The sequence below is a fragment of the Lactuca sativa genome, chromosome 9, assembly GCF_002870075.4.
Source record: "Lactuca sativa cultivar Salinas chromosome 9, Lsat_Salinas_v11, whole genome shotgun sequence".
Lineage (NCBI taxonomy): Eukaryota > Viridiplantae > Streptophyta > Magnoliopsida > Asterales > Asteraceae > Lactuca > Lactuca sativa.
Genome location: NC_056631.2, coordinates 12,821,461 through 12,893,549, shown reverse-complemented (window position 1 = coordinate 12,893,549; position 72,089 = coordinate 12,821,461). Strand labels below are relative to the sequence as shown.

At 36.7% G+C, this 72,089-nt stretch overlaps 2 protein-coding genes, 1 long non-coding RNA gene and 1 other non-coding gene across 5 annotated transcripts; 3 read left to right on the top strand and 1 right to left on the bottom strand.

Moving 5' to 3' along the window:
• The first annotated feature begins 30,148 nt into the window (after positions 1 to 30,148).
• On the top strand, positions 30,149 to 30,255 carry LOC111881340 (small nucleolar RNA R71). The gene has a single exon (XR_002846787.1). It is a non-coding gene; the product is annotated as a small nucleolar RNA R71 (small nucleolar RNA).
• Positions 30,256 to 31,868: 1,613 nt separating this feature from the next.
• On the bottom strand, positions 31,869 to 38,788 carry LOC128128621 (uncharacterized). Its single transcript, XR_008226626.1, has 2 exons — positions 38,610 to 38,788; positions 31,869 to 32,425 (listed from the first exon to the last, which is right to left on the bottom strand). It is a non-coding gene; the product is annotated as an uncharacterized LOC128128621 (long non-coding RNA).
• Positions 36,036 to 39,513, top strand: LOC111881312 (protein PHOSPHATE STARVATION RESPONSE 1). 2 transcript variants are annotated; one of them, XM_023877723.3, is made up of 8 exons: positions 36,036 to 36,425; positions 36,741 to 37,371; positions 37,457 to 37,667; positions 37,743 to 37,819; positions 37,904 to 37,946; positions 38,241 to 38,298; positions 38,621 to 38,690; positions 38,787 to 39,513. In XM_023877723.3, the coding sequence occupies exons 2-8, from the start codon at positions 36,817 to 36,819 to the stop codon at positions 39,078 to 39,080; spliced, it is 1,308 nt and encodes a 435-aa protein (XP_023733491.1). In that variant the 5' UTR covers positions 36,036 to 36,425; positions 36,741 to 36,816; the 3' UTR covers positions 39,081 to 39,513. The 2 variants fall into 2 exon arrangements, with proteins under 2 accessions (XP_023733491.1, XP_023733492.1); XM_023877724.3 differs by lacking the exon at positions 36,036 to 36,425 and adding an exon at positions 36,432 to 36,569.
• Positions 39,514 to 43,478: 3,965 nt separating this feature from the next.
• LOC111881311 (cellulose synthase A catalytic subunit 4 [UDP-forming]) lies at positions 43,479 to 49,615 on the top strand. The gene is made up of 11 exons (XM_023877722.3): positions 43,479 to 45,029; positions 45,139 to 45,257; positions 45,545 to 45,614; positions 45,929 to 46,067; positions 46,186 to 46,798; positions 46,877 to 47,014; positions 47,103 to 47,228; positions 47,362 to 47,574; positions 47,649 to 48,161; positions 48,242 to 48,592; positions 48,893 to 49,615. Exons 1-11 carry the CDS (start codon positions 44,813 to 44,815, stop codon positions 49,472 to 49,474), a joined length of 3,081 nt encoding a protein of 1,026 aa, XP_023733490.1. The 5' UTR covers positions 43,479 to 44,812; the 3' UTR covers positions 49,475 to 49,615.
• Positions 49,616 to 72,089: the final 22,474 nt, after the last annotated feature.

Below are 72,089 nucleotides of genomic sequence, written 5' to 3'. Positions count from 1 at the left end.
ATCCATCGAGGGCGGAATCGGCTACACGGGGCATAGCCAGGAGTACACCCGAGATACTCCATCTGCCTCTATTTCCATAAACTTTGTGTCCTAATCCTTTAAGACAACTAACCCAACCTCATATCTAACTAATCTAAGATGTCTTAACCCATAAAGTCGTTTGCTTCAAGCCTTTGCATGGCTAGGAAGAACCTAATGCAAGGATCTTTAGCTTATCACACATTTTAAGCTACTTTACTCATGAATGAGCCAAAGGGAATGATCAAGCAACCATTTTTATGAATCTATAGGTCACAAAATGCATGAAAGGACAACTACAATTTCCTGGAGTGCTTCAAACTCATAAAGGTCCAATCTTGAGGACATCATGAAACTTCAACCATAAAGATCTAATGAAAAGCTTGCGAAGGTATAGACTTTATACCTGGAAATGATGCACAAAGAGGAAAGGTTTTTGGATCTACAAGATTGCTAGCTCCCACACCTTCTTCTGTAGTCATCTTCTTCCACTACAAGCATCAAGAACACTCAAAAACTTGCAAAAACTCACAAAAGCAACTCAAATCGGGATTAGGGTTTTAGGGAGGATTTGGTGGCTGATAAGGACGATCAAATGGGAAATCATGTTCTTTAAATAGGTAGCAAGCCTTAAAATTAGGGTTTGAAGATTGGGCTAGTACGCTCGTCGTACCACACGTACGCCCAACGTACTAGCCGATCATCCGCGTTCCAAAGTTGGATGAGTACGCTGTGCGTACTCTTACGTATGCCCTGCGTACGACCAAAACCGCAATCCTTTTTCTCCAAGGGACCAAATGAGCCAATTTAAAAAAAATACAAGAAATAATAGAAGTACCTGATATCGGGAAGTTACACTTAGGTCATGTGTTCTGAGCATCATAACTACTTCATATGATCTCGAATTTTAACGATCTTTATATCCATGTGTTCATATTTTAGTCTACAACAACTTTCATTTAGATTACTCCAATTAAAAAGTAATATATTTTTACTCATGATCTTTATATTCACTACGTTTTTTTATGAATGCATGTATGAGTGTCTTTTTTATAAAATCGTAAGTAAAAATATATTACATTTTAACTGGAGAAATCTTAACCAAAGTTGTAGTAGACCTAAAAAACGAACACATGGATACAAAGATTGTTAAAATCTGATATCGTATGAAAAAGTTACAATGTTCAGAATACAAGACCTAAGCCAAACCACAAGACCTACGCACCCAATCAGTCGAGATCGCGATGGACATAAGCATCAACAGCCCCAAACATCTCATCAATAATTGTCCTATGTAAGACGTCGTGAGAAAAACCTAAAAAAAATCATTCATAAGTGCTAAATGAGTACAAAAACAAAAAGGACTTATTTTGAAACAAAAAAATATTAAGGAATAAATATGTATAATAATATTGAGGACGAAATGTATACAAAATGAGAAATGTATTACCCTATTAAGTCATTTTCCCGGCTAACCTGGAGTAACCGGTCATAAGGACTGAATGTGTACAGTTTAACAAGTTGAAGAGGTAAATGTGGACGAAAATAAAACGTAGTGACCAAATGTATACAAATCGAAAAATATATTACCCTTTTAAGTCATTATCCCTTGTCTGTAACCATAAAGCACATCTGGATGTCATCTTGTTTATTATAATATTATGGGGGAATTTGTCAAATAATTAAAAAAACGAGATACGGGTTGAAAAATATGACAAAAAAAAAGGATTTTCATAAAATGATCAAGGTTTCCATTGAGACAGACTTTGTGGAACAACTTCCCCTCTGAGGAATTGGACACTTGTGCAAAAAGACAAAAAAAATTCTTATTCAGCTACCATATTTGTAGATAAATTACAATTTTGCAGAGGCCGTACCATTTCCGCAGAGACCTGCTCTGCCGAAATGTCAGACATAAAGAATGCTTGTTCAGCTACCATTACCACAAAACATTAACATTTCCGTAAAGATCATAACATTTCCGCAGATACCTGCTTTGAGGAACCGTCCCATCAGACGTTAGTTTTTGTCTTTTTACACAAGTTTCCAATTACTCAGTGGGGAAGCTGTTCCGTCGAGTCCGTCTCTGCAGAAACCTTGGTCATTTTATGAAAATCTGATTTTCCTGGTCATATTTTTCAACCCCAACTCATTTTGGTCATTTTACAAAAATTCCCTAATAATATACCTTCGTAAATCAGATAATTTTAGGGTTAACAAATCCAAAACAAAAAGTCAAGTGTAGCACACGTAAATGTTAAATGAGGAACTCGGTAAAATTACATTACATTGACCTTGGTCGGGTCGACTAGAATCCCGTTCTGGTTGACAAGGTGTCTGAGAAATTGCACCTCGCGCAACCAAAACTCACACTTGGAAAACTTGGCATACAAGCTCTCCCTCCTCAGGGTCTCCAATACCTCTCTCAGATGCTCCTCATGCTCCTCCTGAGTCTTGGAATAAACCAAGATGTCGTCAATGAAAACTATCACAGACCGATCCATCATCGGTCTGCATACGCGGTTCATGAGGTCCATGAACGCGGCAGGAGCATTGGTGAGCCCAAACGGCATCACCACGAACTCATAATGGCCATAGCGCGTCCGAAACGCGGTCTTCTGCGCATCCTCCTCTTTGACCCTCATCTGATGGTATCCCGAACGCAAATCGATCTTGGAAAACCAAGACGCTCCCTGAAGTTGGTCAAAGAGATCATCAATCCTCGGGAGTGGGTAACGGTTCTTCACCGTTACCTTATTCAGCTCCCGGTAGTCTATGCACATCTGGTGCGACCCATCCTTCTTCTTCACAAACAGGATTGGGGCTCCCCAGGGTGAACTGCTCGGACGAATAAATCCCTTGTCTAGCAGCTCCGGCAGCTGCGTAGATAACTCCTGCATCTCTGGAGGAGCCAACCGATACGGTGCCTTGGCTATCGGAGCCGCACCAGGAACGAGGTCAATCCTGAACTCCACCTGTCGTTCCGGAGGTATCCCAGGAAGCTCCTCTGGGAAAACATCTACGAAATCTCGAACCACCGGAACCTCGCTTACTGTCGCCTTACCCGCCTCTCGGGTATACATCACATATGCGACATATCCTGCACATCCCTGCTGAAGATAGCGTCTAGCCCTCGCTGCTGAACATACAGTGGGTCCGCAATGTGGCCTCTCGCCATGAATCACCAACTCTCCCCCACCTGGGGTCCTGACTCGCACTAGCTGCTGTACGCAGTCTATCACCGCCCCATTAGGGCTCAACCAATCCATGCCTATAATCACATTGTTCCCGCGCAACGGAATGGGAACCAAGTCTACCAAGTAGTGCTCCTCAAACAAACGCAATACGCAATCCTGAAACACCATCGATGCTTGCACCGATCGATCATCAGCAATCTCTACCTCTAAAGGGTAATCCAATATGCCTGAAGACTCAGGAAACTTCTTGCTGAGCGCAAGGGAAACAAATGATTGGGAGGCACCCGAGTCGAACAACACCTGAACTGGGATATCGTTCACATGGAATGATCCTAATGCATATATATACACACAGAGCACATATCAATATCATAACATCATAAAATAAAGTAGAGGGAAAGAATCATACCCGTCACCACGTCGGGTGCGACGTGTGCCTCCTCGGTAGTCAGCTGAAATGCCCGACTCCTCACCACGGGAGCCTCTGCCTTGCCTTGCCGGCCATCAGTGATCCGCAAGGTCGCTGGAGCTGGCGCCTTTACTGGCGCAGATGCTGTCAATTGGGGGCAACTAGCCTTCTTGTGGCCCCTCTGGTTGTAGTGGAAACACAACAAATCCGAAGTCTGAATAGCCGTAACAGGAGTAGTACAATCCTTGCTAAAGTGCCCTGCCTTGCCGCACTTGTAGCAGCCTGCTGATCCCATCCTACATGCTCCCTCATGCCCTGCCGCATTTCCCGCAGCGGCCAGGTCCCCCTTGGCCTTTCAGCCTCCCATCTGATCCCCTAGGCTTCTTTCCTGAAGCCCCAATCACCTGCCCCGCCTCTGCTTTCCTCTTCCGAATGTGCTCTAAATCGATCTCCCTTTCCCTCGCCCTGGCAATCATGGACTCCAGGGTAGGGCAAGCTGAAAAGCTAACATGCTCCCGGATGTCAGCCCGTAGCATATCATGATAACGGGTCCTCCTCATATCCTCGTCACCCGCATACTGGGGCACCAACAAAGTCCTCTCCCGGAACTTGGCGGTGATCTCCGCCACAGTCTCCGTCGTCTGCCTCATGTCCAAAAACTCCCTGGCCAGTTGCTGAAGCTCGACAGCCGGTGCAAACTCTACCCTGAATCTGGTCACAAAATCCGACCAAGTCATAGCCTCGATCGCTAAGGCTCCCAACGAGTCACCCACTGACTCCCACCAGTCTCGAGCTCGGTCTCGTAAACACCCTGCGACATACCTCACCTTCGACCCCTCGAGGCAGAATCTAGTCAACTGTGCAGACTTGATGTCCGCAATCCATCGCCTGGCAGCAATGGGGTCTTTCACCCCGTGGAAATCCGGCGCACCACTGCCCCTGAAGTCCTTAAAGGACAGCGTGCGAGATCCCGACTGGCCAGATGCCATGTCACTCCTGAATGCCCTGAGGCGATCCTCCATCAACTCGATGATCCCTTCCTTGATCGACCCGAAGATAATGGGGGTCGACTCAAGGATACCCCTGGTGATCTTTGACGCGATGAACTCGCGTAGTCCCTCATCTACTGGCTCGGAACCTGATCCCGAACCTGACCCCTCTCCTGAACCCCCATCTATCGGCCTCGATCGTAGTACCACCATTCTGCAATACATAATAACAATCATTAGTGATACTGATACTTCTTGAGGGATCACAACTACTTACAAGTTCCCTGGTCTTATCTTGGCCTTCCTTGGTTCGGGTACGGATCCTCTGCTTTCAGTAGTACGGGCCCATACTACCTTCCACATCTATCCGTACCTTCTTCAAGGACTGCCTCGACTCCACCAGATCCCTTCCACTACGGCTGATCACTGCTATACTCATCCTAGGCTTGCCCTAGGGAAATCTCAGGCTCCACCCTACCAGGTCCTCAGCTGCTGAAGGCCTCTTAGTAGTGCTAATTAACCATTACCTGAATACCATCACATGTGGTGAGGCTCGGATAATCCTTCAAGTAACAGGCTCATCCCTACAACGGTTAGACTCAAACGAGAGCTGCGCAATAGGGCCAAATCCAGCACTCTAAGATTATTCAACCCCGATCACATGTGATGTGACGTATTCACCTAATGGCTAACTCCCACCACTCAGAGTCCCTCAAAGCTCAAAGCAAGCAGCATTCGAACTAAGGGAACAATCTCTGGCAAATCCGCTCTCATAGAGAGAAACTGATCTAGCATACAGAGCTAAACTCATACTATCAGGCATAACCTAACAGGTTATCCTACTGTTGTCTACTCGATTCTAGCATGCAATTTTCATACACTGAAGCTCATAAAGCAGGCACATAAGGCATCACTACTAGATCCTTAGTCATATTCTAGCATGCTGTTCTAATGAAAATGATAAACACAACATAAGCTTGTATGGGTACTTTGGGGAATACTTACTTGAGCTCAGCCGGTTGTGCACATCACACACTTCGTTTCTTCTTAAAATACTTTACTTGACCTTTTAGAAGACGTTTTCTTTTTCAAAATCTTTTGACCCCTCGATTTGAGTTCAGACACCCCCTGAAGGTGTGTCCGAATCCCTCAAACCAGGGCTCTGATAGCAACTTGTAACGACCCAATTTTCACGTCAAAAAATTTCGTTTTTAAAACATCACTTTAGAAAACATTAATAATTAAAACATTGTTTGATCAAACCACATCACAACGTAAACCATGTCTAAAAGCCAAATCATTCAACCAATCAAAATATCAGAGTATAATTCCCAGAGAGAATCTCGTAAATGCGGAAACCAGTGTGTGTGTATGATGTGCCGCTACCGCGCCAGCTCCTTCCCCTTCGATGAAGAGGTACCTGAAACCAAAACTGTAAACCGTAAGCACAAAGCTTAGTGAGTTCCCCCATAATACCTCATACCATGCAAGCATATAACATACAACATTCAGCTAGGAGTTACGGGCCTCGCCCACACTCGTGAAGATACGGGCCCTGCCCACACTTCGCTAGCCGGGAGATATGGGCCTCGCCCACACTCGTGAAGATACGGGCCCTGCCCACACTTCGCTAACCGGGAGATACGGGCCTAGCCCACACTCCACTCTCGGAGAGATACGGGCCTTGCCCACACTCAACCGCTAACTCATAATATACAAGCTCCAGGGACTGAATAGGGTCTAGATCTAAAGGCAGTAGATCCAAGCTCCAGGGACTGAATACGGTCTAGATCTAAAGGCTAACAACTTGAATCAACCAACAATGCACAACCAAGCTTGGGACATGGTTCAAAAAGGACTTTAATGGAGTAATAAGCATAGAAACAGAGGGAAAACGAGTTATACCTCCAAGGAATTACTGAGAGAACACAGAGATGCTTGGCTTCCTTCCCTTCCTCTTGATCTACTCCTCTTACTTCCCCAAAATCTTCAAGGAAACACACTAAAAAGCCTCAAACTCACAAGAACAAGGGTTATACTGTATGGAGAGCTTCTGAGGGTGATGGGGGCGGAGTTGGGGCGCAAATGGTCGTTTAAATAGGGTGCAAACCCTTGGAAATTAGGGTTTCATCAGACAGCATGGACTCGCCGAGTCGCCAACTTAACCGCGTCCCAAGTCTCGTCTCTACTCGGCGAGTCGGGCCTCCAACTCGCCGAGTCCAAGGCCAATAATACAAAATACTCAGATAAATCTTACATACCAGGAACCAGGTGCTACATACCACTTTTAGGATTAGATTGGTATGAAGCAACATGTATGTAGTCTGACGTCCATATCTGTAGTAGTTGAGGTGGATGAAACGTCAACAATAGAAAAGAAGAAGACTGTTTGTTTTTTAACTTCTGTAAGCTGCTAAAAATAAACTAAAATTTTATGATGTTATTATAAATAGTTAACAAATCTATATCAAAATTTATGTATTATTGTAGAAATAAATACAAAATAAAATGATACGAACTAACGGATATATATATGATAAAAACCAACAAACTTTTGTCACAAAGTTACACCTAAAGATTTTAATTAGGCATTAAAGAATTTAGCATATAAAATAGATGTAAATAAACTTCGATTTTAAAATAAAAAATTTCAAAATTTTCATTTTACTTTTCTTCAATTAAATTAATAAAAAGATGATTATTATTTTTTTCTCCAAAGAAATGGATGATCTTGTATGATTTTTTTAATAAAATTTGGCATAAAAAATATTATCCCGACATTATGATTATTTCCATATATATATAAACAACGCTGCCGATTATTATTGGAAGTAAATCTTTATTTATAAATTTTTCATAAATTTCATAGTCGTGTCGTCAAAAACTTTTTTCTTGAAGTATTGTAACATTCTTTTTCCAAATTGTTTATGATAGATAAAGTTGGGATAAATATAAAGTTTTTTTTTTAAGAAAGATATATATGTGTTTTCTTTTGGCTATACAAGGTGTGAAGAAGTTAGAAGACTCCGGTCCACATTTGTGTCAAGAAGATTAAATAAACATTTTTAGGTCTGTCGTCTTCTAAAAAACAAACAGTTTGCGGAGACTAATGTTTGTGTGTGGTATGTGCGGCGCAGACAAAAGAAGCCAATAAGATCTGAAGACAAAAAACAAACATCACCTAAGAAATGACTCTGGGCAATTCCAGTATGAATCTCGTCGTATATGGAAATGAGATCTTCATTTTACATTTTATCCTGTATATTTTTCCATAGTTGCAGTTTTAGCCCCTAGAAAAATTATATTCACATCCAAAGGTTTTAAATTTAATACTTTTAACCCTTAACCTAAAATGTATTACACATTAGGTCTAGAATTTATTATTACATTTTATTTTTATTATTTTAATTTCTTAATTTTTTTACGAAAAGTTACAAAACGAAAAACGAGTGTTACACAAGGATACCAAAATTGATTTACCCCCAATCGAAAGCATGCTAGCCTTCCATTTTGTCAACTTCTTCTTTAAACATACATACTTATAAAGCTAGAATTTTTTCTTGATTCTCATGCATTTGAAACCCCCTTTTTTAACTAATGCAACCCAAAAGTTTTCTTAATTATGATTTAACACTCAACAGTTTTATAACTTATATTATGTTTAATTAGCATTTAGTGAAAAGTTTACTATAAAAGGCCAATCTTTTGTGTCTTCTGTGTTATGTAAAAACTTACATGTAAGAAAGATTTGAAGATATTGTGATTCAAAAGTTTTCATATAGTTGAAGCATTCACGATCCAAATATGATGATTTGAAAAAATGAGTTATGTCTCATCGATGGTAATTGTAATATGATTTTTTCTTTCAACTAAAACAAATGAAGCTTTTCTATTCTTTCTTTATATTCAGTTTCTCGTTTAATCTTTATATGTGATTTGTGTGTATTACTCAATCTTGAATGTGACTCTCCAAATATCAATGTTTTGCTTCGAATATCTTTCTGATTCTTCTTTTTCAAGAAAAATATTTTGATTGCAGATTAGTGAAGAATTGTCATCAAGTTTCTTTGGTTAAATGGTGTTAAATGAAGAAAGAAGATTCATAAAATGGATATAGGTTTTTTTGTTTGAGTAAAGTTGACAAATGTTAGTTTTTTCTTTTGATTTAAATGTATGTTTATGTAACATCTTTATTTATATACATATTCAACCACTCAATGTTCTTATTTATATTATTGTAGTTTTTCTATTTTGATTATGTTTATTTTCTGTTATTTTTTTGTTGGGTTATCCTACACAACATATTTAAAAAATAACAAAATTTTGAACGTTTGATATGTAATTATAATAGACTTATCATGATATGTTCTTCATATGAAAGTAATTTATCCATATTACTACGAAAAGAATTACATATGACATTTACGAAAATATATATATTATATGTGATTTGTTTAACATGTATATGCACCTATGTATGTTATAAATTTATAATTAAATATATATATGTCTAATAATTGAAGGGATTAAAATGATTCATCAAAACCAATTATTTAGACGAATATAATAATAATAATAATAATAATAATAATAATAATAATAATAATACATTTCCAAGTACCACATTCATTTGAAACTCACACTACAACTCAATAGTTTTCTTATTTAAGTATATTTATTAGTTACAACTCAAGAGTTTTTAACTTATGATTATTAATTAGTAATCACTAGTAACTTTTTATTTTCCTTTCTTTTATAATGTTGTAAAGTTTTGCTCATTAAAAACATTATTGTATTTGAAGAGTTTAAATATGAAGAGTTAATATAAATGTTATAATAGATGTTTTAGTGTTTTTATGTTATTAAAAGTTAGAGTGTTTATTTGTCATATTTTTTATTATTCGTTGTGTGTGTGTGTGTGTGTGTGTGTATATATATATATATATATATATATATATATATATATATATATATATATATATGATACAAATGTTATAATAGATGTTTTTCTATTTTTATGTTACTAAAAGTTGCAGTTCATATTCTTGTTCATACGTATTGTTACCCATTATATTATCATTCATTTGATATATAATTTACACAATTTTAAACGGTTTATAAAATTATCAAATAAGTGTATATATCACAATGACTTAAAAATTAAACTATAATGTTTAATAAAACTAATATGTTAACTATATCTTTGCTTTACTACTAAGATTTTGTTTCAAAGTAGAAATACTAAATAATAATTTGGTAAAAGTTATTATTTTAACTATATAATTTTATTCTCGCACAACGTGCGGGGATTCGCCTAGTTGTCAATAATTGGTTGCCACCCATGAAGACGAGCCATATTAGAACCAACTGGGAGGCCCATATAAGAAAATAGAAGATTTTATGAGTTACACGATATGATAGTAACCAACCGCCGAACCTCAGAAAAATCGACTCCAACTCCAAAGAGGCTCGATTTATGCAGATTAATTTTCAATCCAGAAATATCGTGAAAACAATTAACTGGACAAGCTTAACAATACTACCACGAGACTACTTGCCAAGAAAAAGAACGTAATCAACAAGCAAATAGGAAATTTGCATGGAATGAACTTTAGTTCCTCTAAAGAAGCCCACTACAATGACATATTCAACTACAACATGTAAACCCTCCATCACATGAATGAAGAGGGAGGATGATGTATGGTCACCTTGATTTAACCCTATATGAAGATAAAACTCAACAATAGGGCTACCATTAACTAAGACTAAAGTCGTAGCGGAATAAAGACAACCATGAATACAAAAAATCCATTTACCTATGGACCCCACGAAAGACATCACACACGATCAGGAAAATCCCAACAAACGGAGTTAAAAGCTTTTTTAAAGTCAACTTTGAAGTTTGAACACCATTAATTTCTTTTTATGCTTTTTGTGCCAATCAGTAATTTCGTTGACCGTGAGATGACCATCAAGGATTTAGCGACCTTTGACAAAAGTTGACTGCTCATTACTTACAATATAATCAATGACATGAGATAATAGGTTAGCTAAGATTTTGTAACCCCCTATTTTGTGTTTAATTAATTAATAATGGTAAATAAGTATAAATACAAATTAATAACAATAACAACAACAACAACAAAGTGATTTTAGGACTTAAGCTACATAAATAGATGAATTTGGGGTTGAAGTTGGAAACTTAGAACCTTTAGATGCAAAGAAAATGGTTTTGTGGGTATTTCTTGCCATTATGAAATTTTTGAGGGATTGAAATGTAAAACATGGGCTAAAGCCCATGTTGTCGACAACATGAAGAGGGTTGATCAACCTCTCATCTTTTTGGGGCAGCCTATTTTATTCAAGTTCATTTTTAGATTAGAAGACCAAAGTGGGATATTTTTGTGTTAAGTGTGTGTATGTGTGTGTGTACGTTTTGAAGGATCGACTGCCAAAGAAAAACAAAGAATGAGAGAGTTAGAGAGGGAAGTGTAATGTAACAAGTAAAAGACATAGAACGGCTAGGGTTTCATATTATTACTAAACTTGGTGTAAGACTCATGTATTACATGGGTTGATTTAAAATTAAATAAATATGAAATTATAAACATTTGTGAAGTTTGAACTTATAAAAAAATAAGAAAAATATGGAATTATTTAAATTAAAGTGTTTTTTCTTTTTTAAATTTAAACAAACAATTTAGATAAATAAAATAATGAAGCTTTAATTTAGAAATTTTAAAATTAGAAAGAAAGTCAATTAATGAAATTAATTGGTATTCATTTATTATTATATTTAAATATTATGATAAATTTAATAAAATGGAAAAACCCATAAAATGACATGTGAAAAAAAAAACTATTTTAAAATAACCACAAAATAACAGGCGGCAAAATGAATAAGAATGTGACATGTGGCAAAAAAAAACTTTATTTATTAGAGTAGATGAGAAGTATAATTACAAAGAAAGGTAAATACATAATTTATAGACTAGCTAATGAGCCAACATAATAACCAATACAAAATAAAACCCAAAATCTTATTAGGCTAACCCCCCCCCCCCCCCCCTAAACTCACAATGCAATGTTAATAAGCATTGATAGTTTTTTAGATAGAAAATGAAATCAAGGAGCAGTCAATGGCTTTGTAATAATATCAATAATCTACAAAATGGAAGGAACATAAGGAAGAGAGATAATGCCCTACTGGATATTAGGGGTGGCAACTCTCGACCCAACTCGTAACCCGACACGAAAATAAGTGGGTTAGGGTTGAGATTTCTGACCCGCCAACCCACCAACCCGTCAACCCGTTTATTTAATGGGTTGGGTTGAGTTACGCGTTTGGGTTCGCGGGTCAACCCGCCAACCCGCCTAATATATTTAATTATCTACTTATTTTAATTTTTAACAATTTAAGATGATATTATACTATTATTTTCTATTTATCGTATCCTTAAAACTTTTCATGAATGTTTTGATTTTTATAGTTTTATTTGGATGTTTATGACTTTATGCTTAATGTTTATGACTTTTAGACTTCATTTTATTTGGATTTTTCAGTTTGATCTTAAAATGTGTTGCTTATTAAATGGGTTATACGAGTTGGGTTCGACCCACTGACACATGAACTCGCCAACCCATATACTTATACGGGTTAAGGTTGTTGGGTTAGATTGATGTTTCCAATCCGTCAACCCATGACCCGCCAACCCATATATTATATGGGTTGGGTTGAGTTTCTAAATTCCAACCTGCCAACCCGTGACCCGCCAACCCGAACCCAACCCAATTGCCAGGCCTACTGGAGATGATGACGTATGAAATGACAATTAACCTCAATTTTTTTTGTTCCCTCATTAAAAACTTAATTATTGACAATCATTATCGCACTCTCATTGTAACAATACAAAATAAAGCCCAAAATCTTATTAGGCTAACATCCCCTCCCCCCCCCCCTTTTTAAACTCACAATGCAATGTCAATAAGCATTGAGAGTTTTTCAGATAGAAAATGAAATCAAGGAGCAGTCAATGGCTTTGTAATAATATCAACAATCTGCAAAGTGGAAGGAACATAAGGAAGATAGATAATGCCCTACTGGAGATGATGATGTATGAAATGACAATTAACCTCAATTTTTTTGTTCCCTCATTAAAAACTGAATTATTGACAATCATTATCGCACTCTCATTGTCACAATACAAATGGGTTGGTTGAGAGAAGTGAACGCCCATATCTGCAAAAAACCATCTCAACCAAAAAATCTCACAAGTGATGATAGCCATGGCTAGATACTTAGATTCTATAGAAGAGCGAGAGACAACATCTTGTTTCTTACTCTTCCAGGATATCAACAAATCTCCAAGAAAAACACATACCCAGTAGTGGATTTACGATTATGAATATCATTATCCCAATTAGCATCACTTGTAAACTTTTCCCACTCTAGGGTGCATGAAAAAATGGTTTTATGATAATGAAATACTAATGCTTTGATATGTGAAATGTTTTGAAATGAAAGTGTTAAATACTTTTGCAAAGAATGCCCTGAAAATAATAATGTTTTTGTAAGCAAAGAATGTTTTAGAAGAACAAATGTTTTGATATGTGAAATGTGTCATTTCAAAGTTTACTTTTAGTAACAAATGTTATAAATGATGATACGAATAGTAGTAACAGGAAATGTGAAAGCTAAGAGAAAGTAAAGAAAAAATGGAAATTGTCCAGACCATGATGCCTTAGAAGAAGTCTAGAGGAATCTACCCGGGCGGTACCTCCCCTTCGCGAAGTAGATGTTATGAAAGCATGATGCCTTGGTGGATTGATTTGTTCTTTCCACCTTGGTCTTGGAAACGAAAAACGAAAATGAAAATGGAAAAGAAGCTAATGAAATGATAAGATAAGAAATGATACTTATGATATGATATGTTATCTTATGATTTTCATGTAAATGATTGAAAGCGTTTTATGGTCTAAAACCCACATAGCTCACGAGTCACGAGACATTTTGTCTTATGTATCTCTATTTAATGTCATGTATCCCAGGTTGCACTTAAGGAGAAAAGACGATAAATGGAAGTTAGAATTTAATAATGTAATATCACGACTCCCAGGTATAATTTTCGAAGCTTTATATTCATTTAATTGAGGAAACTTGACGAGTTGGATGCCCAACTCGTCGTGTCGAACCTAGTTAGCCCGTGTGGTTTATGACTCCTACTTGACGAGTCAGAGGACCCCGACTCGACGAGTAGAGGTTATGCATGGAAACCCTAATTTTTAGGGTTTACATCCTATTTAAAGGACCTTAAGTCCTTTCCTTCACCCCCCCTTACCACCTTTTGACATCCCGAAGAAACCCTAATTAGTCCCTATTCTTGAGTGTTTGAGAGGCTAAAGTGTGTTTTTGGTGCATTTGTTGAAGAAGCTTGGTGTTTTAGAAGCTTAGAACGAGAAGAAGAAGGCAAATCCAGTATCTACATTGTCTTGGCTTGCATTTGAAGGTAAAAAGCTTGTACCTTGGCCTTCCATTTGTTAGATCTCTTCTTATGTGAGAAAATGGGCATTTTGGTGTAAAAATGGTGTCACTGTCAGATTTGAGCTTGTCACAAGGGCATAGTTTCAGATCTGGACTCCTCTAGGCCCTTATGGACATAAAGCCTCAAGCTTTATGAAGCTTTGACCCTCCTTCATGTCCAAAACCTTCTTCTAATGCTAGTTATGAGTGTTTTAGCTTCATGGAACCTTGCATGCACGTAAATTTAGCAACTTTACATGATAACAACACCCTAAGAGCCTAGATCTACAGTTTGGAGCTTTGATTTAACGTAAAATCATCTAAATGAGAAATGGACTGAAGGAACTCGACGAGTTGCATGGTCATCTCGACGAGTCGGATGAAAATTGGTCGTTTTTGGTTTCTGCATGGACTCGACGAGTGAGTGCGATGACTCGACGAGTTTGTTAGGGTTTTGCCGACATTTAGACACCACAGGGACTCGACGAGTTGTCTGAAACTTGGCGAGTCGAATAGGGTTTTTCACGACTTCTTGAGTTCAGAGGAACTCGATGAGTCAGCTAGCTACACTTAACGAGTTGGGTCAACATGGACTGTTGACCTTGACCGTTGACTTTGACTTTGACCAAGGGTTGACCAGTTTGACTTCTGGGGGTATTTTAGCAATTTGGAAATTTATGGAAGTGGATCATTACCATTCCGAGCTACTTGTGAGGTGAGTTGTCCTTACTATACTAACAGGGTCGAAGGCGCCAATGCCAACCCTTTTTGGATTTGTATCCGAGTTTATTGCATGATGATATGCTTAGTAGACTGTTAGGTCGGTATCCTGGTATATAGGATAATGTTATGTTAGTGTCCGGTTAGGTCGGTATCCTGGTATATAGGATAATGCTATGTTAGTGATCTGTTAGATCGATATCTTGGTTATAGGATGATGCTATGTTAGTGATTTTTTATATATGTATGACTATCTATACATGCTAGCTAGCGTAGGATATTTATTTTGACATGATTGTTTGATTGGGGGTTGGGTTGAGGCGGTCATGCTTTGTGCTTGTGCCAACATACCCAGGGCGGACCGGATAGACTGCAGACCCGATTAGGGCGTACTAGTCAAGCCGAAGGCCCGACGAGCGGTCCGGATAGGCTGAAGGCCCTAAGAGGCGGTCCAAACATGCTGATGGCTCGAAGAGCGGTCCAGATAGACTGATGGCCTTGCGAGGCGGTCCAGTCAGGCTGATGGCTCATTATGCATGATGTTTGCTATGACATAGTTATATTTGTAAGTCGTTGGCATTTTTTTTTGGGGGGGGGGGAGGAACTTACTAAGCTTCGGGCTTACAGTTGTTGATTATGTTTCAGGTACTTTTGATGATTGCGGGAAGGCAAAGACGTGATCGTGCACCTAAAATTATGAGTTTTTTTTAAATGGTTTAAAAAGTTTTAAATTGACATGAATTTTATGGGTGTTACAAATAGACAAAGAATGGAATGGAACTTATTAAGCTCCTTATTAATTGTATTGATGTAATTATTATTTGCTTGCTACAGTTGTATTGATGTTTAATAGTAACACCCAATATTTTAATTGTAAATGTTTTTGTGCAATCGAGTTTTTATTAAATGTGGGTTAATTCCTGAAAAGATTTTATAACCATAGATTTGAAAAAGTTTGAAAATTTTTGGGGTGTTACAAGAAGAAAGAGTCATAAACGTATTACTACGTCTAACCACTTAATATTGTTAAACTTTGTGATTTTTTTTAACAAATTGTAGAAAGTTTGTTTGGCTCACTGATCCAAACACCTTCATGTTTAATACCTTGAATAGAGAGTTGGCGTCGTTTCCTATCTATTAATAAGACCATGAAAGAATTTAATGTTTTTGTCTGCTTAAACACCCCGTTTAAACTTAGCTTTTTAAACCACATCACTTATTTTAGATTTTTCTGTAGCACGTAAATGTTTCATCATGGCCACACGACCAAGAAGCACATGAGAAGCTAGACCAAGCTCCATGGAATTCTCGAACTTTATTTTTTAAATGAAAATTGATTTATCAAGGTAATTACCTTTCGTTTTGTTCTCATTTGGGTACCTTTTTTGTCCATCTAAGTAATGAACTTGTTGGAAGTGTTCACATATGACTATATGACTGTATGTAGTAAATTACAGCCAATCATAATGGTTATATGTGAACACTTCCAACAAGTTCGTTATTGAGATGTGTACAAAAAAAAGTTACCAAAATGTGAACAAAAACAAAAATGTAATTACCCTAATAAGTTAATTTCCCTTTTTATAAAGATGGTTGATCATAATGTTTGCAATATTAATACATTCAATTAAATTTCCTTAAAACAGTATTTATGATCATTTTTTAGCATTTAAATTGGCCACGACATGTTGGGAGCCATGTTTGGTAGTATAATTATCAAATAGCTATCAATATAGATATAAACTACTTTTATTTTTTGTATTTTAAATTCATATAATACATGGAGCAAACTTCATTAAAGATGGTGTTGTTCTTCATGTTATTGGTCTCCATCTATGTACTTTTAGTCTCTATTACAATTCTTTAGTTCCTAACTTCTTGTTTGTTTTTCTCTAACGAATTGAACATGCTTTGCATGTATGCAAGTCTCAAGTGTTTTGGTGGACACAACTATCAGTGTGAACAACTGGTGTGACATGGATGGTGATTGTCATATTTATTGTCGAGTTGGTATGCCAGCATGTATTCTCAATTTTTGCATGTATACATAGTAATTTTTAATTTTTATATTTAATATCTAAAACAATAAAATTCTATAAAATTATAATGTTTTTTACCCTGTCAAATCTCGAGTTTTTAGTTATTTGTTTTAACTATGATAGTGTATTTTAAAAAGATATTTACCAAAATGGTGTGGTTGTAAAAATAATTACCATTTAGGTTAAATTTTATACCAAATCAAAATTAAAAGTTAAAAAAAAAAAAAAGAAATTGAATTATCAGGATATTTACTTTGTCGTTTTGTTCATATTTTGGTAACTTCTTTTTATTATACAAATCTAGATAATAAACTTGTTGGAAATACATATTAACATTATGATCGGTTATACTTGCAACAAATTCGTTATCTAAATGTATACAAAAAAATTACTTAAGTGTAAACAAAACGAAAAAGTAATTATGTTGATAAGTCAATTTCCCTTTTTAAAATAAATATAATAAGATTTGTTAAATCATATAAAATCTTACTAAAAAGTGATTTTTTAAAGAAAAGTATAGAACATTTAAGTTATATATACACTAAAGTCCCAATATTTTTCATCGACTTAATAAGAAAGTCATAAACTTTATTTTTTTGACAGTAAAGTTCTTACTACCAACAGTTTTTGTCATGTTTACCTTTTTTTCCGGTTAGCCGGTAATTAGGACTTTATTGTAAAAAAAAATAATTTAAGACTTTTTGTCAAATCCTGAATTATGATTTTACTGTCAAAAAAATAAAGTTTAAGATTTTTTTATCAAATCGTTGAAAATATTGAGACTTTAGTGTATATATCATTTTCTTGGTTAGAAATTTAATGGTATGATAGTCTTTAAGCATAAGAGTTATTGAAACATGCTTTGATAAGCTAGATCCTATTGAAATTCTTAACATTTGCTTCTTGTTAAGTAGGTTTTTTTTTAATCGAAATAAGCCGACATTTAAAAAAAAATGAAGATAATCAATAAAGAAAGAAAGAACCAGGTCTGTGTTGGTTTTTTTGCAGTCCTAAAAATGGAGAATTAAGAAACCGGAAAAAACGAAACTGTCATTCTTATCCCTTCTCCACATTCACACCTTTTTGACAAGACATGTGTTGTATGTGTTTATACAATACTAGTTTATAACCCGTGGAAACCACGGTTATAAAATTAATTAAATTTTCTTAGTGAAAGTTCAAGAATTATTAATTAATTATTTTAAATAAATTACTAATTAAAATATATTTTTTTAGTTATATAAAATTATAATCGCTAATTTAAATAAATATATGAAATATTATATCAACTATAATTTGTATTAATTTTATTTTAATTTTATTCTAATGTTATTAATTTAACTTAATTAGAGTGAGAAATTTGAAATTTGAAATTTGAAATGGAGAATTAATAGATTGACAAGTGGTATGCATTAATTAGTGGCCTAATATGGTGACACATGACAATAAATAAATAAAATATGTATTAATTAAGAAGCTAATATGATGACACATGTCAAAAGGATATTAAAACTATTCTTTTATTAGAATAGGGATGTCTCCATTTATCAGTTCAAGATTTGGCAGTGAACCAAAGAGAAAATTTTACAAGTCTTCTTATCCTCTCTCGCTCTTTCTTTTGCATCTATTTCCTCTAATCGTGATTGTCATCACGATAAAGACGATGATGAGAAGAAAAACAGCGGTGCTACGGCGGAAATCAAAATTAAAAGTTTTTGGCTACGAAATACACTAAAGTCCTAAAGTTTATTTTTTTGACAGTAAAATCATGATTCACGATTTTGACAAGAAACTCGTAAATTTTATTTTTTTTATAGTAAAATCCTAATTACTGGTTAATCAGAAAAAAAATGGATAAATGTGTCAAAAACTACCGTCATTTAGGATTTTATTGTCAAAAAAATAAAGTTTATAACTTTTTTGTCAAATCAATGAAAATATTGAGAGTTGTATATATATATATATCCAACATTTAATTATATATAAACTTTATTCGAATAGTATATAATTAATATGAACTTTAATCCAATAGTATATATGAACGCTATCTAGTTGTAAATTTTTATCTTGCAAAAAACGTTTAGCAGCACAAACATAAACAATCCTTGAAGTTGTTGGGAGTGACGTCCATATGGAATATACGGATCCCCTTCCCCATCAGGATGAAAACAAAACAGATAGGATTCCGCATCTGAAACAATATACATATTATAATTGATAATAATTATCCAACAAATATAAGATATTAATTGAATTTGATTTGTCTTACAATTTGAGCATTATTAAATGGTTAATCACTAAAATAATCAAAATGAGATGCGTGATATAAGAAATAGTATTTTTAGTAAGTAGAATAAAATAATTATCAATTTTATAAAATAGTTTTTGGCTTTACAAATTTAGTTTGTGGATAAACTTTACTAATATTTTTTTTTTTTGTTTCGTGTCACCATTTCATAAACATTCACCAATTCTCCCATGTGAAAACATCTAATTTAATTAGTTTTTTTTTTAAATACATATTATTTTAAGAGATTTATACAATTAAAGTTCCAATATTTTCATCGATTTGACAATAAAATCTTAAACTTTATTTTGTTGACAGTAAAGTCCTAGCTATCGGCAGTTTTTGACACGCTTACCCTTTTTTGTTGGTTATTCGGTAATTAGGACCTTACTGTAAAAAAAATAAAGTTTATGACTTTCTTATCAAATCGTTGAAAATGTTGGGACTTTAGTGTATAGTATTGGTTTCCTAGAAACAAATAATTTTATCAGCCTCGTGAGACCAAATTAGTAGCCCAAGAACTTTTAATTGTGATTTTCGTTGCAACACCAGTGTTTTTCTTACTATCATCATCTTTACCCTCCTACAATCACGATCACGGGAAAAAAATGCAAAAGAGAGAGCGAAAGAGGGTAAAAAGACTTGTAAAGCTTTCTTTTTGGTTCACCACCAGATCTAGAACTGAAAAGAGGTGACAGATTGTGCAAACACAAACAACACACGCCTAGTAAAAAGGGTGTGAATGTGGAGAAGGGTAAAAATGATAGTTTCGTCTTTTTCGGTTTTTTAAATCTCTATTTTAGGATTGCAAAAAGCCAACACAACATTGGTTTTTTCTTTCTTTCTTGATTATCTTCATTTTTTCAATGCCGGTTTGTTGAGATTATAAAAAAACAATTTAACACGTTAATGATTTCAATAGGATCTAACTGATCAGAGCGAGTTCCAATAACTTTTATGCTTAAAGACTATCATATCAATAAATTTCTAACAAAAAAAGGATATATATATATATATATATATATATATATACACACACACATACACACACGCACACACTAAAGTCCTAATATTTTCAACAATATGACAATAAAGTTCTCAACTTTATTTTTTTGACAGTAAAGTCCTAATTCACGATTTGACAAGAAAATCCTAAACTTTATTTTTTTGACAGTAAAGTCGTAATTACCAGCTAACCGGCAAAAAAGGGTAAGCATGTTAAAAATTGTCGGTAGTTAGGACTTTACTGTGAAAAAAAGAAAGTTTAGAAGTTTCTTGTCAAATCATTGAAAATATTGAAACTTTAGTGTATATATCTTTTAATTTAGTACAAAATATATTGGTTACACATATCATTTAATACAAAATGTCTTAATAAACAAAAAAAATAGATATAAAGATGTCATATCTTTATTTACTAAAAAAGTTAATATGTAATAGTTATATAAATAAAAAGACATTGAAAATATTATATAATTGTTATAAAAGTTATTTTTGTAAATGAAATGTCGGTTAATATGTAATAGTTATATAAATAACAAATATTTAAACCTAAAAAAGGGGTATTACAAAACATGATCAAATGATGATGACCAATAATATATATTAAGTGATCAATAAAAAACTAGAAAAATTATATGTACCAATGCTATTAAGTGATCAAACAAATATTAATTAGCTATAATAAAAACATCTTTATTGTTTTTACTCTGTATAAGATCACCATCATTCGATGTTCATTGGTTTCTTGTTGTTATATGGTCGGTCTTTAGGGCATAGTATGGGATGACAAGTTGGTAGCATAACCTAAGTTACACAATAGCTGATACATTTTAGGGGTGAGCGTGGTACCAATACCAAACCAAAAGTACCTGAAACCGAATTGTCTGAATTGAGGGTACCAAATCCTGATCCAAATGATAGGTAACAATGTCGATACCGGTAGCAGCACTTCGGTACCATTACCCATAAGTATCGAATTTTAAAGAGCACGAGTAGGCCATGTGTTGAAGGTTTGTAACTCATACGGTAATAATCCAATAAGGTGATTCCATAGTCTAACATGTATCCAACACAATGGAAAATATGAATGAAAACAAATCAACTCATTTCAAGCCCACATGAGAGAGATATGTAAGTTCAAAAATGATTTTTTTTTTGCATAAACTTAAAATTGTTGAAAAAACATAAAATAACATCATTTGTTTAAGAAACTACAACTCATCTAATACTAGTCTAGTTAAGGTAATTCCAAAACATAACATGTAGCCAACACAGATAAGAGTATGCACAAAAAAATCAGCTCGTTCCGAATTTGTATGAAAGAGATATGATGATAAAAATAATACATAAACTTAAAGCAACTAAAAAAAAAACAATAACATACTCTTTAAAGCATTGTTAGTCAATACTAATCCAATTAATGTGATTTTAGAGCCTAAATTGTATCCAAGAAGAGAATATGCAATTACGCATAAAAAATAAGCTCATTCCGATCTCATACAAGGATCGAAACCGGTACCGGTACCCATACCGAATTTCACTTAATTCGATGGTACCAAAAACCGATTTTTTTGATTTGAAGAAACCAAGCATCGAACCGATTTACCCTATAAGATACTTGTTCGGTTCACTATCAATGATACTTTTGCTCATCCTTAATACATTTTATTACAATTGATTATCTAATTTTTGTTATTTGATGTCATCTAATCTACTATAATAAATGAATGTTTTTCGTCATATGTTCTCTTCTCCTTCATTTAGACACATGACATTTTCTAAAATTTTAAAATTTTCTATTTTCCACTTGTTATTTTATTTTATTTTTCATTTTATTAAATTAAAATTTCACATTTAATATGTAAGGTAATATATATGTAAGGTATTTATTAGAAAGAATTTATATATGTAATGTATTCAATACATTAAAGCTTCATTAATTTTAATAATTCAAAATTTTTCTCATTTTTCTTATAAATTCAAAACTTTCAAATTGTAAAATTTTTATATTTATTTATTTTTTTTAAATAAACTCATGTAATATATGGATTTCACACCTAGTTATATATAAAACAAACCACACATCATCATCGAATATAATAAAACATAGTGCCTATTCTTATAATAATATCTTCCATAACACTCTCTAGATTATAAGGAATCTCTATTTCGCACAAACAAAACCCTAAAAGTGTGGGACAAGGAAGAATAGGTCAAACATAAAGAAGAATTACGTAAAAAATGGTAAATTATTTAATGCAGTTTAATTACAATATATAATTTACTTTCACAGCAGGTATTTTTAAAACCCGTTAAATAATGATGCAGATTCGTTTGTAAGTTGTAACATGTATTATAACAATAAGGTTGTACTAACATATGATTAAGATATAACAAATAAAAAATATGAATCCTAAAATATAGTAATACAGATCTGAATTCTACAATATTGTAAAATATAGATGTAAACCTTACAATATTAATTTTAAAATCATGGACATTAAATGGTTTAATTCTTTAATTGTACTTTTCCATATATATATATATATATATATATATATATATATATATATATATATATATATATATATATATATATATATATATATATATATATATATATATATATATATATATATATATATATATATATATATAGAAAAGTGAATAAGTGGTTGTCATGTATATATTATTAGGTATAGAACTTCCAATACTACGTCGTTTTGACGATTTTACTACAAGAGGACGAAAAATCGAGAATAACGGTATATTCGGTTTTTTTTTTCGATAAAAAATATGGTCTAAAAAGATTTTAACGAAAAAAAGAGGTGAGTTTTTTGGGTAAGGAGGTGAATTTTTTGGTATAATCTGATGTGCGTGCGTCCAATGTACATCTATTTTCTTAGCCGTTGACCATTATGATTTCCGACACTCACGATTGGTTCCTTGTTAATTATGGTTCTCTATTGAACCTCACTATATATATATATATATATATATATATATATATATATAGTGAGGTGTGTGTGTGTGTGTGTTAAATAAAAGGATATATACATTAAAGTCCTAATATTTTCAATGATTTAATAAGAACAAGTCATAAACTTTATTTTTTTTAACAATAAATTCCAAACGACCAAAATTCTTAACATGCTTACCCTTTTTTGCCAGTTAGCTGGTAACTAGGATTTTTCTGTAAAAAAAATAACGTTTATGACTTCTTGTCAAATTGTGAATTAAGACTTTACTGTAAAAAAATAAAATTTAGGACTTTTTTGTCAACTAGTTGAAAATATTAGGACTTTAATGTGTATATATACCTTTTTTTGTTAGAAATCTAATGGTACGATAGTCTTTAAACATAACAGTTATTGGAATCTGCTCTAGTCAGCTAGATTCTATTGAAATCCTTAATATTTTCTTCTAAACCGATATTGAAAAAAATTGAGATAATCAAGATAGAAAGAAAGAATCAGAGTTGTGTTGGCTTTTTGCGGTCCTAAAAATAGAGAACTAAGAAATCAAAGTAGACAAAATTGCCCTTGTTATGTTTGAAAAAACAAAAAATAACTTATAAACTAGTTTTTGTAACGCTAATATAACCAATGTTTCAACGAGCTTATTGAGTTTTTTTAAATTATTTCAAATACTATTTATTAAGTATAAAAAAAAACTCAAATTTTTATATGACATTATATATATTTTAGCTAACTTATCAAGTAAGTTTACCAAGTATTATTTTGAATATTTATAACCTAACAAACTTAAACTAACTATGCACTTATAGGCAGTGTACCTAGTCGGATTACAGTATAGCTTGGGTAAGTCGGGTGTCGATCACAGAGAACGATGTTACTAATTAATTTACTTACTATTAAATTAACCTAATTATTAACAAGTTTAAAAGGGGGTTTTATCTGATTTTACAAGACTAGACAAACTTAATTCAAATTCAATAAGTAAAAATACACTCTTGTTTAGTTTGAATCCACTCCTTTCTTATGGCTAGCTAATTATTATGGATTATCTAGTTGGTTTTAATTGTATTAGTAATTTAGTTCTAACTTTACCAATAATTAAGTAATTCATGTCAAACTATGTATGTTCACACACAATTAAACACATAACTAATTTTGAATATAAATATGTTATGTAAGATTTATTATATAAACACAATTATAGTCACAATGCATGTTCTCTAACACAGCTAAGTTTATTTACTCTGATTACTAACTAAGATTGGTCAATCCTAGCTCTAACAATTCAATGTTCACTAAATCATTAGGTAAACAAGTTCATGCAGTTAATCGTCACTAAGCTACACAGAACATGCAATCAAGCAATTAGAGAAACAAACACAAGCATGCTAGGTAATACAAATCAAACACAAGCAATTTTACCAACTAAATAAATCCATAAAATTGAGCTATTCATAAGTTAAAAGCTTCATCTAGCTAAACAAGAGTAGCTAGATTCAGCTGCTCATCATAGCAACTAACATACTAACACAAATCAAAGTGATATAAAACATGTTCCTAATTATCAATTAAATAATCTAAATATGGACCTTCACTCTTTTGGTGTTGAAAGCCTTTTCCCAGAACTTTTCACTGCTCAAAATCGTCTTCTGGAACTCCTCTCTCTTGCAAAAAGTTCCCTCTATTCGTAATGGTCAAGGATTTATATAGTTGCTGATTTTCACAAATTCACGTCGTGAATAATAAGATATTCACGTTGTGAATTTCAGATAACCTTGCCCGTCAAGGATTCCTTCACCCGCGTACATATCTTCTAGAACCAACTCTTCATGTCGTGAATTCTTTAAGTCTCACGTCGTGAGAACGTTTTTTTTCCAGATTTTCTTCTCTTTTAATCTTTTAATTCCAAAAGTTTCTTTCTTTAACGCTTTTAGCCCCATTTCTTCAAAATGTCTTCTTTTTTGCTGCAAATAACATTTAAGCTCATAAGTACCATTATTCTAAATAAATTACCAACTTATTAATAAAAATGTACTTAAAAAAGGTTGAAATCCGCTGCTTGGAACCATTTCGATCCGATTTTTGTTGATGGTGTTCGTAGATGGGCGAAGTGCGTACATTGCAAGAAACAACTGACTGGTAGATCTAATGATGGAACAACACATTTGAAAGATCATTACAGGATATGTGTTGGCAAAAATACAAGAGACATTAGGCAACATATATTGGTTCAAGGACAAAAAACTGTTGATGGTAAAGCTTATATGAGTAAATATTCATTTGATGCTGAAGTGTCTAGAGATGAACTAGCAAAGATGATTATAATTCATGATTACCCACTCTCCATTGTTGAACATTATGGTTTTCGAAAGTATACCGAAAGTCTTCAACCTTTATTTAAGGTGCCTTGTCGTAATACAGTCAAGGGCGATATAATGAAGGTATACGAAGATAAAAAATGTCATATCTTGAAATGTTTTGAAGAGAATGCTAGTAGGATTGCTCTCACGTCTGATATGTGGACAGCAAGTAACCAAAAGAAAGGTTACATGTCAATCACAACACATTATATAGATGTCAAGTGGAAGTTACAAAATCAAATTATGAGGTATTTACTATAACTAATATTATTATTTGTAAGTTATATTGGATGAAGTTTGTAATTGTTGTATTTTGTTTAATGCAGCTTTATACATGTGCCATCTCCACACACTGCTGATGCATTGTCACAAGCTATGATGGAATGCTTTTTGGAGTGGAACATTGACAACAAGTTGTCAACATTAACACTTGACAATTGTTCAACAAATGATGCCATCGTCGACAAGCTTTTAGGTACCCTTACTACTTCATCGCTAATTTTGAAGGGGAGAATATTTCATATGCGATGTTGTGCGCATATAATTAATCTTATTGTGCAAGATGGATTTTCTGTGATTGCCAATGCAATTGAAAATGTTAGGAATAGTGTCTCCTATTGGACAAGTTCTCCTAAAAGAACACAAGATTTTAGACTTTTTGTTCGGCAAGTGGGTGTTAATTGCCAAAAAGAGTTACTTCTTGATTGCAAAACAAGATGGAATTCCATTTATATGATGTTGAGTGTTGCTTTGGAGTACAAAGAAGTTTTTAATCGTTTGAGCAAAAAAGATAAACATTATGTTTGCTTGCCTAGTGAAGATGAATGGAATATGGCATCAAATGTTTGTGAAAAACTTAAATTGTTCTATCAAGTGACTGAAAAATTTTCTGGTACCAAATATCCCACATCAAACATATTCTTCCCTTTAATTTGTGACATGAAACTATCATTGTTGAGCTGGAGCGTATCAGATAATAATGTTATTAAGTCTATGGCATCAACTATGTTGACCAAATTTGAGAAGTATTGGAATGTAATACATAATGTTATGAGTGTAGCAATTGTCTTAGACCCTAGGTATAAGTTAAAGTTGATCAATTATTTATTTCCAAAGTTATATGGGAATGAAGCAAGAAGTGAGATTATGCAAGTACGCAACATAATTACTGAGTTATTTGAAGAGTATAAAAAGAAACATAATGCAAAACAAGGAGCTTCTTGGAAACGACAATGTGAAACAAACGTCTTTGAGGGAAGGGGTTCTACTTTAAGCAAATCAACATGGGAGTTGGATTTCGAGAATATGCTTTCTGAGGATGATGGATTGGAAAAAACTGAGTTGGATGATTATTTAGCTGAGAAGTTGTTACCGAATGAGGAGGGCTTTGACATATTAATGTGGTGGAAGTGTAATGGTTCTAAGTTTCCAATATTACAGAAGATTGCTAGAGATATCTTAGCCATTCCAATTTCTTCAGTTGCTTCGGAATCAGCTTTTAGCATGAGCGGGAATAAAGTGACAAAACAACGTAACTGACTCAAAGCGGAAACAGTTGGGGCATTAATGTGTAGCCAAAGTTGGTTACAGAAAGAACTTCAAGGTAAATTTTTAATAAATATATCAATTGTTATATCATACTTGTATAAATATTATTTTCTCTAAAAATAAGTTCTATATGTTTCAGGTAAAAAGAAAGGAGAACCAAAGGCTTTTGATCAGACAGTTGCATATGATGAGGATGTTGACTAATTTTCAAAGAAATAGAACCAAAGACTTGAAATTTATTTTGTTTAATCATGTTAGATGTTCTCGTTTTGATGGTTGTTAAATTTTATGATTGATGTAAACAATCTAATTATGAGATATGGTTTTGATAGTGTATTAAACTTGATTTTTTTGTGGCTTAAGTTGATTTATTATGACATATGGTTTTGAACTTTTGATAGCACGGGGATGGGCCGGGGATAAGCCCAAAATCTAAAGGGGAGGGGATTAGATTCCCCGCCTCCGTTGGGGATGGGGATGGGGATGGGGATAAGGTTATAGACTCGGGGATGGGGATGGGGATGGTAAACCCGCCCCATCCCCGCCCCATTGCCATCCCTAGGGGGGACCAATTTCCGCTTCCACTTCGTGAAGAATAAATAAATGAGGGTTTACTGGTTTCTAGGGATTTATTTTGTGGTCCCGTGTTTTCAAAAATTCACGTCGTGAATTCTGAATGATTCACATCGTGAATAGCGTTTGGGCTAAAATTGGGCCATGTACTCACAGACTGATCTTGGGCTTGTTAGTCTAATGGGCTAAACCATATCATGGAGTATCTATCCCGGTTCATTCACTATTCACGTCGTGAATTTTTAAACTTCACGTCGTGAATGTGGTCTGGAAGGAAAAATCAATTTTGACTTTAAACTAAATTCTCAATTATTACTACTTCCATTTTAAGGTCCCTACATTCAATACTTAATTATGTTCTAATAGAGTTGGATGACATGATCTAAGTTCTTAAAACTAAAATGCAAAAAGAAAAGAAGAAAAAAAAATTTGCAAACCAAACTCGGGTTGCCTCCCGAAAAGCGCTTCTTTTTCTTGGAGTCTTGAGCTGGACTCTGTGCCTCCTACGTTGAGTCCTCGGAAGAATCCACCACTAGGATCTTTTGTTCCTTGAATCGCCTCTTGTAAGCTTGAACTCGTCTTTTGTATGCCTTTTTGAATTCTCTTTTTTAGCTTTCACCTCTTCTTCAAGCTTGCGTTTGGTCCCTTTAGTTTCTTCCTTGCACTCCATAGCGTCCTCCTCCTCTTTCACCAACGGCTTTGTCACTCTTGAAGTGACCTCCTCTTCATCACTTGTCATCTCATCATCTTCTTTGCTCACCCAAGAAGGTGGACTCTTGTAAGCTATGACTTCAACCAAAAATGGAACAAATGCTCTTGGTTTTGTTCTTTTGACTTGATGAACTGCCTTGATCTCTTCTTCCATAAGCTTTTCCAGTTCTTCTAGTTCATTATCTTCATTGATTGTGAACACCTCTTCTTGAACATGTTCCTTTGGAGAGCCATATTCTATCCCAAAAACTTATTTTTCATCACCAACCCTCAAGGTAAGGCTTAGACTCACGAATATCAACCAAAGCTCTAGCAATGTTAAGCAATGGACGGCCAAGGATAGTTGGAACATCGGGATCTTCCTTCATATCCAAAACTACAAAATCTATTGGAAAAACAAATTTTCCAATTTTCACCAAAATATCCTCCACGATGCCCCGGGGTTGTGTCATTGAACGGTTCGCCATGTGAATAGTCATTTTTGTAGCCTTCATCTTCTGAATTTCTAACTTCTGATAAAATGAATAAGGCATCAAATTAATGCTAGCCCCAGAATCGGCTAAAGCATTAACCTTCATTTTATTGCAAAATTCACACGGAAGAGTAAGGCGTCCAGGATCTCCCATCTTCTTCAGTGTCTCTCCCAACACAGCTTTTGAGCTTTATTCACTTAGAACCACCTTAGAATGCTTCTTTAATTGCTTGCGAGTGTCTATCAAATCTTGCAGTAATTTCTGATGCTCGGGAATTTTGGATAAGGATTCGACAAAGGGAGTATTAATCGGGATCCCCTTCACATGCTTGACAAACTCTCTATGCTCTATTTCCAGTGGACTAAGGGTAGCTTGGGAAGAAAAAGGCAAAGGCGGCTGATAAACCGAACCAATTACCGAATTTTTCTGTTCATGACGGGCCCACGTCGTGAAGTTATATGGTTCACGTCGTGAATTCTGGAGCTCAGCAACTTCATGATTTTCGAGCTTGGTCTTCTTCAGCTTTGGATCGGGCTTTTGTGGTTCTTCTTCCAATGCCTCTAGGAACTCAAAGATGGCTTCTTCTTCAGTGTCTATGGCCATTACATGAGATTGGGTTTTCGTTTCAGTATTTTTCGGGGATAACTTCTCATGAACTAGAGTGGCTAGTTGACCAACTTGTACTTCAAGGTTATGGATGGAGGCTTGCTGATTCTTTACTAAAGTTTGTTCCATAATAGCAGAATCAGTGGCACCGTGTCTCTTTTTCGAAGCTTCCATAAACTTCATCAACATAGTCTCTAGATCGGGTTTCTTCTCGGCTGGTGGCTGCTGCTTTTGATAGAAGCCTCGACCTATCTGCCTATACTTCTCTTCTTTTTGCTTCTTATACTCTTCATATGGAAGCCACTCCTTCTCTGGTTTCCTCCAGTCCTCATCAAACTTATCCCCACTTGAGTAGCACACTTGAGCTTTTCTGTTCCCAAACTCATCTAAATTGCAGTCCTTGGTCAAGTGTGGACCACTACATCTCTCGCAACCCACTCTTATGGCATGTATTGACTGGTCCATTTGTGTTATCCTTCGATCCAAATTATTCAGCATAGCCATCACAACTGCTATTTCTTCAGTTTGGGCCCCTCTACCGCCTTTGATTCCATATTGCCTAGGGTTGTGGTATTCGCGAGAGTGCTTCGCGAATTCTTCAATCAGCTCCTTAACCTCCCTTGGATTTTTCTTTTTCAAAGGTCCTTGAGATTCAAGGAGTTGTCTCGTCATAACGTTGACCCCATCATAGAAGATCGACATCTCTTGTTGCACATTTAGATCATGCCGAGGGCAATTTCTGAGCAAGCCCTTGTACCGCTCCCATGATTCGTATAATGACTCCACCGACTGTTGCTCAAAGTTGGCTATTGACTTCTTGAGTTTGGCTATCTTGGATGGCGGGCAAAACTGGTCCAGGAATTGCTCACGCATTTGAGCCCAAATGGTAATTGTACCCGGTGGAAGTGACTTTAACCACTCCTTAGCAGCTCCTTTGAAAGTGATAGGAAGCATCCTAAGCAAGACGGTGTTTCTGTTGACATTTGGGACATTGAAGTAATTCGCAATGTCGTTGACTTCATCTAGATGCTTAAAAGCATCCTCATGATCTTTCCCAAAAAATGGGATATCCTTCAGTGCAGTCAAGATGTGCCCCTTCAACTCGAATGTGGCAGTGGCAGGTATTGCGGGTTGGACTAAACCGGGACCCATATCTTCTCGGATCTGTTTCTTGTAAGCTCCCATGGGCATCTCTTCAATTGCTGCCATCTTGTTCCTTGGCTCGTTCTCAGGTTCGCTCGTATGTTCTTCAAATTCCGGCTCGGTATCGTATTCGGACTCGGTTTGGATGGGTTTATGATCCAAGTGCTCAAGATTGCTCTTGTGCCTCGAGGATGAACTTGACTCTCCTGTCTTCTTTCCTGAATTCCTTGAAAAAGCTGACTTTAATTCTTGCAGTGGCGTCTTTTTCTTGTGAATTGCAGACTCGGGATCTTCAAGTGGTGGCACCAAGGGTGTGTTTGAGCCTCTGGTCATGAACTCCTGCAACTCGCTAAACTAAAAACGTAAAACTGAACTAAAATAGGAAAATACTAAAAACTGAAATTGCAGCTTTCACGTCGTGAGTTTATTAAAACTCACGTCGTGAATTCTGTGATAGAAACAGAAAACAAAATTTTTGTTATATGCTAACCAACTAAGCTAAAATAACAAATAAATAACTAATTAACTTTTTGCAGATTTTATTCCACAAAAAGGGTCGATTAATCTGATGCAACTAAATAAACTAATAATCTAAGCCGTTCCCTGGCAACGACGCCAAAAACTTGATGTGCACAAAAGTACCCACTAATTTTAATATTTATAACCTAACAAACTTAAACTAACTATGCACTTATAGACAGTGTACCTAGTCGGATTACAGTATAGCTTGGGTAAGTCGGGTGTCGATCACAGAGAACGATGTTACTAATTAATTTACTTACTATTAAATTAACCTAATTATTAACAAGTTTAAAAGGGGGTTTTATCTGATTTTACAAGACTAGACAAACTTAATTCAAATTCAATAAGTAAAAATACACTCTTGTTTAGTTTGAATCCACTACTTTCTTATGGCTAGCTAATTATTATGGATTATCTAGTTGGTTTTAATTGTATTAGTAATTTAGTTCTAACTTTACCAATAATTAAGTAATTCATGTCAAACTATGTATGTTCACACACAATTAAACACATAACTAATTTTGAATATAAATATGTTATGTAAGATTTATTATATAAACACAATTATAGTCACAATGCATGTTCTCTAACACAGCTAAGTTTATTTACTCTGATTACTAACTAAGATTGGTCAATCCGAGCTCTAACAATTCAATGTTCACTAAATCATTAGGTAAACAAGTTCATGCAGTTAATCGTCACTAAGCTACACAGAACATGCAATCAAGCAATTAGAGAAACAAACACAAGCATGCTAGGTAATACAAATCAAACACAAGCAATTTTACCAACTAAATAAATCCATAAAATTGAGCTATTCATAAGTTAAAAGCTTCATCTAGCTAAACAAGAGTAGCTAGATTCAGCTGCTCATCATAGCAACTAACATACTAACACAAATCAAAGTGATATAAAACATGTTCCTAATTATCAATTAAATAATCTAAATATGGACCTTCACTCTTTTGGTGTTGAAAGCCTTTTCCCAGAACTTTTCACTGCTCAAAATCGTCTTCTGGAACTCCTCTCTCTTGCAAAAAGTTCCCTCTATTCGTAATGGTCAAGGATTTATATAGTTGCTGATTTTCACAAATTCACGTCGTGAATAATAAGATATTCACGTTGTGAATTTCAGATAACCTTGCCCGTCAAGGATTCCTTCACCCGCGTACATATCTTCTAGAACCAACTCTTCATGTCGTGAATTCTTTAAGTCTCACGTCGTGAGAACGTTTTTTTTCCAGATTTTCTTCTCTTTTAATCTTTTAATTCCAAAAGTTTCTTTCTTTAACGCTTTTAGTCCCATTTCTTCAAAATGTCTTCTTTTTTGCTGCAAATAACATTTAAGCTCATAAGTACCATTATTCTAAATAAATTACCAACTTATTAATAAAAATGTACTTAAATATTGCCTAAAAATAAGTATAAATATGGCAAAAATCTTAAAAATGCATAAACCCTAAAAAAACCTTAAAAATCAGACAACATATTTTGCAACAGAATCCATAAACCCTAAAAAAACCTTAAAAATCTTAAAAATGCATAAAAAAAAATACTTAGACATCACAAATCTATTTTTTGATTTTATATTACGAATTTTCGCAGCTTTTATGTATTTTCGCTGAAATTTTGTTTGAAAAAAAAACCAAAAAAAATGATTTTTTTCAGCGAATTTCTAAAAAAATTGCGATTTTTTGGTATATAAATTTAAAAAAAAGATTTGTGATGTCTAAGTAATTTTTTATACATTTTTATGATTTTTAGGTTTTTTTTGAATCCATATGTAACATCCGGAATTTTAGGTATTATATTTATTCGTTGAATTTCAAGTTTTGTGGAAGAACTCAGCGAGTTGATGCGTAGACTCGCCGAGTAGAGACGCGAATCATTATCCGGGTGGATGGTTGGACTCGGCGAGTCGCCCCAAGGACTCGGCGAGTCCACGCTGTTTAATGAAACCTTAATTCCTCGGTTTTGAGGCCTATTTAAGGGGCCTTATGGCCGTCATTTGCGGCTACCAGACCCCAGAGAGAAACCCTAAGTGACCTAGAGCGTTTGTGAGAGGAAAGGAGTCATTTCTTGATCATTGTTAGTGTTTTTGCAAATAGAAGAGGACCAAGACAAGAGGACGCTGAAGAGGGTGCTAATCCAGTGATTCCAGGGATCAGAGACTTCATTTTGAGGTATTCATTCGACCCTTCTTCAGTTTATGGTGTAATTCTTAGAGTTAGGGCTTTTTAGCCCCTTTAGAGGATGGTTATATGGAGTAATTGGTCCCCTCTCGTGTTGGTGTTGTAGATCTGGACCCAAAGAGGTCCAGAGACCCTTTTCCCCTAAGCTTTATGAGTGTTAATGGGGGTTATGAGCTTAGGATGTCATTTTAGAGGTCATATCTTCAAATAAGACCTTTGAGCCTTTGCATGAGCACCAAGATGTTAGCTTTACGTGATTATAATGCTTTGGGAAGCTGGATCTACGGTTTAGAGGAGCGGATCTGACCTCAGGAGGTCAGTTCAGCTTGAGCATGACATGAACTTGCCGAGTCCAATAGCCGACTCGACAAGTAGGATGAGGGTTTTCCTGATAATCACACAGTTGGTGAATCACTGAGTTGGGGAAGTGTCTCGGTGAAGTCAGAGGGAATCTAGAGGACAGAGTGCACGATGGTACTCGCCGAGTCAGGAGCCGGACTCGGCGAGTTGGGTCGGGACATTTCACAAATTGTGATCGGTGATGATTTGCAGAGTTGAGGATTGACTCAGTAAGTCGAATGAGGACTAGGAGAGTGAAGAAAACGTGTGGACTCGCCGAGTCACAGTTGTGCACTCGGCGAGTTTGGTCAAGGTTGACCGTTGACTTTGTTGACTTTTAGGGTTAGTCAATGTTTGGACCTTAGAGTCATCGGAAGGGTAGGATAGTCTTTTACCCTTCTTAGAGGATGTATAGAGAAAGAGAGATTAGCCTAGCCTTGAGGGTTGTATTAATTAGAGTATTTATTTCATGTGATTAGGCAGGGGCTAGACCAGAGTTTACCGAGTCAGAGATTTACTGAGATATCCGAGGTGAGTCTTCTCACTATACTTTACCTTGAGTAGGTAATCAGAGTTATGTGATACAATATTTGTATGATATATATGTGTTATGTGTTGCACTGCATTATTCTATGTGATTTATGTTGTGCATGTTTACAGAGTTAGAACCTGAAGGTTCACAGAGATAGAACATGAGGGTTCACAGAGTTTGGGTGCACGGACCCACAGAGTTATAGTCTCGAGTGGCTAATATGTGTTATATATGGTATTTTGGGGAACTCACTAAGCTTTGTGCTTACATTGTTTCGTGTTATGTGTTTCAGGTACTAGTGAGGATCAAGGCGCCGACTTGATCAGTACACACACGAGATTTTTATGTTATGAGATCTTGGGATTGATATATGTTATGAATTGAGTTTTAAACAATGATGTTTTTATAAATAATGAATGAATTATGTTTTTATAAAATGCGAAAAATTGTTTTGAAATTTACGGTGTTACACCATATAACCCTTCCCTATAAAGAAAACAAAAAATATTGCTATTATTATTAAAATTAAAAATAAAATAAATTCATCTTAAAGAATGTAACTTTACATTTTGGATTTTATCTTTACTATTATTTTCAATGGGACCAAGGGTGTTGATATATTCAAAGGTTTTATGAAGTCCCATAACACTTTTATGGAGCTAAAAGTATAAAGAATTTCATATACATCAATAATGCTTGATGGCGTTTCATTGTAGGGTATGCAAACCAATGAATGATAGTTGTTTCATCATATAAAATGTGGGGGTTTTTTTTGGATATTATTAAAAATAAGATAAAGTAATTATATATTTATATATTTATAATTGTTATCAATTATATTATATATTTATAATTGTTATCAATTATATTATACAGTTAAACAAAATCAACTATCTGGTGAACGATCAAATAAGATATTGAAGTTTTAACTAGGAGTTAATCAATATACGTGACAGATAAGATATTGTGATTTCAACTAAGAGTTGATCAAGATATGTGACATATGCTACGTATTTAAGTTTTTTAATGTTTTGTCCACAGGGATAACTCTTCTTCTCCTTGCAAAATAGGAAGTCTCTTTGAGCGGTTGAGAACCCATGTTATAAAATTTGATTATTTATTCACAGATATTGATAAAACAATTTAGTTATGTATTAGAAAAAGGCTCTTGTGAATTTCCTGATTGATCCAACAGAAGGAAGGTCAACCCTTAGACTGGCTGACGTTTTGATTTTTTGATGGGTTGGAGGGAAACACACATGTGTTGACCTTACAGGGGTATCCCCTCTCGTAAGCTTGAGGGTCGGGTGTTTCACGGCGAAACAGACTGCATTAAAATCTGCTAAATGCATGACCACCAAACATGAGAAACCATGCATGGAAAATTAACACGCGTTCATACCATTTGCATTTGATAAGTTTGGTTTCCTTGTGCCGGATGCGGTGGAGCTTCTTAGTAGACTACAACGGATCATGCATAGCAATGTTATATCCTCTAGATCTATGGATGTAGTCTTCAAAAGAATTGATTTTACCATACAAAGGGGCTTAGCGACGCAACTTGTTGCCTATTTAGCTTTTCTTTCGTTGTATGATGATAACTAAAATCGTATAATAAAAATAACCTACATTTGGTAAAAAAAATTATTTTTTTATATTTAATTACTTAATGTATATATATAATTAGATAATTTAATAAATTAAAATTATTTCAGATGAATCGTATGTTCCTTGAAATTTGGTGGACGAAAATAATTGCAATGCCTCGTTGATATTTTCTTCCATACGTCATTAATATATAAATATATCTATATTTTTTCTTTTGACATTTTTTTATTAGTAATTTTGAAGCCATAAAACCAATCTGTTTTCGACGCGCTTGGAGCTTACCGAACAAACAGCAACCGCTTATATGGTGTTGTGTGGTGGGGTCGGCAGCATCTCCGCCACTTATCTTCCTACATAATCCTTTTTGTCTCCACGCGCCACCGATGTGCGAGCAAGCCATTCAAAATTTCTTCCTTGTTGCTGCATACAGAAAGCAAAGGCCAAATTGAACAAGGAGGTCGCCCACTAATTAACGTCAGTTTCGTGTCTTGTCGAGACGCCGGTGACGAAGTTAATACGACAAACGTCTCTGTGTTCAAGATAACCACTCAAAACGTCAGATTTGCAATATCTTAATCTCCTTAGAAACCTCGAAATTGAAAGAGCAACTGAAGCTGTTTAGGTTTTCGGATTGTGGGATTTTGTGGTTATGATCTAAGGTATGTGCGTTTCGTGATTTCAGTTGCATTCTAGTTATGTATAATGTCGTGAAGATGTGAAGTTTTTCAAGTTGTGATGCGATTTGTTACTTAAGTGGTTGAAAGTTGCCTTTTTAGGGGTCGTATGACTGGCGTTCAATTAGGGTAACTGACGCTTCTATTGATTTTATATACATGATACATCACGCCCACTGAATTCTGTTGTTGAAATCAAAATGCTGCTTGTTAATTGATTTACTTTCTGTAATTTGTATGGTCTTCTAGTTTGTTAAAGTGATGGCTGTTTAACACTTTAGTCTGTTTGATGGGCTGTAGGTGTGATGGAGGAATGATGACATTCAAAAGTTCTGTTATGGAGTTTTGTTAAAGCTAAACTTATGCTACTAAAGTTATGGAGACACAACACGCGTTATCCATTCAGAGATCAAGTCCAACACAACTTAGCAACCATGGAACAACCAGAGCTCTATCATCATCTTTCCCTGTTCATCATACCACTTTGGAAGAGAAGCATCCCAAATTGTTGGACTCTCAACTGTCTTCAACTAATGGTACTGTTGGTCACATTTTTTCATCGTCTTCAGGGATGTCTTCAGATCTTCACTTCTCTTCCATTTCTCCTAACGAAACTTGTTCGAAAAAAGCCCCTTTCATTACTCAATCCTCAGGAGTTCTTCGCTCCACTGCTTTCCGCCAGTATATGAAAGAAAACAACACGAGTTCTTGGTCTACAGATTCACTATCAGATTTTCTTGAATACCCTGAAAGTAGCCCTATTGAGCCAACTAATTTACAACCCACTCCCACTGAAAATGGTTCTTGTGACCTGCCACCTGAGGATTTTGCCAAACCAAATGATTGGCAGGATTGGGCTGACCAGCTAATCACAGAAGATGATGCTGCAACCCCAAATTGGAATGATATTCTAGTTGATACAGAGCCAAAGGTATATCAATCACTGAAACTTTTAAAAGTTATGTCATTATTTATATGCTAACAAGTGTTAGTTATGTAAATTTTGTTAATTTAAGCTGGAACTTCCTGTGGGGGGATCATCCACAAAGTCAATGGAAGTCAAAAAGATGGTTCCTGCATCACCTGGAGAGTTATGCAGCCCAATGACACCATCATCATGTGGGGGTGGGTCCCACTCCCAATCCCAAAACAAGCCAAGAATGCGTTGGACACCAGAACTCCATGAAGCATTCGTGGAGGCAGTTAACAAGCTGGGTGGAAGTGAAAGTATATTAATTTCCCACCTTGCTATATTTTATCATGCAATTTTTTTTTGGAATTAACTTATATTTTTAATCACAGGAGCTACCCCCAAGGGAGTATTGAAACAAATGAAAGTTGAAGGCTTAACCATCTATCATGTAAAAAGTCATCTACAGGTACTTGTTTTTTTGGCTGATGTATGACATACTTCAAGGGAATGTGGTTTATTTAATCTAGAATATGTTTGGTTTTGTGTGCAGAAATACCGAACAGCTAGATACAAACCTGAACCTTCATCAGAAGGTAAACTAAATATTTCCTCAGAGTTTTGTTCATGCATTTGGGTTTGTCAGTTGGGCTGTATGATTCATAGGACACTTAGTTGTCTGGAAGCATTATTAAGAATCAAGAACGACACAAGATAAACATACTTTAGAGCCACGCCAAATATTGATTCCAAACCACGATACATTGGAATTGAGTGATCTTACAAAAGTCTAAAATAACAATCTAATTTGCTGAGAGGAAAAATATGAATCAGTTCAAAATTCTATGATGCTTTCTATAGTTATGAATTTGATAAATCACTTGTTGCAGGACCTTCAGAGAAAAAGCCTACTTCAATGCAAGATTTACCATCCTTGGATTTGAAAGCGTAAGTTACTTATTTAATTTACCTTTTAACTTCACTAAAAACTGTGTCTATTGTCAACATATATTACTATGCCTACTAGTCATATGGTCACTGGATTAATGTTATACCTAAAACAAGCACTTGTCCATATTTCACTACATATTAATTGGAAAAAAGAATTGCATCTGTAGAAAATTCTTAGTTGACTTAATGCTTAAGTTTGTCCTACTTACAAAATTCAGATAAATTTAGGGATTACTTATACTCAGCTGCTATTTTTACATAACTAATTTAATTATGATACTAATATATTTAACTTTCAACTCTGTTACCTTTACAACAGGAGTTTGGAGATGACGGAAGCATTACGATTACAGGTGGAAGTTCAAAAAAGGCTACACGAACAACTGGAGGTATAATCATAAATCATTAGTCATTACAAATTCATTGGTAAAAAAGAAAAGAAAACGTAGAGATTATGAGAATATAATAATAATATGTTTTTGCAGATTCAAAGAAACCTACAGATGAGAATAGAAGAACAAGGGAAGTACCTCCAAATGATCTTTGAGAAGCAATGCAAGTTCGGCATTGACAACCTCAAATCTTCATCATCCACCCACACCCCCGAAAAATCAGAAACCGAATTATTGACCAATGAGATTTCAAGTTCTCCGGTTTTAACAGAACCGGAAACGGAACGGGACCCGGTTAAAGTTGGATCACCATCAAGCAAGGTAGAAGTGGACCCCTTGGAATCACAACCTGCAAAACGTGCTAAATTAAACGACTCGTCGTCATAAGAGCCGTAACATACTGTAAATACATGTACCATCACTTGCTTTTGGATTATGAACTTCATTAGTAGGTTGCGTCTGGACAAACTTTCTTTCTAGGGCTATTTGCGATGATGGGATGAGGAGGAGGGCTTTTATGTTGCCATCTTTTTCTATGTCAGTGAGTGGAATTAGAAATCGTAGTTTTTGAACCATTGTTATGAGTCTCTGTGTAATGCATGCCAAATGCATATCATGTTGTCGTGTCTAACGCTAAAGTGGCGATATTCTTAATTCTTGTGCAGTTTTGGTGTATTATTGAAGCGAAGGTAGCTAGGTACAAGTATTAAGTTTCATCCTGTAGACACCGTATGTTGTTTGCCAAAACTGCACCTTGACTATCTTTAGTTCTGTTGTAAATATGTATCGGATTTGCAATTTTTTTTTGTTTTTGCGGTGATAGTTGTGTCACTTATCCTTTGACGATTATGCAAATCAGTTGATCGGACGATCGTATATTGAGATATGACAAAAATTCATTTACAATCATACAAAATAAAGCAAGGCCAAGGCCATGACAAATATGTATTTGCAGGGCCGGATGGAGGAATATCTAGCGGAAAAAAAAAAAAAAAAAAAACCCAATCAAATATAATAACATAGACCTAGAAGTGGAAAACGAGTTCGTGTTGGGTCGTCTAGATTAACAAACTCATGACTTGTGTATAAGGAAAGGGTAAACTTGAGAGGGAGAAATGAGCAATTCAATCAAATTAGAGAATTAAAAATAAGGAAAAACTAACCCGATACTTTGATGCTATTTATTACCATGCTATTTATTACCAAGTGAACAAAAGCTTTGATAAAGAAAATCACATATTTATATTTTTACTTTCCAAGTAAATACAAATAAGTCTAACTCTCAATGAAACAATCCAAGAGAAGAAAGAGGGTACAAACAAGTACTACCAAGGCAATTAAAATTGAAAGTGAACAAAAGCATGTAGAGGTGTTCCCAAAATTGACTCACTTTACTAAAATTAGCTGACATTGTGTTCCTTTACTAGAAGCAGGAGCTCCGTGTATCATAATTTTCAAAGGCTCTCGAGGTTTATGACAAATCAAAGGTACAGTTGGTACTCAATTCTATAATAAGCCATACTGACTTGTGTATTAAGGTAATACACCAAACATATTCAGGTAACGTTATTGTCACTGTAGCCCAACAATGTTTCGTATATTGGTTTAAATGGTCCCTCGTGACTTTTTTTTGCCTTTAAAGGGTATGAACTTGTGTTTTACCGTTTAATTTCGTATCTTTACCTATTTTTTAAGGTTACACTGCCTTTATCACCTGCCAACTAAGCAGGTGAGTCAACAATGACTCATTGGTGAGTCGACTCATCGTTGCCATGTAAGTAAAATCGACTGGGAAGGAAAAGGATTGCACCTGCCAAACGAAATCGGAAGTAAAATCGACTGGGGAGGAAAAGGATTGATCCTCGTCGCTCCAAGGGGAAAAACGATCGCATATGTGCGATCGATTGAAAAAACAGGAAATCAGGGTCTAGAAATCGATTAGTCAAAGGGGAACGACCGATGATTGACTAGAAGGAAGCACGTAGGTGCGTAGTCTGCTACTCCGGATGCCTTGGCCGATCGTGTTCACCTATGGGGCTTGACGAGGCCGAAGGGAAGGAAGAAAGGGGAAGGCATCGAGGTTTCTTGCTTCAGTTGTGGTAGCGAGTTGTGAAAAGGTTTTCGGTGGTGTTGATCAAGGAAACGATCAGCGACAGGGCTCAGGCTCGGGCTCGGGTGGTTTGGCAACGAGGGTCGATGGGACAGAAAGGAAAGGGGATCTTGTCTTTGGCCAGCCATGGAGGTGTTAATAGTCATCGATCATCAACACGTAGAAGAAAATTCTCCATCTTCTTCTCCCAAGTGGACTTTATTGACCTAAGTGCGTGAACAACTGACATGAAATTTGTTTTCAAAGGATCAACGCCCATTTCCACAACTTCTTCCATGACCTTTTTGAATTGTTCTTTAGTATCTGAAATATCTCTAGGGTGGTAAGTTAATACATAAAGCATCTTTGATCCAGGCACACCAACATCACACAATAATTGCATAGTTGGAATCACATTTGCTTGGGAATCCAAATCCAAGACCCACACACACCTCCTGATTGCAAGAAGAGTTTTTTCATTGGATTGGAGTAGATCTCTAAGTAAGTTAAAGGTAGGTTCTATACTATTCTTCAAGCTTTTACGAAAGGATTTGGGTCTTGCAATTAGTATCTTGACAATATCAGAATCTGAAAGTCCTACAGAACGTAAGAACTCAAATTTGGGAAAAAGGTTTGTTTGGGGATTACATGTGAGAGCCCTAGGAAACTTTCGCACTAAATGAGATATTTGGGTTTCCGTGAAGCCTTGATTCTTGAAAAATGCTATCACAGAGTCTGCTCGATCTGGGGTTTGGATGTTTAAGCATTTGGAAGCTGAAATCGCCTTGTCTGGAGGGAATCCGCATGAGTTTATTAGGTAGGAAACTGTGAATGAGTTATATGATGCTGCTTGTGACGAATATGATGTGCGAGGAAATAATCTATGAAATCGCCTTCTCTCTCTCTCTCTCTTTATTGTTCTTGTCAAAAATTGAAGAATGGAATAGGTGTTGGGGTTATTTTTTGATAGGAATCGATAGGAGGAAATGGGTGTTTATTATAAGACAGAGAGGGAGGTGGAATAGTGGTAGGGTGTGACGGTGCAAGGTGGTTTTGGGGTTGTAGCAACCACCGATTGCTGCTGTGAATTTGATGGGAAACCATATGCTCTTGGTTGGGAATGAATAAAGGGAATAATATAGGCAGTCATCGATGGAAGGAAACGGGGAATTCGGGCTTTCCGACGATGTAGGGATGAGAGAGAGAGAGAGAGAGAGAGAGAGAGAGAGAGAGAGAGAGAGAGAGAGAGAGAGAGATTAATTGATAAGAGACTTGATGAGGTGGCATTTTTTTTAACTTTAAACCTGCTGATTAGGAAGGGGTTCACCGGGTGACCCCTTCATTTTTTTAAAAGGACTTTGTAAACCCTAAAAAATGAATTCGTACCCTTTAAAGGCAAAAAAAAAGTGACGAGGGACCATTTAAACAAATATACGAAACATTGTTGGGCTACAGTGACAATAACCCTATTCAGGTAATACATCCAACATATCTGTAGTACATTTAAAGAAATTTGCCTACCTTGTCATAATCATTTTTCCTTTTGGTATTTCTTCTTTAATGTGTAGATCTAGCAATTATGATGAAGAAAAAAAGAAGTCTACTTCAGAGAAAAATTGTTATGAACTCATACCCTCTTAAATAAGATCAACAAGAAACTCACAGGTAACAAATATCTAACAGAGAAAACCAATGTAAATAACTCAGAAATGTCACAGTGTATTTTCAAAAACAAAGAAACCCTTATTCATTAGAAATTCGAAAGTTGTAGTTCTCGCCTAAAATGGTTTCCGAATACACAAAAGATGCCCTGTTCAATAATTTTTTATTAACGATTTAACCCTAAAACATCAAAAAGGTAAGTCTTAACTCCATTAAAGTTCAACACTAGAACATTAAAAAATGGAAGTGTTGTTTCTATTATGGTGGAGATATACCTAGTGCTTAGATGAATTCTGGTGACGATGCTTCTTTTCTCCCGATGGTCTCTTGGACAGGGTCATCGTTCTTCATCTCTCTCCATGACAAAGTTTGTATTTTTGGATTAAAGTGAGAGAAATAGAGAAATAGTGTACCTATGTTGTGGTCTCTTTGATCGTGAAGAGGGAGAAAGATATCCAAAATTTTGAGAATTGGAAAAGCGCCAAAATTTTGAGAATTGCAAAGTCGCCCAAATTAATTTTGTGAACCAGAATTGGCGTGAAAATAAAAAAGAATTTTTGCAGAGAAAGGGACTTGAACCCAGGACATTTAGGAAAAAAAGTGTACTAAGAGTAGCATTAAACCAACTCCACCATTCAACTTTTGATATTTTTCCTGAACTATAACAATAATATAATCATTTTTTGTGGGTGTACATTAATAAAAAAAAATCAAAATTTTTTACATTGCGTCCGGAAAAAGCAGGTGTTGCCGGTGCCACTACGGGCACCATAGTAAATCCGTCCCTGTGTATTTGCTTATGGAGGAAGTGTCATTATCATTTTCTGTTTTCGATTTTAAAATTCAATTATTTTTTTTATTTTAAAACAAAGATCATTTTTTGTAATTTTATTTAGTGTTATACCATTTCATCATAACTCTTATGGTTATCCACTTGTCATGTCGAGTTGGAATTAGGCATTGAGGTGGCACACCGGGTACTGAAGTCATTTTATTATTAGTTTTTATTTTTATTTGATTTTAACACTTATTTTTTTTTTTTTTTTTTTCAAATTGAATATGACTTATCAACTTCAAATTTTTTTGATAATTTTTGTTTAATTTGTCATTATTTGTACGTAGTTAATCATATTGGTATATTTAGACTAAACAACCTTTGATTGATCTTGATATCACTAAATGCTATAAATGGTAATCACTTTGGTATACACCCGATGATATTATGAAATGTATTTTGTAGGTTGGTTTTGATCAAATATGTAGATATTCATTGACAAAATGCTAGAAATGGTTATGTAGTTTTCTATTTTTATTACATTAAGTGTGTTTGGGGTTCAAGACAATATGGAAATAACCTAATCCGCAAACTCCCATGTACACATCTTGAGTAGTAACAACCATAACCATGAATAAGAAGATACGATAGTTTTTATGAAAGCTTTCAAGGGTTCCCAATGGCATATACACAACGACCATCTCTTCTCCTTCATTACAATAACCCAAAAACGATGCTAAATTACATTGCCTCAGCCTAATAAGCGATTCAACTTCGGTCTAAATTTCGGAAGCTCCTTGACACAAATTAACATGTAACTGCTTCATGGCGGCAATGACATCGGTTGACCTTCTCAAACCCACCACGACCAATGACTAGTGACTTTTGTATCGTTTGCCTCTTTTGAAATCTAAAAATATAATATATTTATAATTTATAATTTCAACAAGAATATCAATGTTATGAATATTATGGAACAGAAATGGGACTTATCACCGACGCATGTCGATTTTCCGATACATCATCGGAAAGGCTGGAATGTTGCTATCAGATTTATGGCAAAAGGTGCCTCGGTTTGTGTTATATTTCTTTTCTTCAGATGCTATGATCTTTTCAATTTCTATCCCTTTTTTAGCGGCATTTGGTAGTTGGTCAAGTGCTTTTGAAGAAACATTTGTGGAAAATGAGATGTGAGATGTTTTTATCAGATTTTTTTTCCTAGAGTTGAAGTGCTTGCAAAGTATTTAATAAAATGTGTCAATGAAATTCTAGCGATGGTTATTGGTTAGATACAGATATAAGTCGTTTAATTATCATCAAATCATGAGGGATATATCCTTGTATATTTATATATGTATAAATAATACAAACAACTATTGTGAACAAGCCTTTTGGAGACTTTGAATGTAAGATACCTTCAAACGACAATTAAAACTTCTCTTCTAATCAAACCTTAGACACCTCAACCATCAGTTGGTAGGCTTACCCATACACACACACACACACTTACTCACACATCCCCTTCAAAACCCCCCATTATTCTTCCCCATCTCATTCACACACACATTCTTTGTTTCTTTCTTGGGTACTGCCATGGCTGCCCTCTTTACAGGCTCCCATGGCCACCATGACCTTCCAGATCCCGATACACACTCCAACATATGCCGTGTGTGCGGAGACGAGATTGGCCAACTGTTTGTTGCTTGTCGCGAATGCAGGTTCCCAGTGTGTCGCCCTTGTTACATTTATGAGCGAAGTGAAGGGAACCAATGTTGCCCTCAATGCAACCTTCGCTATAAACGTCACAAAGGTATGTAGTGTTTCTAGTTTTTTAGCGACGGATGGATTCCGTTGCAAAATATGTTGTCTGATTGTCTATTAGTGTTGGTAATAAATGTGTGGAGTTGTGTTGTTAATAGGTTGTCCACGGGTCGTTGGAGATGATGAAGAAAGTGATGATGGAGATGATTTTGATGAGGAGTTTCAGACCAAGGATCATCAGGAAACCCGAGATCATAATCGTGTTGATAAATCATCGGTAATTTAACTTAGTGTTGTTAACATGTAACTATGACTATCAACAAGTAGCAAAAATGATATTTATAAGTTAGAACCCTTTCGGATAGCTAAAAAGCATGATAGCAGATGAAGCTCTCTTCATGTTTACGCAGAATCCCGTGATTATAAATCAAAAAGTGTTGTATTTTATTATCAATATGCCAAATGAAACGATTGAAGGAAAACATGTTTAAGTGTTGTATTTTTATCAATGGTAAAATGTTCATAAAAGAAGTTGAATTTTTATCTTTTTGTGACATTTTACAGGAAAATGGCGACTCTCATCCTCCGAAACAATACAATACCAACGGCTTTGCTTTCTCCTCTGCCGGAAGCGGTAAAATAATTTTGTATATGATAATCAGTTATCTATATGATATTTTGAGAACTTAATTAATAAAATTCATGCAACCAACTTACATATTTTTATCAAATTGTATAAGATATTGGTGACAAATTGTGACATGACTAAATGCTTAAAATCTACTTCCTTATATAAATTGATATAAAAAAAATGTAAGTTTTGAACAAGTCATTTATCCTATTTCAATATACACATTTTGGGTCTTGTACTCAAATCACATGTCCTAAAAACTTCATTTGGTGAATGTTTCACTAGTTCTATGCAATGACTGTTTGATATGTGTGTAGTTGCCGGAAAGGATCTTGATCGTGATCGAGATGATGAATGGAAAGATCGAGTAGAGAAATGGAAAACCCGGCAAGAAAAGAGAGGCCTAGTAACAAAAGCTGACGATGGTAACGATCCCGGTGAAGAAGATGACTATCTGTAAGTGTAACCAGTGGATTTGAATCCATGTTTTTTGGACATTTTTCTCTATTAAGTCGTTCTTTCTGCATTAAGTCTAAAAAACCCATATATAGCTTACAAGATTAAGTGTATGCAGTATGGCTGAAGCTCGACAACCCTTATGGCGAAAAGTCCCGATCTCATCGAGCTTAATCAATCCATACCGTATAGTCATCATCTTACGTCTGGTGATTCTCATCTTTTTCTTCCGTTTCCGAATCATGACACCTGCATATGATGCTTACCCTCTATGGCTCATCTCAGTCATATGTGAAATCTGGTTTGCTTTATCATGGATACTCGATCAGTTCCCAAAATGGTTCCCAATCAACCGTGAAACCTACCTGGATCGCCTCTCGTTGAGGTTTGAGCGCGAGGGTGAACCCAGTGGGCTCTTGCCGGTTGATTTCTTTGTGAGTTCGGTTGACCCGCTTAAGGAACCACCCATCATCACTGCAAATACGGTTCTATCGATATTGTCAGTTGATTATCCAACTGAGAAAGTGAGTTGTTATGTATCGGATGATGGTGCTTCTATGTTGCTTTTTGATACGTTATCGGAGACCGCAGAGTTTGCCAGAAGATGGGTCCCGTTTGCCAAAAAGTATAGCATTGAGCCTAGGGCGCCGGAGTTTTATTTCTCAGAGAAGATTGATTACTTGAAGGATAAAGTGCAGCCTACCTTCGTTAAGGATCGTAGAGCCATGAAAGTATGAAATAGTCGTCCATCTAAATTTCTCCAAAATCACAAACGAGAATTTGACTGTTTTTTTTTTTAATATGCGCAGAGAGAATACGAGGAGTTTAAGGTGCGAATCAATGCACTTGTCGCAAAAGCTCTGAAAAAACCAGAAGAAGGCTGGGTGATGCAAGACGGGACGCCATGGCCTGGGAATGATAGTCGTGATCATCCCGGGATGATTCAGGTATCATGAACCCTCTTATATCTAATGTTTGAACTCGATTTTCTCGTTTAATTTCTATCTGAAATTGTGTTTGACGGACGATTCACAGGTTTATCTCGGAAGCGGAGGTGCGCTTGATGTAGAAGGGAAAGAGTTGCCGAAATTAGTTTATGTTTCCCGTGAAAAGCGACCTGGTTATAATCATCACAAGAAGGCTGGAGCCATGAATGCCCTCGTAAGTATAAAGTTTCGTAGTTGAAGTTTATAAAAAGTACAAAAAGTTAACTGTTTGATCTCGAGAAAGTGATCAATCTGAGGGATTAGGGCTTCGTGTTGGCACGACTGATTTTGCTTTTTCTGGTTATCAGATTCGAGTTTCTGCCGTGCTTACAAATGCGCCGTTCATGCTGAATCTGGATTGTGATCACTACATCAACAACAGCAAAGCTGTAAGGGAAGCAATGTGCTTCTTAATGGATCCACAGCTCGGTAAGAAGCTCTGTTACGTTCAATTCCCGCAACGATTCGACGGAATTGATCGCCACGATCGATACGCCAATCGCAACGTCGTCTTCTTCGATGTAAGTTTCAATAACCATCAAAGTAACATTACAGTCCAGCAACGGCGAACCATATTAATGTTGAAACTCCACAGATCAACATGAGAGGACTTGACGGAATACAAGGCCCGGTGTATGTCGGCACAGGATGTGTATTCAACCGCCAGGCATTATACGGGTACGACCCTCCGGTATCGGAAAAGCGACAGAAGATGACCTGCGATTGCTGGCCTTCGTGGTGCTGCTGCTGTTGCGGTGGTTCGAGGAAGAAGTCAAAGGATAAATCATCAAAAAAGAAAGGGCTGAAAGCTTTATTTGGGTTGGGAAAACTTCGTGGCAAGAAGAAGTATTCTAAGAAATCGTTGGCACCCGTTTATGATCTTGAGGGTATCGAAGAAGGGCTTGAGGGTTACGACGAGTTGGAAAAATCGTCGTTAATGTCACAGAAGAATTTCGAGAAACGATTTGGGCAATCTCCAGTTTTCATCACTACAACTCTAATGGAAACCGGAGGAATTCCTGAAGGAACTAACAGCAATTCTTTGATCAAAGAAGCCATTCATGTCATAAGCTGTGGATATGAAGAGAAGACGGAATGGGGCAAAGAGGTAAAAAAAATCGTTGAAAACCATGTACCCTAATCGAATTTTGTATTTAGGTTTGATGTTGTTACCTTTCTTGTGAGCAGATCGGATGGATTTACGGATCGGTGACGGAAGATATCTTAACGGGATTCAAGATGCATTGTAGAGGATGGAAATCGGTGTACTGTATGCCGAAGAGGCCGGCGTTCAAGGGGTCTGCGCCGATCAATTTGTCTGATCGTTTGCACCAGGTGCTCCGGTGGGCTCTTGGTTCGGTTGAGATCTTCCTGAGCCGGCATTGCCCGCTCTGGTACGCATGGGCAGGGAAGCTGAAAACACTGGAGAGGCTTGCTTACATCAACACCATCGTTTACCCTTTCACTTCCATCCCGTTGCTTGCATATTGTACGCTTCCTGCCGTCTGTCTTCTCACCGGAAAGTTCATCATCCCCACGGTAAACTCTTGATAAACAAGTGAATCCTGACCGAGGGTATTTTTGTCTTTTAACATCCAAATAACAAAAAATAAATAAATTCAATCCTCTTTTCTCTTTTCTTGTGCAAAACAAGGGGTGAACTGATATTGTCTTTATGAACAACAAAACTTACCGTTTTAACCCTTTCATCATTGTTAATTTTCGTATTATAACATCCGAATTACTCGAATTTACTGTTTTAACCCTATAGCTTATTCTTGACCGGGGTGGTGGTTTGGTCTTTTAACTAATTTCCGAGTTTTTTTAATCCTTTTGCAGCTCAACAATCTTGCAAGTGTATGGTTTCTTGCCCTTTTTCTTTCGATCATAGTGACGGGTGTACTCGAACTCCGGTGGAGTCATGTTAGCATCCAAGATTGGTGGAGGAATGAACAGTTTTGGGTGATCGGTGGTGTCTCTGCACATCTTTTCGCAGTTTTCCAAGGCCTCCTCAAGGTTCTTGGTGGAGTTGATACCAATTTTACAGTCACATCAAAATCAGCCGATGATGCTGAGTTTGGGGAGTTGTACTTATTCAAATGGACAACACTTCTGATACCACCAACGACTCTAATCATCATGAACATGGTCGGAGTCGTGGCTGGAGTATCAGATGCAATCAACAACGGGTATGGATCATGGGGCCCGTTGTTTGGTAAACTGTTTTTCTCGTTTTGGGTCATTGTCCATCTATATCCTTTCCTAAAGGGTTTGATGGGCAGGCAAAACCGGACTCCAACCATTGTCGTTTTATGGTCGATTCTTCTGGCTTCAATCTTCTCGTTGGTTTGGGTTCGGATCGACCCGTTTTTGCCCAAACAAACGGGTCCAATTCTTAAACAATGTGGAGTGGAATGCTAGACCAACCATGGTTACAAGTTTGGTGGAGTTTTTTGAGCAAATATTATGTAAATTTTGCAAACATTTGGATACATGAAACACAACGTCTATTTGAATTTGAGTATACATTTATATTGAATATAAATATGTTTTGTTTTTTTTTTTTTTTTGAAAACTCTGTAGCTTGTTTATTAATGGATGTTTAGGATTGCTACCTGTACTTTTCTATAAAAAATGTTTATTAGATTATTGGGTGTTTAAACAAGGTTTAAGAAAATGTTTTTTTTATTAGCTTATTTGGTACCAAAATGTAATAATAATATTTTTTACAAAGAAAATATTATCTTACATTTTATTGACTTAAAAGAAAATTACCATAGAGTAAAAAGTATTTAGGTTTCCACTTTTGATGAAAAGTTTTGCATAATATAGAGGGAGGGGGTAACTTATCAAAAACTTTGTATTTAAGTGGATAAGTCATCTTGATATTATATTATCCAAACATTTCAAATAGTTTATTAGTGATGACAAAACCGTAATGCGTCAATAAATATTTCAAATTAGAAGTGAGCATTTAGCTGTCCCCAACCGTCCTAGGTTGGTGTCGACCGGAGGGTCTTTTTTCGGGTAAATATCAGAACGGTTCAGTTTTTTCGATCTGGAAGAGAGTATTAAACACTTTCAAAATTTACCCATTTTCTAATTGCGGTGCTTTTTATATGTCATGCATGTCATTATGACAAAATGGCATAGCATATTTATTTAGATACTCTTTGCAAATACAAGCAATACAATTATACAAACACATATCTATACAAAGCACTTCCAAACAATCACACACACACGTTTAATCATAAGTATACTTAAACAAGGGTAAATAAATAATTGCTTAATTAAAAATACCAATGACAGAATTTAGACTCTGACATATTTATCCTTAATGTTTGGGTTGTGGATGAAAAAATTCCTTTTTCCACATCTCTTGCGACTTCTCCTCCCAACTCACCACCCTTTTCTTCCCATTTCCCGCCAAACACATTCGGGCAATTAGAGGAACAATTCCAGTGTATGCCAACAGCATAGATGACTTAGCATTGGCATCGGCTCTTGTGTTTTCCTGCAACCCACTTTTGTATTTAACAACCACTTGTTTTGGGTGGTTTAACATGATTTCTCGTCTCAGTGTTAGAAGAAACAAATCTCAAATTAGGATCTGTATATATTAACAAGGGATTAGAGGGAAAGGAATGTTAGTTAAACCACTCCATCAGATTAATTTAATCAGAAAAAAACAGTGGGTTTGGTGCATAACAAAATAATCATACAAACAAACTAAGCACTAGGCCACAAGCTACCTCGCATTTCTACTTTATTTTAAAACTAGGTTAATATTCGTGGACACCACCGTCCAGAAAGAAAAACAATATTGAGAATATTATAACATATATAAGGATTATGGTATAGGCATATCCCCATTAATCCCTTATACGACACATGTTGCAAAACAATTCTTCAATACATTCTATATGTATTGAACTATAATATTTTTAGTGATAAATTACAAATCAAAAACTCTTCCAAGAAAATTGGAAATCATCTTCAAAGGGCATACCTTAAAGATAATTGTATTTGACATCATGTTCTATAATCTTATATATATATATATATATATATATATATATATATATATATATATATATATATATATATATATGCAAAGCAATTATTCAAAGAAAATTGGAAATCATCTTCAAAAAGGCATACCTAAAAGATAGTTGTATTTGAAATCGTGTTCTATAATACTATATACAAACGATTCCAATCCTTTAACCTGGAAATGAAAACCCAAATCATTTTATTGTCAATCTCATAAAAACATGAATCGTTCTTGATAATAATAAATATCATGCATACATTTTCTACATATTATTGTTTTTCAACACTTTAGCTTTCACTTTCATGTCTAAACTATGAGAGTTATCATCTATTTGCTTGATCTATAGCTTTTAGTTATCGGCCTAAAAAGATAGAGAAATAAAAAGCAAACAAAAACTATGAGGGTACCATTCAGTTCAAAAAAAAAAATTATTAACATAACCGACAACAAAATTACCATCTTTTTTGTATTATAAAATTAGGTGTGAGTCCCATGTATTACATGGGTGTATTTAAAACAATTAAATATGTATAAACATTTGAGAAATTTGAATTTATTAGAAAAATGACAAAATATTGAATTACTAAAATTAAAGTGTTTTTTTTTCTCTTTTAAATTTAAACAAATCATTTAGATAAAATAATCAAAGCAAATTAATGAGATTTTATTATGAAAATTTGAAATTATAAGGAAAGTCCATTAATGAAATTGATATACATTTATTATTAAATTTAAATACCATATGAAATTTAATAAAATAGGAAAACCACAAAATTACATATGGAATAAAAATTAATTCAAAATAACCACAAAATGGCATATGGCAAAATGAATAAGAATGTGACAAGTGGCAAAAAATACCTTCATTTATTAGAGAAGACTTTCAAGCTTTTGAGTTGCATTTTGCCCCATTCCTCTCACTCTTTGCAAAATTAGGAGGCAAAGTAATTATGTTAGATTGTTAACATTGATACATATCTGGATGAGCATCTTGTAGATAACAAACAATAAACAATTTCCTTGTGTTGCAAGGACTGCCGAACAACCAGAAAAAAAGAAAAAGAAAACAGTGGCTAAAAGAGAACGAAGGACTTGATTCCAAAGGATTCACAAAAAACGTGGTTATTAAAAAAGCAAATTATTACAACTATATATACTAATTGAAATAGAAACCTATTCAAAATCTAAAACAATAAAATAAAACTTAAATATCTAGCTTTCCTAAAATGCCCGATGACTTAATATCTCATTAACCCAACACATCTAGATGTTTGTGTGCAAAGTGACCCTTAGGGTTTGCATTGTATTCCATAGTATAAATAATATAGAGTATGAGATAATTACATAAAGGACCCTTATCTATACAATATATATGATACCTACACTAAACATGAAAATAAATAATACAATTAACACTCCTCCTCAGTTTGAGCGGGAGGTTCCCTAATGCTTAAACTGTCCTGAAAGTCAAGAAATAATTGTGTAGGTAGTCCTTTAGTAAAGATATTTGCGAATTGATGTGCTGATGGAACATGCAAAACACGAACCTGACCAATGACAACGCGTTCCCTAACAAAGTGTAAGTCAATTTCCACATGTTTGGTTCTTTGGTGCTGAACTGGGTTAGAGGCTAAGTACATGACACTTACATTGTCACAAAACACAACTGTAGAACGAGACAGAGGGCAAGATAGTTCAAGAAGAAGATTATGGCAGTTTCAGCAACAACATTCGCTACCCCCCGATACTCAGCTTCGACACTAGACCGAGACACATGTTGACGTTTTGAAGACCATGAGACCAGATTATCACCAAGATAAACACATAACCCAGATGTAGACCGGCGTGTCAAAGGACAGCCAGCCCGGTCTGCATCAGAATAAGAAACCCAACGATCGACATGAGACGGATGAATGAACAGACCATGATGAAGAGTACCCTGAAGATAACGCAGAATACGTTTGAGGGCTAAGAAGTGCGGTTCTCGAGAATCATGCATAAAGAGACAGATCTGTTGAACCGCATATGCAATATCTGGACGAGTAAAGGTGAGATATTGTAAAGCCCCAGCAAGACTTCTGTATAAGGTCGGATCAGAAACTGGTTTCCCGGATAAAGAGAGTTTCGGTTTGGTGTCCGTGGGAGTACTACACGGATTACAGGAGGTCATGTCAGCGCGGGATAGGATCTCCTTAGCAAATGTCATCTGTGAAAGAAACAGACTATCTGTCGAGCGTGTAGCAGAAATTCTGAGAAAAAAGGACAGTAGACCGAGGTCTGTCATGGCAAAATCAGATGAGAGACGCGTAATGAATCTCGTGATGAGGGATGGGTTGGAAGCCGTGAGGATGATATCATCAACATAAAGAAGAAGATAGATAGTTTCCAAATCATGGTGAAATGTGAAAAGGGAACTGTCTGAGCGACTGCTGATAAATCCAAGAGAAGAGATGTATACTGCAAATCGTTGATACCACGCACGAGGAGCTTGTTTGAGGCCATATAGGGCCTTCCGAAGACGACATACGTGATCAGGGAAAGTAGGATGAACATATTCGAGAGGTTGTTTCATGTATAACTCTTCACTTAAGTCACCGTGAAGGAAGACATTTTTGACATCAAGTTGGTGAATAGGCTAGTGATAAGAGACAGCAATACTGAGAACAGTACGAACGGTGGCTGGTTTGACAACACGGCTAAAAGTGTCATCAAAATCTAGACCTAGTTGCTAATAGAATCCCTGAGCTACAAGGCGCCCTTTGTAGCGATCGAGATTACCGTGAGACAACCAACAATGTTGGCAGTAGGAGGGCGTAGAACAAGATCCCAGGTGTGATTTTCAGTTAGAGCTGACATTTCCACATCCATAGCGAGTTTCCAATTTGGATCACTCATAGCTTGAGCAGTGAATCTGGGAATAGGAGAGAAGTTAGAGGTAGCAGAGAGATTAAGGATAGTACGAGGTTTTAGAGAGCCTGTTTGCGATCAAGTGGTCATAGGGTGACTGGGCGGTGGTGGTGGTGGAGGAGGAGGAGGAGTAGGAGAGGAAGGTGGTGGCATAGATGCCACATGACCGACGGAGTGAGTAATCATGAATAATGGGAGAGTCGAGGGATGATCATCATCGAGAATGAAGTGGTTATAGTCAGACTCAGAAGGGGATGGATGAAAATCAAAATAAGGAAAGCGATCTTCATCGAATATGACGTGACGAGATATGATAATGCGTTGAGTGACGAGCTCTAGACACTTGTATCCCTTGTGATCCGGAGCGGGACCAAGATAAATACAAGCGGTAGACTGAGGAGAGAGTTTGTGAGGGGAAGTAGACGATATGTTAGGATAACACAGACATCCAAAGACATGAAGGTGGTCATACTTAGGGAAGAAACCAAAGAGGACCTCAAAGGGTGTCTTAAAAGATAGAGTGGTAGTGGGAAGTAGATTTAAGGTGTGAACAACGGTGAGAAGAGCTTCAGTCCAAAATGAAGATGCTAAGGAAGCTTGAAACAGAAGTGTACGTATAATATTATTGATGGAATGAATGGAGCGTTCAGCTTTGCCATTTTGTTAGGACGTGTATGGACAAGAGAAACGAATAGTAATGCCATTGGATTGAAGATATGTAATAAGTAAGTGGTTATTAAATTCTCGACCGTTATCACACTGAAAGGATTGAATATCGGTTTTAAATTGATTTTTAACATACATTCGAAAATTGCAAAAAATACAATATACTTCAAATTTTGCACGAAGAGGAAAAACCCATAAAAAATGAGAGAAGTCATCGAGGAACAATAGATAATATTTAAAACCATTCAAGCTAGTAATAGGAGATGTCCATAAATCCGAATGAATAAGTTCAAACACACGAGTAGTTTTAGATAAAGAGGAAGAAAAAGGTAACCGACAATGTTTTCCAAGTTGACAAGCAAGACAAATTGGAACTTTATTAGTGCTACTAGAATAAAATGATGAGACTGCAAAAACTTGAGTACAAAAGATCCGGGATGTCCTAAACGACGATGCCATGTGGGAAGAGAAACCGTGGTAAAAGTTGTAGCAGAAACCGTAGGAACAGAAGGAGTGCACGGGTACAAATCACCAGCACTATCACATCGTTGTAGGACGACATCTGTATTAAGATCCTTTACAGAAAAACCAAAATGGTCAAAAGAGACAGAAACCCAATTATGAGTAGTGAATTTACGCACAAACACTAATTTTTTTAATTATTTTATTGGACACAAGGACATTTTTAAGTAAGAATTTATCTTGAGAATAAGGAAGATATGTTTGGCCAATGTGAGAAACCAGAATAATAGCACCATTACCGACCATGATGGACTTAGAATTACACGGTGATATAGAAAACATGTTAACTTGGTTGAAGTTCATGTGTGAGCTTGCTCCCGTATCCATGTAATATTGATTATCCGGTGGCGGTTGGATGGACATTGCTTGAAAAATCAATGCTAAATCTGTGGGTTGTGTTGAAGAAGTCGAACCCGGACCTTGAGAAATATTATTATGTTGTTGGTAGGCTAAACCTTGGTTGTTGGGCCGAAATTGCATGGAAATGGGCTGCCCAAAAAGGGCAACATGTTGTTGGACCGATGGGTATGCAGTGCTGGGTTGTTGAGCAGAAAAATAGGTTGGCAACTGTGCTTGTTGGGCCATGTTAGCTTGCTCGTGTGCAGGAAAAGTGCCAACAACAGCATATGGAAATTGTGGTTGTCCATTTGAGGGCATCGCATATCCCCAAGGAGAGTTAGGACCACCATTTTGACCATAAAAAAAATATTGTTGCTGATGTGGAGATGTTTGACCAATAGTGCTTGGATGAGACCCCATTATACCTGCAAATTGAGAATTTTGTCTTGGAGAAGTGCCTGATTATTTGGTTAGCACTAGTAGAATTACTAGAATTTCCCCCTCTTTTAGAAGAAACCCGGTTATTATTACGATTTTTATTCCATTTATTTTTTGATTTTCCGAATTGTTGTGAAACGGAATAAAGAGCAGTTGTAGTGATGTTTGTCAGGTCTTGCATCATGTCGTGGTTGTCTTCACGATTTTCATGGAGTAGAAGCATATTTTTGGCTTCTAAAAAAGATGGGAACGGTTTAGTATTTGTGACAACGTCGATAATACTTTGGTAGGAGGGCGGTAGACCACGAAGAATTTTCATAACAAGCTCCACTTCAGATATATCTGAGTCAACATCATGTAGAGCATGAGCAAGGTGTTTGAGATTGTGGCAGTAGTCATGAATAGAGGATGCACCTTTTTTGGTGTTACGAAACTGTTCTTGTAGTTGCAACATCCAAGACATTTTATTATTGAGAAAGAATTCCTGGAGGTTATCCCATAAGTTCTTTGCAGTGCATTTATCAGTAGTAATAACCTGCAACACTTTGGGATCACAAGTCGAGTAGAACCATGATTTCACACGAGAACCAATTGAGTGTCGGTCTTCATCATCTTCACCTGTTGGTTTTGATTTTCCAGTAATGTGTCCAAGAACCTTGGCGCCTTGACAAATGTCTTTAAATGTACGACACCATAGTTTATATTTAGAACCATCAGAAGTTAATTTGAAACTAAACTGGTTATAGACATTTGTTACCGCGTATACCAACTGTTGAGCGGTAGGGGTTGTGGTAGAAGAATCGGCTGGAGTGGTACTCACTGTAAATCCGGAAAAGCAAAGACATAAGATGGAAGTAAAAACCTGTAAAAATAAACAGGAGACTTACTGTAAGAAGAGGAGTTGTAGTAGAACCACTTGTGCGACACCAACAAGGAAGAAAGTAGGCAGTGAAAAGGCAGGTAAGCGAGAACAGGTTCCAGAAGTAGGTGGTATCGATGGGGATTACTGGACAGAAATTGTAGTGGGACACATGTGTGTAACGACCCAAATTTTACGTCCAAAAAATTTTCTTTTTAAATCAATACTTAGAAAACGATTTTAATTAAAACACTGTCTGGTCCAATCATTTCATAACATACATCGTGTCTGAAAACCAAAACATGAAAACAATCAACTATCAGAGTACGAAATCCCAGAATGACTCATCGTGCGGAAAACGAGATGCGTGCATGATGTGCCGCTACCGCGCCAGCTCCTTCCCCCTTAAAGAAGAGGTACCTGAAAAACAAAACTGCAAACCATAAGCACGAAGCATAGTGAGTTCCCCCATAATACCTCATACCATACAAACATACAATGAACAGCTAGGAGATACGGGCCTCACCCACACTCCACTATCAGAGAGATACGGGCCTCGCCCACACTCAGCTGCTAAACCAGAATATACAAGTATCACGCAGACAACGAGTATAAACATTTCTATCATATTGGCATATATCATAATCAAACTCAACCATGAGATACGGGCTCTGCCCACACTCCAACACTAACATATCGTCTATACGGGCCGACCTTGGTGCCTTAGACCCGTTACTACTGGAAGGAAACTCACCTCGAAAAGTAGCTACCGAAATTCTGACTGCTAGACGTCTGGCTGATGCACCGGTAATCCTCCGGCTACAAATCCATAGACATAGATTAGCCACTCATAAATACCCTTAGGTCAATTGACTGACCCCATCCCTGGTCCAAGGTCAACTCCTTGGTCAAAGTCAACTTCCAGTTGACTGGACTCGCCGAGTCGTGGCACAGACTCGCCGAGTCCTTCTCCTACTAACCCGGTCCTACTCGCCAAGTCCCTCTTCCCACTCACTGAGTCACCTTTAACTCACTAATCGGGATTATAGAACCGACTCGTGATCTGACTCGCCGAGTCCCACGAGCAGATCTCCTACTCGCTTCCAAATCCTCACCAGAGCATCCCTTAAGAGGATTTGGGGTTCTGGGACTATTGCTACACGTTAAATTGCTAATTCCGCGTACAGATACGAAGGGTTGGACCTTCAACACTTAAACCCCTCTTACTTAGTGAAAGTTCATATGACTCGCCGAGTTTGAAGAATAACTCGTCAAGTTCCAAGCAATCTTCATAGGACTCGCCGAGTTATTCATCAAACTCGCCGAGTCTAAGGCCATATTCATGGAACTCACCGAGTTCCACTTTGGGACTCGTCGAGTCCTTTCGACCCATTTCCCATACAGACCAAATCTGAGACATGCAACGCTTCCAAACCATAGATCTATGTTCCTAGGGCATGCTTATCACGTAAAGTTGCAAACTTTACGTGCATGCATGGCCCTATAAGCTCAAGAAGGCAAACCCAAGCTCTTTAAGAGGTCATACATTCAATAGGGACCTCAATAACTCCAACCACAAAGACTTTACACTTCTAAGATGTCCATAAGGTCCAAATCTTAAGTCTTTTCAAAACATAGAGCATAGACACATGAATTTTGAGGTTTTAGGGATTGAAAGCCACTAATTTGGGACAAAAAGGGGATCTAATGAACTAGTGATCAAGGTAGGAACTTTTCTACCTGAATGGAAGCCTCTTGCAAGGTAGATGTCGGATCTACTTCCCCTCCTTGCACTCTTCAACCACCTTCTTCTTCTCTTATGCTTCAAACTTCCTTCACAAGGCCAAAATCACTCACAAGGACAAAAAGGGGCTAGGGTTTCGCTCTACAACTCTTCTGGAAGTGTTAGGGACAAAGGAGGCCAAGTTAGAGTGTTTAAATAGGGTGCAAACACCCGGATTAGGGTTTTTGTCCAAACAGGGTCTACTCGCCGAGTCCGGGGACCGACTCGCCGAGTCCAAAGTTCAAACCCCGCGCCTTATCCCGCTCCTACTCGGCGAGTTGGTCCTTCAACTCGCCGAGTCCAAGGAAAAAATTGAACTAAATTAAAATATTAATCACAAGGATTACATGCCAGGAACCAGGTGCTACAAATCTCCCCCACTTATTTTAGACTTCGTCCTCGAAGTCTGCTACACGATCCTGAAACAGCTCGGGGTAGTGCTCCATCATCTCTTCCACCGGCTCCCAAGTCCACTCCGATCCCTTCCGGTGTTGCCATTGCACCTTCACGAGTTCCACCCTCTTGTTCCTTATATCTTTCGACTTCCTATCGAGGATTGCCACAGGCCGCTCGATGTAATTCAGGCTGTCATCGACCTGAATATCCTCCAAAGGCACCACTACCGAGTCGTCTACCAAACACTCCCGCAATTGAGAGACGTGGAAAGTGTTGTGGATCTGGCTGAGTTCGGCTGGCAGATCCAACCTATACGCTACCTTGCCCACCCGGGCTACAACCCTGAATGACTCGATGAACCTTGGGCCCAACTTGCATCGCTTCCTGAATCGGATGACGCCTTTCCACGGCGACACCTTCAGGAGAACCATATCCCCGACTTGGAATTCCAAGTCTAAACGGCGCTTGTCCGCATAACTTTTCTGCCGACTCTGGGCAATCTAAAGCCTACTTCGGACCTGCTGGATCTTCTCTGTCGTCTGGAGCACCACTTCGGTGCTTCCCATGACCCTCTGGCCAACCTCTCCCCAACATATCGGGGTCCTGCTCCTCCTTCCATACAACATCTCAAAGGGAGGACGGCCGATGCTTGCATGATAGCTATTATTATATGAGAACTCCGCCAACGGGAGGTAGGTATCCCAACTACCTCCGAAATCCAGAACACATACCCGCAACATATCCTCTAACGTTTGGATGGTCCGCTCGCTTTGACCATCCGTCTGCGGGTGAAAAGCGGTGTTGAAATGCAGACGAGTACCCAACTCATCATGGAACTTCTTCCAAACCTGGAAGTAAAACGCACATCTCTGTCTGAAATCACTGATACTGGCACCCCGTGCCGCGCCACTATCTCCCTGATATAGATGTCGTCCAACTTCTCGGGCGAGATGCTTTCCTGAATTGGGATAAAATGGGCGCTCTTGGTTAATCGGTCCACGATGATCCATATAGAATCCACTCCCCGTGCGGTCCTGGGTAGCTTCTTGATAAAATCCATCGTAATATCTTCCCATTTCCACAACGGGATATCCAACGGCTGCATCTTGTCGTGCGGTCTCTGATGCTCGGCCTTGACCTTCCTGCAGGTCAAGCACCGCTCGACGTACCAACCCACATCCCGCTTCATGCAGGGCCACCAATAGTCCAGACGAAGATCCCTATACATCTTCGTCGCCCCGGGATGAATAGAGAATCGAGATTTGTGCGCCTCCTCCATCAAGACCTGGCGCACGCCTCCGAGGTACGGCACCCACACCCTGTGGTGTAATGTCAATAATCCCCTGCTATCATAGTCGAAGGAGGAAACCTGACCCACTATGCGCTCACTCTTCCGATGTTCCTCCTTCATGGCCTCCTGCCGGGCCTCCCGAATCCGCTCCAAAAGCGGAGTCACCACTATCATCCGCATGCAAATATCCCTGATCGGCGCCGCCTTGAGGCTAAACACATCGGCCACCACATTGGCCTTCCCCGGGTGGTAAAGGATCTCACAATCATAATCCTTCACCACATCGAGCCACCGATGTCACCTTATGTTCAGATTCGGCTGATCCATGAGGTACCTCAAACTCTTGTGGTCCGTGTAAATGGTACACCGAACCCCATAGAGGTAATGTCACAAAATCTTGAGGGCGAAGACCACCGCCCCCAACTCTAAATCGTGCGTTGGGTAGTTCGCCTCGTGAGGCTTCAGCTGCCTCGAAGCGTAGGTAATGACATGACCTCTCTGCATCAGTACCGCGCCCAACCCTGAAATGGGCGCGTCACAATATACCACAAAATCCTCTACGCCCTCTGGCAGGGCTAAGATTGGCGCCTCGCACAATCTCTGTCTCAGAACCTCGAATGATGTCTGCTGCTCAGGCCCCCATCGAAAGACCACGACTTTCTTAGTCAGTCGTGTCAGGGGTACGACTCTCTTGGAGAAGTCCTGAATGAATCTCCGATAGTAGCCCTCTAGTCCTAGGAAACTCTGAATCTCAGATGGAGACTTCGGAACCTCCCACCTCATCACGGCCTCCACCTTGGTCGGATCCACCGAAATCCCGTCCTGGTTGACAAGGTGCTCAAGAAACTGCACCTCGCGCAACCAGAACACACACTTGGAGAACTTAGCATATAAGCTCTCCCTCCTCAGGGTCTCCAACACCTCTCGTAGATGCCCCTCGTGTTCCTCTTGCGTCTTGGAATAAACCAAGATATCATCAATGAAAACTATTACAGACCGGTCCAGCATCGATCTGCACACGCGGTTCATGAGGTCCATGAACGCGGCAGGGGCATTGGTAAGCCCAAACGGCATCACCACAAACTCATAATGGCCATAGCGCGTCCGGAACGTGGTCTTCTACACATCCTCCTCTCTGACGCTCATCTGATGATAGCCCGAATGCAAATCGATCTTGGAGAACGAAGATGCTCCCTGTAACTGGTCAAAGAGTTCATCAATCCTCGGGAGTGGGTAACGGTTCTTCACCGTTACCTTATTCAGTTCCCGATACTCTATACACATCCGATGCGACCCGTCCTTCTTCTTCACAAACAGAATCGGGGCTCCCCAAGGTGAACTGCTCGATCTAATGAATCCTTTGTCTAACAGCTCTTGCAGCTGTGTAGACAACTCATGCATCTCAGGAAGAGCCAACCGGTACGGTGCCTTGGCTATCGGAGCCGCACCGGGGACTAGGTCGATCCTGAACTCTACCTGTCTCTCCGGAGGTATTCCCGGAAGCTCCTCGGGGAATACATCAGCGTAGTCTCGTACCACCGGAACCTCGCTCACCGTCGTCTTACCCGCCTCCCAGGTGTCCATAACATACGCGACATATCCCATGCAACCCTGCTGAAGGTAGCGTCTAGCTCTCGTTGCTGAACACACTGCGAGTCCATGTGGTGGCCTCTCACCGTGGATCACCAACTCTCCCCCACTTGGGGTCCTGATCCGCACCAGTTGTTGTGCGCAATCTATCACCGCCCCATTAGAGCTCAACCAATCCATGCCTATAATCACTTTGTTCCCACGTAACGGAATGGGAACCAAATCCACCAAGTAGCGCTCCTCAAACAACCTTAGAACACAATCCCTGAACATTGTTGTTGCTCGCACTGATCGCTCATCGGCAATCTTCACCTCTACAGGGTAATCCAACGTGCCCGAAGACTCAGGAAACTTCTTGCTAAGCGCAAGAGAAACAAATGATCGGGTAGCCCCCGAATCAAACAACACCTGAACTGGAATACCGTTCACATGGAACGATCCTAAACAGAGCACATACATATAGCATATCAAAATTACAGCAGCATAACATAAAACATAAATAAATAAAAAAATCATACCCATCACCACATCGGGCGTGGCGCGTGCCTCCTCTGTAGTCAGCTGAAAGGCCCGGATCCTCACCACTAGAGTCTCTGACTTGCCCTGCCGGCTATCTGTGATCCTCAGAGTCGCTGGAGCTGGCGCCTTCACTAGCGCTGATGTTGTTGTCAAATGGGGGCAATTGGCCCTCTTGTGGCCCCTCTGGTTGCAGTGGAAACACAGCAACTCAGATGTCTGAACAACCGAGACAGGGGCAGTACAATCCCTGCTAAAGTGCCCCGCCTTGCCGCACTTGTAGCAGCCTGATGATCCCAATCTACATGCTCCCTCATGCGACTTGCCGCATTTCCCGCAAATGCCCGACCCTCCTTGGCCTTTCGGCCTACCATCTGATCCCTTGGGCTTCTTCCTCGAAGCCCCAACCACCTGCCCCGTCTTTGCCTTTCTCTTTTGAATGTGCTCCAAATCAATCTCCCTTTTCCTCTCCCTGACAATCATGGACTCCAGGGTAGGGCGAGTTGAAAAGCTAACATGCTCCCGGATGTCAGCCCGTAGCATGTCATGATAGCGGGTCCTCCTCATATCCTCATCTCCTGCATACTGGGGCACCAGCAATGCCCTCTCCCGGAACTTGGCGGTGATCTCCTCCACAGTCTCCGTAGTCTACCTCATGTCTAAAAACTCTCTGGCTAGCTGCTGAAGCTCGACAGTCGGTGCAAACTCTGCACTAAACCTGGTCACAAAGTCCGACCAGGTCATAGCCTCAACATCCAAGGCTCCCAATGAGTCACCGACGGACTCCCACCAATCTCTAGGTCGGTCTTGTAAACATCCTGCTGCATATCTCACCTTCGACCCCTTGGGGCAGAAGTTGGTCAGCTGTGCGGACTCAATGTCTGCAATCCATCGTCTGGCAGCAATGGGGTCCTTCGCCCCTTGGTGTCACACCCCAAAACCACGAACGTCGGAAACGTAATGGGGTGGAGGACGTCATATCTAAGGAATTGTCTAGATTAGAAACCTTTATGCAATAGGATGTTCAAAGGAATGTACTTTGAGTGAGAGACATCATATCTAAGGAATTGTCTCTTAACAATGTCCGATAGAGGACTTTGTAATATCATTGGCAATAGTCTTTGTAACTTTGGTGCAGTGACATTACGAAAGGATCATTGCATAAAGTGTTAGAATCTAGCATATTTTATAAGTAATAAGAATTTTATATTCTTACACTTATGAAAAAGGATTTGGAGTTGTGAAATGAGAATGATTGGAAATGTGTTCAATTTGATCTATTTCACAAAGTAAGAACCATAGGTAAACATTGTGTGCATGCTAGGAGCATGGGACAAGTGTTGTAATTCAAGTAAGAAGTTGATTACTCGAAACGACAAATAATGAGTAATCGATATGGTGATAAATAAAAGGAGTTTTATTTATACTCAAAGGTATGAGGCCATATGGGATTAGTATTATTCTTGTGTTTCACATTTGCATGTTTTGACTTCCAGAATAATTGAGTTTATTAAGAATAATCGAATTATTCAAACGGGCCACAGTTGTTCATATGTTGGAAGTAGATACGAATGAAGATTGTCGTGAATTGGTGTGTGGATTGTCTAAAAGAGTATTAGACATAAGCAAGTGTTTGCTGCAACGTTCATGAGTGCTTATGAATATGAATTTGAGCATTGGATTAAACCCACGCTCACTTGGATCACTCCATGAAATTTTATCACGAGTGATTGGTGAGACGATAACATCTTATATTCTTGAAACCGAGATGTGTGAGTTGTATCTTGCGAATCGGTTGCACATTGATAATATGTAAACGCACTAGTAACTTGGTGTTCTAAAACATATTATTGTGTGTGATTTGTTTAGTGAGTGCAAGCAAGCATTGTATCAAATTTTATCCATTCCTTTTATTCAAAGTAGGATAAAAGCGATATCTGTGGGCCCCTCGATGATTTTGTGATGACAAACGTAAATGCTCGGCCAGGCTAGGGCTAATTTGATTTGTTCAATTAGTCAGTCGTCATAAATCAGAATCGAGATATAGTACAAAGAGAATGATTTGAAATCATATCTCATATGATATCTAGAATGGAGGAATATATGATCCCTTATCTAAGGACACGCGTATCTGATAGGATCAGAGTTGACAGCGGCTTTGGAAAGCTACGATTGCAGATCAGGATCTGAAGTCATACGTAGAATAGTTATTAGACTTATCCAAGTGGGAGACTGTTGGATTAGTGTCTAAGTCCATAACTATTTTGGTATGTACTTGACCCGATGGTGCATGGTCCTTTTGGGTTGCCTTCACCAAAGCAACTTGATTGGAGAAATAAATAGAGAGAGAGGTTATTATGATTTATTAATATGTTATAAGAATAATATATTAAAGGAGAAATCATATTTGTTTAATTAATATTGGTCAATAATTAATTGAGAATTAATTTTGTGATCAAGTGTAATTAATTAAACTAGAGGGGCTGAATTGTAATTATGTGATAGTTACAAAATAAGGTAAGGATTATCTTAAATATAGGGTGAACGAATTTAAGGAGATAATGCCTTAGAATTCGACTAGGATAAGGGTTTCTAAGACTTATCTTATGGTTGCTTGGTGGGCAAGCAACTAGATAAGGATAAGGACTAAAACCCTAATGTTTACACCTATATAAACCCCCTAAGGCTCATGAATTCGTCTAAGCCTTCCCAAGAAGTCCTAAGGATGAATTCCTACCTCTCTCCTCTCTCTTTATACCTTCTCTACTTGCTCTTGGTGTTTGTAAGCCATTAGAGGAGTGACACTTGTGACTCTAAGCCTTCCAAAGTCAATTTAAGGAGGAATTGGGATTGTTATTGCTACATAACAATCAAGGTAATATCATAAACCTAATTATATGTTAATATTGATTTCCATATGCTAGAATTAGGGTTTATAGTCTTGGATTCAAAGCATGTACTATAGAGAAACCTAGATCCGAGCATTAGGGTTTGTATGAGCACATAGGATGTCTTTTGACCAAAACTCATCAGTGGTATCAGAGCCTAGCTTGGTTTCAATTGTATTGATGCATTGTATATCTGAAAAATTCATTTTTTGGTGTTTTGGAGGCTGGACTCGCCGATTCCAAGGTGACTCGACGAGTCAACTCGTCAGATGGAGGGTTTCTCGGGTTTTCTTGCTGTTTTTGCTTATGGATTGTTACCTTATCATGTTAGATCAATATTAATCCGATTATATGATATATTTGACTATAATTTTGATCTAATTGAAGATATTTATCAATTAATAAGATAATTGTTTCCTTATGTGATAATTGATTAATTATTTTGAGTAAATTGATAAATTGTTTTGCAAGAAATCATTAAATAAATCAAATATGGATAATTATGTGATTAAATGTTAATTTGAATTATTTGTTATTTGATCCTTGTTGTTATGAAAAGTTTCATATTTTTCCCTTTAGGTTTTATAGTTTAAATTTGAACCCAAAAGTTTTGTTGTTTTGAAATTTAAATAGTTGAAACCCTAATGTTTTGAAAAAGGTTTCAAAACTTGCCCTCAAGTTTTGGAATTTAAAAGTTGATTAAAAGTTTAATTAGGAATGTTAAATTCTAAAACTCAAGTATAGTTTTGAAAAAGTTCAAATCACACCCTTATGGTTTTATTAATTAAAAGAGGTTTAATAAATCCATAAAGTTTTTGGTTTAAAATTTAATTGAATTAAAAGTATAATTGTTAAATTTGACCACCTAGTATTTTAAAAGTGTAAAATACACCATATACTATATATATAACATTAAAAGTCTAACATTATATATATGTATGAGTAAAAGTCAGTCTTACCGTTAGTAGGCCTCATTCACGAAGCTGGTCTATAAGGGGTGTTTAAGGAAATTGCCTATAAAATGGCGATTGAATGGGTATCCACTCTTACCCACCGCACTCTTGACTAGTGGAGGGTCGTTAGCTGAACGGGTAGGATAGGACGAAACCTACCATTATAAGTATAATGAAGTATAAAAGTAACTAAATGTTTTCATAAAATTCCCAATCTTAGTTACTTAGGCAAAAGTGAATTGATGCAATTCCATGAAATTACACTTTGTGCCCTTGCGAAGACATTAGTGGAGCGTGTGTGGTTTACCGGCACACTAAATGGTTCTAAGCAAAGGTAGCAAAGGGTGACTCAATGTTTGTCATAGTTCGGTGGAGCGTGTGTGGTTTACCGACACATCGAATAGGTGACTGTAACATGTGAGGGCACCATGTAAGTTTGCATGGTTATTCACACCCGCTTTGTGATCCTCGACATCCCAGTCACAAACAAGAGGGGCATATCGAGATTTAAACATGCCATTGAAAGTTCAATGAATCTCAAAGGATCTAGGAGTTTTCATAGATTTAAAACTTAAATTTCTTTTTTGTTTTTCATGGTGGAAATTAGTGAATCATCATTCACTTACCCTCAAATATTCTGCAATTAGGGTTACGGCATCCCTCTCCCGAGTTGTAGAATATTGTGTTGGGTCCTAGCCTTAGTATTTCATTTGGGTGATTTACTAAGGACTCAATCAATCAACTAACTTGAATTCGTTTTCTCCCGTATTGTAGATGTCAAAGTTTGACAACTATGGTCTTCTCAAATCCCGTGGAACAAGCATTCCACATGAAAATGATATTCCACGATTCGATCGAGGAACAAGAAATCATGCTTCACTTCCTCCTCCTCCTCCAATTATTCTCCCTAACCCACAAGATTGTAAAATTGAAAGGTTCAATATCACTCAAACCCTTTTGGCAAGTAAACATAAAGAAGGAAAGGCGGTGTGTGCACACGTCCTAGGGATGAAGTCGCACATTCATAGACTAAGAATGTTGGGATCCGTTGTCTGTGAGGAAATAGCCGTTGATTGGGTTCTTCAGTCACTTCCCAACTCGTATAGTGAGTTCGTAAGAGAGTACTATATGATGAATCACGACGTGACCCTTATAGATCTCACCTATATGCTTATTGCTGCTGAATCAGCAATGGTTTGGCGCAATAGAAAAGCAAAGTTGATTGGTGAATCTGCCTTCAAGACCTCTATGGATATAGAAAATGGCAACGAAAGACATGCTATGATCAAAAAGTTTGATCATAAGAGAAAGGCAATGTCTGAAGTAGTTCCATGTTCTGTTCTAAAAGAGTCAATTTGCTTTTATTGCCAAGAGAAGGGGCATTGGAGACAAAGTTGCCCTATTTACCTAAGAGATATAAGAGATGGGAGAGTCAAAACGTATGGATTTTCTTTAGGTAAAATCCAATGACTAACTCTTTTAAGCTTCTATTCTAGAGTCTTAATACATAATGTGATAAGATTACAATTGATGTTTTGTAGGATCGAAGAAAAGAAAGGAAGCTTAAGGGAAGAAGTGAGCAAAATCTAACCGTGAAGGAATGGATTTCGATCGCATTTCTCGAAGATTAGATTCTTGAGCTACTACTTAGAGTTACCATTAGATTGCTAAGAAATATGTATTAGCATAAGTTTTTCAATGAGTTGCATTGTAAGGACAAATTTTTTCCGCAATAAAATAAATTTTGATTTTAAATTTTATTTATTTATCCTTACAATGGCGTGTATGAAAAACTGATGTTAAAATGTTTCTATTATTAGCAATAATGGATTTGATTCTTATTATGTTATTTATGGAAAGTCAAGAATTTACCAAATAGGGAGAGTTTCTCATCCCCCAAGTTTCAATTGGACAGAAATTTAGAATCATGCAACTTGGTTGCACGATGTATGAGAAATTTCATATTTAGAAATTTAGACTAATTCATTGACAAAGTGTCAAGTAAAGGACTTGGAGATCGAATACACAAAGTTGCGTGTTGATCAAGTCCACCATAAGAGTAACAAAGATATTCGTCATGATTTACTAAAGGTTTGGTAAATATGATTATACTTACAAGATTAGGTGTAAGTATGAATTGATTAAAGGGTTTAGATCAATAGCAGAACGAATAAGAAGAATCAAGTAGGCAGAAAGATAAAAATTTATCCATTCTAAGAAGAAGGGAGAGTAGCTTTTATGCTTTATGATAGGTCTTAATGATTAAGAACCATATCTCAATTGATCCTCTAAGTGAGTCTTAGTACAATTGTATGTCTAAGAAGAGGAATCAAGGATTGAGGAAATGGTTAAATCAAGAAGTCAATCATATTTCATCCCAATAACAAGTCTTAAAATTAAGATTGTGATAATGAGTGAAAAGTATTAAAGGTTTACAACATTCATCAAATGTGGAAAGTTGTGATGTCTTGAATAAGACAAAGACCGACTAGGACCAATTTATGAAGTGTTTTTGATAAAAGTTACACTAACTCTTGAATATTTGTTTGTCAAGAAATGTTTATTGACAAAAGAATCTTATATGTCAAGGAGTTAGTGGGAGCCTTAATGGTCTTGAAAGGTTTCAAGAACAAATCAAATAAACCTTATCGATCATCACTAGCACACGAGTTAAGGTTTACAACCTATCGTGTTGACATTATTTTGTTTCTGTGCCAATCCAATCGAGTTAATTATGCATGTGAATCCTATGAGTTCTCATTTGAATGCATAAAAGGCAAGGACCTTGATCAATGGAAAGTACATTGATAAGAAAAAGTGAGCTGCTTAACGACTTGGAAGACATGGTGGGCAGCTGTGCTACCATAAGGCAAGAAATCGAGATTAAGAAAGTTCGATCCATATGAGTTTGAATTTGTCGTAAACTTTGTTTTTAACAAATTCACATGGATAGGAACAAATACACCGTTTAAATCTAAGTGTCATAAGATTTCCTCCTTCATGAAAATGATTGTGAGGAAATACTTTCACTAAGAAAGATTTAAGAAGATAGTGATTATAAAATTGCATTCTCGAATTCGATTATGGTTACGGTATCCCTTTCCATAATTTGAATTGTGAGGTTTGGCAATTAGTCTTAAGTGTTTAGACACACATATGAACTATCGAAGGCAAAGGTGTATAAGTTCAAGAAGCGTTGATAAAAGATTATCAAAGCACTAAGTATGAGAAACATGAACTTAAGAAATTCAATAAGCATTGTTTTTCTGAAAGTTAAGATGTTTATGAATACATGTCGAAGCTAGTGGGAGCATAAGTGTTATGTTTTATAATAATCATCATGAAAGTGGGAGCATAAATGTTATGATTGTATGATTATTAAGGAAAGTATTGCAAGGTTAGCAATATTAATTATATAAAACAAGAGTCATACTTTGCAAAGTTGTAAGAGTTGAAAGGTTGTTTTGCTATAATTAAGGGAGAGAATATTGTGCTTCATTTCAAATCTAAAGGCTTAGGTTGAGAAATGTTAATAAATTTAGTCAAGGGTACATAGTGTGTTTTTAAAATTTCGATTATGATTACGACATTCCTCTTCACAATTCGAATTTTGTGAACATAGCAAATAAAACATTATGCATCGTGTCCCATACGCTTCGGGTATAGGATCGATTGCAAATGCTTTAATGTTTGACCATTCTAAAATTTTCCAAATGTCAAGCGCATTTAGAGGGAAAAGGGACTAGAATTGGTTTTGACTAAAATAATTAAACGGCTATCAAAGTACAATCCAAAGTTTGACGAGGATTGGTCGCTTGTGAGTAGTTGGAAGCATGGTATTGAATGGACCATATGGACATTATTACGAATAGATAAGATTCTATTAAGAATGAGTTGTCATATGGAAAATATGGAAGCGTGTCCATATTGGGAATTGAATATTGAAAATCTATGTCTAGATTAGAAACCTTTATGCAATAGGATGTTCAAAGGAATGTACTTTGAGTGAGAGACATCATATCTAAGGAATTGTCTTGTAACAATGTCCGATAGAGGACTTTATAATATCATTGGCAATAGTCTTTGTGACTTTGGTGCAGTGACATTATGAAAGGATCATTGCATAAAGTGTTAGAAACTAGCATATTTTATAAGTAATAAGAATTTTATATTCTTACACTTATGAAAAAGGATTTGGAGTTGTGAAGTGAGAATGATTGGAAATGTGTTCAATTTGATCTGTTTCACAAAGTAAGAACCATAGGTAAACATTGTGTGCATGCTAGGAGCATGGGACAAGTGTTGTAATTCAAGTAAGAAGTATATTACCCGAAACGACAAATAATGAGTAATCGATATGGTGATAAATAAAAGGAGTTTTATTTATACTCAAAGGTTTGAGGCCATATGGGATTAGTATTATTCTTGTGTTTCACATTTGCATGTTTTGACTTCCAGAATAATTGAATTTATTAAGAATAATCGAATTATTCGAACGGGCCACAGTTGTTCATATGTTGGAAGTAGATACGAATGAAGACTGTCGTGAATTGGTGTGTGGATTGTCTAAAAGAGTATTAGACATAAGCAAGTGTTTGCTGCAACGTTCATGAGTGCTTATGAATATGAATTTGAGCATTGGATTAAACCCACGCTCACTTGGATCACTCCATGAAATTTTATCACGAGTGATTGGTGAGACGATAGCATCTTATATTCTTGAAACCGAGATGTGTGAGTTGTATCTTGCGAATCGGTTGCACATTGATAATATGTAAACGCACTAGTAACTTGGTGTTATAAAACATATTGTTGTGTGTGATTTGTTTAGTGAGTGCAAGCAAGCATTGTATCAAAGTTTATCCATTCCTTTTATTCAAAGTAGGATAAAAGCGATATCTTTGGGCCCCTCGATGATTTTTTGATGACAAACGTAAATGCTCGGCCAGGCTAGGGCTAATTTGATTTGTTCAATTAGTCAGTCGTCATAAATCAGAATCGAGATATAGTACAAAGAGAATGATTTGAAATCATATCTCATATGATATCTAGAATGGAGGAATATATGATCCCTTATCTAAGGACACGCGTATCTGATAGGATCAGAGTTGACAGCGGCTTTGGAAAGCTACGATTGCAGATCAGGATCTGAAGTCATACGTAGAATAGTTATTAGACTTATCCAAGTGGGAGACTGTTGGATTAGTGTCTAAGTCCATAACTATTTTGGTATGTACTTGACCCGATGGTGCATGGTCCTTTTGGGTTGCCTTCACCAAAGCAACTTGATTGGAGAAATAAATAGAGAGAGAGGTTATTATGATTTATTAATATGTTATAAGAATAATATATTAAAGGAGAAATCATATTTGTTTAATTAATATTGGTCAATAATTAATTGAGAATTAATTTTGTGATCAAGTGTAATTAATTAAACTAGAGGGGCTGAATTGTAATTATGTGATAGTTACAAAATAAGGTAAGGATTATCTTAAATATAGGGTGAACGAATTTAAGGAGATAATGCCTTAGAATTCGACTAGGATAAGGGTTTCTAAGACTTATCTTATGGTTGCTTGGTGGGCAAGCAACTAGATAAGGATAAGGACTAAAACCCTAATGTTTACACCTATATAAACCCCCTAAGGCTCATGAATTCGTCTAAGCCTTCCCAAGAAGTCCTAAGGATGAATTCCTACCTCTCTCCTCTCTCTTTATACCTTCTCTACTTGCTCTTGGTGTTTGTAAGCCATTAGAGGAGTGACACTTGTGACTCTAAGCCTTCCAAAGTCAATTTAAGGAGGAATTGGGATTGTTATTGCTACATAACA

Excerpts from the sequence above, each read along its gene's own strand:
- LOC111881312 (XM_023877723.3), top strand. The coding sequence starts at position 36,817 with ATGGAGACACAACACGCGTTATCCATTCAGAGATCAAGTCCAACACAA. Across the intron at positions 37,820-37,903 it reads ATGTAAAAAGTCATCTACAG|AAATACCGAACAGCTAGATA; the intron begins GTACTTGTTTTT and ends TTTTGTGTGCAG. Across the intron at positions 38,299-38,620 it reads CCATCCTTGGATTTGAAAGC|GAGTTTGGAGATGACGGAAG; the intron begins GTAAGTTACTTA and ends CCTTTACAACAG.
- LOC111881311 (XM_023877722.3), top strand. The coding sequence starts at position 44,813 with ATGGCTGCCCTCTTTACAGGCTCCCATGGCCACCATGACCTTCCAGAT. Across the intron at positions 47,015-47,102 it reads ATCATCCCGGGATGATTCAG|GTTTATCTCGGAAGCGGAGG; the intron begins GTATCATGAACC and ends GACGATTCACAG. Across the intron at positions 47,229-47,361 it reads CTGGAGCCATGAATGCCCTC|ATTCGAGTTTCTGCCGTGCT; the intron begins GTAAGTATAAAG and ends TCTGGTTATCAG.